The following is a 72,089-nucleotide window of genomic DNA, read 5'->3' as shown; positions in this document are numbered from 1 at the left end:
AAATGGGGTTAAAAAACTCTTGGTGGAGTAAGCGGGCAATTTTTGGGCTAAAATTGGGTAAGTGGTCACGACCCCTTATAAAAACTAATATTTTAACCAGACTCGAACTTTTTATTTGAAAGTGTTGAGCAGGAGCTGATATTTTAACCAAGGTTCTGTATTTACGTTTTTCCGAAAAAGGGATATCTTTGGTTAGAATGTCCTTTATACAAATTACAGATACATAATTAAAAACGAAAAAACTTATTCACCATGAAAAATGGATAGTTGATTTTGAATTTAATCCATAATATGCTGAAGAGCTCACTTTCGTTAGTAAGCCACTCTGGAATGTCACGAACAATTCATACATCATCCTTCAGGTAATCAATGAAATGATCAACATCAAAGATACCTTCAAATTTTCTACAGATTTTTTCAAACTTTAATGAATTCTAAAGCAGTACACCATTAAAGAACAGACATAAAGGCATATGTTGGCGTGAGTCATGCCATGTAATTAGGATTGTGAATATTGTGTATTATTAAGATTATTCTGTTGTAATTAGTTTCCTAATAGGTCTTGGTGTATCTTGTATAAATACTCCATTCTTGGAGAAGGTCAATAGCATATCAGAAAATCTCAAATCTCTTATTCCTTTGTTCTTCTTGACTTGGTATCAGAGCCGAGATCCATTCGGACTCGGTTTGTTCTTTCTGCTGCGAATATAGGGTTCTTTTGATTCGGTCCTTTTTGATTTGGTTGAATTGGTTCTTTTGATCGATTGATTCTCTTGCCTTGGTTCTTTTTGTCTAATTGATTCTTTTGCTTCTGCAAGTCGTGAATTGGTTCTTTTGGTCGATTGATTCTCTTGCCTTGGTTCTTTTTGTCTAATTGATTCTTTTGCTTCTGCAAGTCGTGAATTGGTTCTTTTGGTCGATTGATTCTCTTGCCTTGGTTCTTTTTGTCTAATTGGTTCTTTTGCTTCTGTTTGAGCCCAAAAGTAATTTTGGCAAGATCCTTTAGTGGATTTAGCACAGCGGGCCTATACCTGCGGCCCAAAAATAAGCCTACTCAGGTTTGGGTTACAGCTTCACCCATTCTGTGATCCATGAGGAAAACGAAACCTTATTGGAGTCGGGTAGCGAGCATTGAATAGGAAACTCCAATCAATATCCCTTCTATGACAAGGAACAGTCGAAACCCTAGGTATATATATCAGGTTTCAAGGACGAATAATAGACCTCTCTCAAATCAATCAATCCTAGCGATTACAAAGCCTCCCCGGAGCAAACCTTCAACCTCGTTGAAACCCGGTGACCGTCCTCCAGTCCTAGTCTCTCCAAGAGCCGACTATCAGCATCAGCAGATCAACCCGGCGACCGTACTTTCAGTCCCAGTCTCCTCAGAAGCCGACTGCGAGCGCAACCGCCACCGTTACTACTAGTGAAGCAAGGGTAACGCCCTCGTAACCCAGCGAAGCTAAAGTCACGCTTTAGCGCAACCCGTGCTTTCTCCAAACTTCCCAGTGATTGCTCTGCTTAGTCTACAATACTAAGTATCGATTCGGTGACGCGAAGAGATCACACCCAAAGTCCTTATCCGTAAGGCAGAAAGTCCTTTCCCGGAAGGCTAGAGAAGAACCTTGTGGCGAGGTTGGTGCTCTCCTCGTCCACAAACGCTTGAAGAAGAAGTTAGGTCAAGGGACTACCCCGACGACTGCACCCCACGGTGCTGGCACGCCTGCGCAGACGCTCAAAAGAGACAGTTTGCAAGCCAACTGGTTTCCGCGTCAAACAGCTTCTACAAGTTGATTTCATCCTTTGTCCATCAGTTCATCCTTTTTGTTCTTGTGTCCGTCCATATCCTTCCTGGGTCTTTGGTATTCTTTTTGTTACAATTTGTAGGGCCTAAAAAAAAAAAAAAAAAAAAAAGAAGAAGAAGGAAAAAAAAAAAGATGGTGGATTTGACTCTTACCGTCGGGAATACTGGAGGATCTCAGAATGGAGGGGTGAACTCTGTGGCCCGTGAGGTTGTGATTGTTCAGAATGTGACAGATAATTCAAGTTTTGGTGTAAAGCTCGATGGCACCAACTCTGGTTGGAGAGGAGGCAATAATACTGGAGGACATGGTGGTGGTCAAAGAGGCAAAGCGGCAGTCCAATTGGTGCCAGAACCTGACTTCTACGGCATTGCAGGGCAAGATCCCTCACAGGGTAATGTTTCCTTGACTAAGGAAACTCGAGGTAAAATTGGTGTTGCTTTACATGTTTCTGACTTTACTGGTAGTGATACATGGATAATTGATTCTGGTGCGTCTGACCATATGACCTATGATAAGTCCTTCCTTATGTCTATGTCATCCCCTTCTATATCCCATGTTTCTAATGCGAATGGTGCATCTTTTCCAGTCTTAGGTATTGGGTCGATTCAGGTTACACCATCCATTGTATTGCATAATGTGCTTTATGTACCCTCATTGTCTCATCATCTTTTGTCTGTATCCCAGTTGGGGTCACAAAATAAATGCTCTGTAACATTTTATCCAATGTATGTTATTTTTCAAAACTGTGCACCAGTTGAAGGATGTTTCACTTGGATTGCATGTACGTAGAGCCAACACAAGCACCGGAACAGCCTTTGGCCCTGACATTGAATTCTGACAGATTAAGTGAGCTATGGTTGTGGCATAGGCGTTTGGGTCATCCATCTTTTGGAGTTATGAAGAAGTCCATGCCTTCATTGTTTCTGGGAGTTAGTGAGTCTAACCTGCATTGTGAAATGTGCTTTGGCTAAGAGTCATAGGTCTAGTTATCCTTCGAGTTTTCATTCTAGTACTATGCCTTTTGAGTTAATTCATTCAGATGTATGGGGTCCTTCTAAACATTCTACCCTTTCTGGAATGCGATATTTTGTGTTATACATTGATGACTTTACTCGATTATCTTGGGCGGTTTTACTAAGTCCAAAGATTCTGTTTTCTCTGCTTTTACAGCATTCCATAAGATTGTTCGTACTCAATATGATGCTCATGTTAAGGTCTTTCGTTCCGATAATGGGGGTGAGTTTGTCAATCATTCTTTTCATGAGTATTTCCAACACCATGGCATAATACATCAAACTTCATGCCCACAAACACCTGAGCAAAATGGGGTGTCTGAACGGAAAAATCGTCATCTTCTGGACATGGCTCGGTCTCTTCTACTTAGTGCTAACATGCCTAAGTATCTTTGGGGAGAGGCTGTATTGTGTGCTTCTCATCTAATCAATCGTCTTCCGTCTGTCCCTCTTCAAGGTCGTGTCCCACTTGAGGTTCTGTCTAACTATGTTTCTATTCCATCTTCTAATACTCTTCCTGCTCGTGTCTTTGGTTGTATTGCTTATGTTCATCTATATAAGAATCAGAGGTCAAAGTTGGATGCTAGAGCCCTTAAGTGTGTGTTTGTGGGGTATGGTTCTCATCAGAAAGGTTACAAATGTTATCATCCTCAATCCCAGAAGTTTTATGTCACCATGGATGTTACGTTCAGTGAAGATGCATGTTATTTTTTGCCTCCTGTGACTCCTCGTCAGGGGGAGAAGTCTTGTTATTATGAAGATTTGTTTCGTGGGCAAGATGGGAGACTAGCATCCGAGTTCTCAAGGCTGGAGTGTTTGGGAACAGAACTTGACAAAGAGGACAGCAGCCCACCGAACGGAGAAGAGAATCTGGGTAGTCAGCTACTGACCAGTCTACCGGATCAATCTGACCGGTTGGCCGGAGAGGAAGTTCCCGATTCTGTTTCCGATGAAATTCCTGATGTCGCCAATGCCGTTTTGAACAGTTCTTCTGTCTCTCCCTCTCCTTCAGTGGTCTCACCTACTCAGTCGTCACCCGAGGTATGTTCTAATCCTTTTTCCGTGTCAGCTAGTGTTCCATCTTCTGTGTCAGATATTGTTCCCACCAAAACTCTGCCTAGTCCTTCTGTGTCAGCTAGTGTTCCTTCTTCTGTGTCAGATATTGTTCCCACCAAAACTCTGCCTAGTCGTTCCACCCGTGGTCAACCCCCGAAGCACTATGAACCTACTCTAAGTGCAAAAGCTAAATACGCCGTTGCTAATTATGTGTCGACCCATAGGCTGTCTAAACCGTATGTAGCCTTTGTGAATCAATTATCTTCTGTGTCTCTCCCTAGTAAAGTGCAGGATGCAGTGAGGGATGAGAAGTGGATGCAAGCAATGACAGTCGAAATGGATGCTCTTGAGAAGAATTGTACGTGGGAGCTAGTATCATTACCACCCGGGAAGAAGACAATTGGTTGTCGGTGGGTGTATACCGTGAAACACAATTCAGATGGATCGGTGGACAGGTACAAGGCAAGACTAGTGGCTAAAGGCTATACTCAGAAGTATGGAGTGGATTATGATGAGACATTTGCACCAGTGGCGAAAATTAACATAATTCGGGTACTTCTTTCGTTAGCTGCTAATCTTGATTGGCCTTTACAACAATTTGATGTTAAGAATGCATTCTTGCATGGTGATCTGCATGAAGAGGTTTATATGGATTTGCCTCCTGGATATGGTACTTCTACTGGAGAGCAGGTGGTGTGCAGATTAAAAAAATCTCTTTATGGTTTGAAGCAGTCTCCCAGAGCTTGGTTTGGCAGGTTCACCAAGTTCATGAAGAAAATTGGGTACCGACAGAGCAATTTAGAATACACCTTGTTCCTTAAACATCGATGTGGTAAAGTGACTGCCTTGATTATTTATGTTGATGACATGGTTGTGACAGGTGATGACTTTGAGGAGATTCAAAGGTTACAAGGTCAGTTGTCTTTAGAATTTGAGATGAAAGATTTGGGTAATTTGAAATATTTCTTGGGAATTGAAGTTGCTCGTGGGAAGGATTGTATTGTGTTGAGTCAGAGGAAGTATGTTCTCGACTTGCTGGCAGAAACAGGTATGCTTGACTGTCAACCTGTTGATACTCCTATTGAGCAAAACCATCGGTTAGCAGAGTACTTGGATCAAGTACCTACGAATAAAGCAAGATACCAGAGGTTAGTTGGCCGGTTAATTTATTTATCCCACACTAGACCAGATTTAACCCATGTAGTTAGTGTGGTGAGTCAGTTTATGCATAATCCCAGTAAGACTCATATGGATGCTGTATTTCGTATTTTGCGGTATTTAAAGTCTGCTCCAGGGAAGGGATTACTCTTTTCAAAACACAGTCACTTAGATGTTTCCGGGTACACAGACGCGGACTGGGCAGGTAATATTACAGATCGCAGGTCTACTTCAGGCTACTTCACATTTGTAGGTGGTAACTTGGTTACTTGGAAGAGCAAGAAACAGAAGGTGGTGGCTCGTTCTAGTGCAGAAGCAGAGTATAGAGGGATGGCCCGAGGACTTTGTGAGATGTTGTGGTTGAGAAATTTGTTGAGGGATTTGGGATTCAGGCAGAAAAAGGCCATGCTGCTTTATTGTGATAATAAGGCTGCAATTGAAATTGCTCACAATCCTGTTCAGCATGATCGCACGAAGCATGTGGAGGTAAATCGACACTTCATTAAAGAGAAGCTGGATGGACAGATCATTATGTTTCCCTGCGTTCCTACTGAAGAACAGTTGGCGGATATTCTTACAAAGGCTCTCTTGAGTAAAGCCTTCTATGACTCACTTGACAATGTATGCACCAACTTGAGGGGGAGTGTTGGCGTGAGTCATGCCATGTAATTAGGATTGTGAATATTGTGTATTATTAAGATTATTCTGTTGTAATTAGTTTCCTAATAGGTCTTGGTGTATCTTGTATAAATACTCCATTCTTGGAGAAGGTAAATATCATATCAGAAAATCTCAAATCTCTTATTCCTTTGATCTTCTTGACTGCTTACGGAATGATTCTTTTTTGATAAATCTAAGCAGAGGCAAATGGCTTCTTAAAAAAATATATAAAAGGTTGTAATCAGAGCATGACAAATCACACTTTTAAAATTAGAACTCGCATTTATGCTATGTGTATCTGCAAACTAATTTGGTAACCATAACTAACATATTGTAGCAAGTTGTCATCATATAAAACAACAAACTTGCTGCCACAGATAAATTGCAAATCACAAAGCAAGTTTGGAAAGAAATTTTAGAATTGAATGGTGTTAACTACCTCAGTCCTGTAAACTACCTCCTCATAATTTACTGCAGAAAACATGACTTCAGTATTGTTCACATGTACAGAAACTGAGATGACACATAAGTGAGTAGGTTACATGTGAATGGTGTAAAGCAGCAACTCAACCAGAAAGCAAGCAATTCTGATACTACGTACAAACAGATCGAAGTTACTTGAAATGTGATAGCAACTATCTAGATTCGATCAATATAAATGTCGGTGAATTAATGTATAGGTTCAAGTGGTCAACCATATTTCATCTGTAAGAGTATATAACATTCCAATATAGTTCAAAATGGCTTGACATATCAGGCATCGGATAATCCTATATATATCAATATGGCAGAGGCTAAATAATAACTTGCACTAACATTGTGAGAGTGCATTGTTAAACACAACCAGGCTGATCACATTAAGATACAAACTACAGATTCTTATGCCATTGTACTCCATCCCTTTTCTGAATATTCCCACCTATGACTCTAAGATATGCATAAATGATAGTAATACAATGAAAATGAACATGTTCTCTTCAAAACTGACATAGCAAAAGTTCATATTCTGAAATCTAATCTGTAAATGTCACAACAGCTAGTTTTGTCTGGAGGGAAGGCTTGTATGATCGTTGACATTTTACGTAAATGTCACAATTCATGTGTTTCTGAAATAGGGAAAACCAAAGAATGAAAAATGTGGGACAAAGCTGTGAAGCAACACAGCTAAGATTAAAATAGACGCATGAACATGTTGCGTTTGACTTAGAAGACTTTAAGTAGACGCATCAGCATATCGAATTTGACTTAGAGCCCCCGTCACATTACACTAAGCCAGGTTTTTAGGTGATTTCTGATGCACGTAATTGATTTGAATCCGTGCATGTTAATATGACTTTCTTTTCAATTGCTTACTTTATGCTCCATTTTCTTAATTTGTTTTAGTCAACCATGCATATAATTAAGCAAAGGGTAGCTCTCATATATATGTAGGTTCTTTGGTAATGAGGAAGTTGGGATACCTTTGCTTTCCCTTTGTCAAAGCCAATATGTATGTATGACTATGACTATGAGAATGATATCCAGCCACTTCATCATATGCTATATATATATATATTGGTAATACCAATAATATTTCTAGATGATATCAACATTGTGGCTCTTATATACGTTAAGATATTGTTTACAGATTCATATGTATGTCAGCTACTAAGGACTAGCTAACTACAATCTAGTACGTCTTATGATAATTCTTTTAGGAGAATGAATGAATGAAATGGTTTATTAAATATGACGACAATTATCAACGTCAGAGTATCACATAGATCAAAACTTAATTCCTCATAAGAAAAGTATGTCTTGTCTTCAATAACTCTTTTTTTTTGGTCTGGAATAAAGAAAACTTAATTATGAGAAAACAAGAAGAAAAGAAAAAAATCTGATCAAAACAATGTATCCTAGCCTACTCCACCAACCTGGACACTCACATAACCCTACCCCGTACCTAGTGCGGACACAATTGCGGTATAAGAAGTTATTTGGACTCTAATGTAGTTTGCTTAGGGCTATCATTTAGTTTGGTAATTATCAAACCGACCGAATACCAACATACGTTTTAAGTTTGGTAAACCGACTTTTTGGTAATCGAAATTGATAAAACCAAAATAAAAAATTACTGACAAAATTGGTTTGGTTCTGGTAAATATCGAATTTACCGATTACCTAATTAGATATTACCTATATATCTTCTAGTTTTCAATACACACATATATACGTACTAAGAAATATTAGCAAAGAACTCCTTTAACTCAAATTAAAAACTCGCGGGGGTGGTTTTCGTTAGATATCCAAATTTGATATTTGGACATTTCCTACTTTTTTTTTTAAGAGACAAAAGTCTCTGATTTCATTCATCTTAAGCTAAAATGACCATCACATACCCTTCCACTGCCATTAGACCGAACAAAGATGTGTTAATACCCACAGTTGTACATAGAAATAGGTCACTCATTGAACAATACTCACAGAAAACAATAGCTTGAATCTTCTTTCGGTACTACTGCAGAAGATTCGCTAGGAAAAAAAAAAAAAGGTGCATAGGTCTCTAAACGGTTTAGAGAATTACTAAAAGTAAACTAAGTGTCCAATTCATTTTTTTTGAATACCTAAAAAGACAAGTATATTTGCTAAATTTTACGAAAACACCCTTGAACAATTAAATCTGTATTTTCAATAATTTATCGTTCTTTTTTTTCCTATTATTATTTTTATTTTATTTTTTTTTTTTACTTTTTACTTTTTTTTTTCATCTCTGTCAATTCAACCATGAAGAATTCTAATTAGAGCAATAGCTCTTCATCTTCTTCGTCAATTGCAAAGGTGGTACCATAATTAGTTCTCTTAACTATGTATACAAGCTCATCAATCCACACTAGCTATGAGTCTATGACGGAACAATTTGGTAAGATTGTAAAGGTAGAGACTTAATAGAAGGAAACATACTCAATTTATAGAAGAAAATAAAGGAAATTAATTCAAAAATTGAAGGCAGCTGGCGGACTTCGCTCTTAACTACCATACAAAATTATAAATGACAATTGATTTAAGAAAATTCTAAATTGGGATAAACCCATTCTCATTCCCAGATTTACTCTTGTATTAGATTTTGGGGGGCCATTATATGAAATTAAGAATTTTGTTTAATTGATTGTGGGGTAATTCCCAACTCATTATAAGAATGAGTTGACAAAATCTGCTTACTGTTTAAGGACATCTAATTTGTGTGTCTGGCTCAAACTATAGTTACTTGTCCAAGTTCTGATAGGGTTAGTCTTACAGATATCTTTGGAGATATCCTAATCATTATACGATTCAATTTTCTTGTAAGACTCATATACTCTGTTGTAATCTCTATATAAATAGGCCCCTATTATCAATGAAAGACACTACTCATTCTCTCCCAATTTCAGTTTTCCTAAAACACGTTATCAGCACGAAGCCCTAACCCTGAAACCCTAAAATTGTAACCTTCAACCCTAGCTACCTCCGCTGCACACCTTGATGCCCTCAATCCCAGGAGTCCAAAATCGACGGCTGAACCACTGGAACAGGCCTGAAAACACCCGAACCAGCCACCGGAAAGATCGAACGGCCGGGTTAACCTGGCTTGGTTAGCCTTGCCAGCGTAGAGCCTCGCCTGCCTCCGCGCACACCCCTGCACTTCCTCTAAGCATGTTAGCCTCGCTTCAGGCCGCCGCTAGCCTCGCTCACCAGCGTGTTAGTCTCGCTAGCGCCTGCAACCCTGCAACCCTGCAACGCCCCCGCGTCGCCTGCCGAAGCGGATAACCTCGCCTCAACACAGATAGCCTCGCTAGCCTACCTGCTAGCCTCCCTGCAAGCCTCCACCACACACACGGCAACCCATACTCAAGCCTGCACACCCTCAGCGCCCCTGTGCAGCACCCTCACACAACCTAGGCGCCCCTCCTGAGCAGCACCCTCGCTTTGCTCGCTGCCCACCAGCCCCTGCCTGCTTGCCCACGCACGCAAGCACGCACAGCAGCCAACGTTAGTCTCGCTACCGGCCACGCCTAGCCAAGCTTTGGCTAGATGTGACCAGACTCGGCCAGTAGCCTACCGGCCACGTTCCAGCTACCTCTGGCCACTACCGGCAACCAGCGACCGCATGACACTTTTTTCGGCCACTTTTTCGATGACTTTTTTAGGTAAATTTTTATAAAAGTTCCCACTTTCAGTACTTTCAATTTCCTTTCTTTTTCTCGGGGACTTGCAACCTCCTTTCTTCTACCCACATTTCTTCTTTTATGGGGAGACAGAAGCCAAACTGTAGGGGTTTGTGCTATCTAAGCTATCTCCAAGCTTGCAGCTTGTTAAGATCAGATCTCCAAACTTAGACTTTGTTGAGAATATATGATCGACCACATACACATCATTGTTTTGATCTAATTCATTACCTCTTGGAATCGAATTTCTTGGGAGCGATTACGCTTAGAAATTAGGGGGAGCGATTACGCTAAGAAATTTCTATTGTTTTCGTGGTAGCTTTTTCCGCTCCGAAACTAATCATTTTCTTATTCCTTTTCAGGATGAGTAACCTGAACAAACTGGACTTTGCTCCATTGGGAACAACTAGCTCTAGATATCACAAGTGGGTTCGTGATGTCTGCTGGCATCTCAAGGCCCAAGGAATCTTGGAAACGATTCTTGAGCCTAGCTCGAAGATGCTAACTGTTGAGTAAGCTCAAGCTTTGGAAGAAAATAGAGCAGTCTTGGAGGCAAATAAGGCGAAAGCCGTCATCCTAATGACTCGCCATATGGATGATTCGCTCCAGTACGAGTATCTGAATGAAAAAGACCACAGAAGGCTATGGGTCTCACTTGAAGAATGCTTTGGCAACATCCATGACTCCCTGCTTCTTGACCTAGAAGTGAGATGACATAGCCTCCGCTTCTATGTTTTCAAGACAGTTCTTGATTACAACTCGGAAGCATTTCGCATTAAATCCTTAGCAGTTCGCATTAAATCCTTAATTAGATTTTGTGGTAAAATGATCACAGATGCGATGATGATTGAGAGGACTCTCTCTACCTTCCTTGTCTTTGCTTTGATGGTTGCTAAGAACTATAGGATCGATGATACTGTAGGACGGATCACAAGGTTTCATGAGCTCATTGGAGCCATAAATGTCGTTGAAAAGCATGACAACATCCTTGTGAAGAACTATAATTCGAGACCCGTGGGAACAGAGATTATTCTAGAGTCCAATTATAGTTAGTCGCGCCCCAAGGGGAGGGCTCTAAGAGCGAAACCTTAATCCTAGGGATACTTCTAGACATTTTGGTCCATATGATAGCTCTACTTGGGAAGGTAACCACCAAAATAGGCGAACACGGAACCGAAGAGGTCAACGTGGAAAGAGAGAGGGAGGCAACGCCTCTGGCCATGTTGGTGGCGCCACTAACACTAAGTGCCATCCTAATGACACTTTCAAAGCGCCTCAATCATGGGAATCTGAGCAAAGATATGTATGTTCTCGATGTGGAGCATCCGGTCATTGGGCACGCATTTTTAAAGCTCGTGAGAATATTGTCACCGCCTACAAAACATATTGTGAAGCAAGAGAAGCTCTCTATATGGAACAAGAAGTTCAAGAAGGTGATCTGGTTGGGATCAATAGATCGCCGATTTTGTTTAAGTCTTTCTTTTTCCAAGAGATGTAATATTGCAATTGCCACAGTATTATTAGTGGATGCCATTGGTTAAGTTTTTCTTCAACTAGGCTCATCCAAAGCAAGTGTGATGTCTAGGAAGGTTTTGAGATAAATGGTACTTAAGCGAGCATTGCCCCACCTACATCTCTCTACTCACCTGGTCATATTAATTTGGGAGTTACCAAAAGAAGTTAAACGACTATCTTTATTTTGCATTAGCTAATTTCGGATTAGATTTTCTTTTGGTCAAAGAAACAATGATATATATCATTGGCTTATGAATAAAATTTTGAGTCCTTTTCATTATGACTCCATTTCAATTCTGAGCTTTTGAGGAATGAATCCTAGAGAACTTCAATGTCTTGCGGATAGTGCGACTACGCACACCATTCACCGTCATAGGCAATTATTCTTAGAGATGTTGTCTACACATTTCTCTGTGACTATGATGGCTGGGCCATCAAGTTTAATTCTAGGACATGGAATCGCCCAAATTCCTCTTGCCAAATGGCACCTTGATTACTGTCGCAAAAAAAACATCTCTACGCTCCTAAGACAAATGGAACCCTATTGAGTTGTTCGAGCCAACGGATTACATGCGAAAACGCATGTAGAGAACGAAAAAGAGTTCCTTTGCATTTCCTCTAATGATTGCGAATAAAGGCGCATCTTCGAGAAACTTATGTGTCTCTATAGTGGACTTTATGTCATCACCATTCGAGTTATTAAATCCAATAAAATTATGAGAGAAGATCTCTTCGATTTAGACACATATTGGCTAGAGGTGTAAATGAGCCGAGCCGGAGCGAATACCAAGGTGATCATGTTCGGCTCATTTGTTTTTTTATCGAGCTCGAGCCGGGCTAAAGCTTGAAAATTTTTTTCCATGCTCAAGCTCGGCTCGACTTGAATATTTTTCTTAGGCCCTAGCTAGGCTCGGCTCGGCTTGATTTATTGGACGAGCTCAAGCTTGAATAGGCTTGGCTTGGCTCATTTGACTTTAAATTTAAAAAATAAAAAAGATAGAAAGAAAATTTAAAATAATAATTCAAATTTGTAAAATCAATTAATACATATAATCACAAAACTATAGAAAAGACCCATGATCTATAAAGAATATTATTCCGACGAAAGCTAGCCTGAGCAGAAGGGTGCAGTTAGATGACCAGGTATGTGTTTTTTGTAGATGTGAGACTGAAACTAGTTTGCATGTTTTTAAAGATTGCAATGTTATTGCATGTTTCTGGTTATATAGTTCTCTAGGGCTACGTGCTAGAAGCCATGCAACTACGTCTATTAAGAATTGGGTTCTTGATATGCTAGACATGCTCACCAGGCAACAAGTTGATGTGTTTTTTATGCTACTTTGGACTATTTGGTCAGAAAGAAATAGATTAGTATGGGATGGGAGGACGTTCAACCCCATGCATGCAGTTAGTTGGGCCATGCATTTGCTCTTTGAGTATCAACGTCTTCATCCTCTAAAGGTGCCAGCAAAGAAGACTAGAGGGGTTGCTCCAAAATGGATGTTTCCCCCTAAGGGGAGACTAAAAATAAACATTGATGGTGCTTACCGGAGCTCTGATGGGAGAGGTGGCATTCGGGTTGTAATCCGTGATGATACTGGCAACTTCAAAGGAGCATGGTCCAGAATGATCCCTCATTTGAGTTCAGCTCTTCATAGTGAAGTTGAGGCCTGCAGAGCAGGATTGCTTTTAGCACTTCATCAGGGTTGGAAGGAGGTGGAAATAGAGAGTGATTGTTCCATCCTTGTTGCTGCCATGAATAGCCAAGCGGAGGATAACTCAGAGGTTAGTCGAATTCTTGATGATTGTAGAGACTATATGCAAGCTTTTGATTATATTAGAATTCGACATGTTTATCGTGAAGCAAATAGTGTAGCTAATAGATTAGCGCACTTTGCTAGTCTAGATCATGTTGTGGATCTTTCTTTAGTTGAGGCTCCTGATTTCTTACAGGATGTTCTCTATGAGGATATTTGTAACGCAACTATGCATGCTCGGGGTATAGGTATTACGTCCCCCCCCCCCCCCGATGCGGCAAAATATTATTAATAATAACATAGGCGTGGGGATGAGCCTCCCAGCTTGACTGGGTTCCAAAGCCCATTAATTTCAAAAAAAAAAAAAAAAAAAATGAGTAGCTTACCTAGTTGTGGCTCCATGGCAAAAATAGCTTCAGTATCAAAATTCTAAGAATCGTTCTATGCGTTTTGACTTTGAAAAGTGAAAACCTTATGGCTGCCCGATCTCAATTCTTTTCTTTTTATAGTGGTTGCTAAGGTTTGATTTAATTGTTGCACAAATATTGTTATTGATTGTAATATATTTTATTTAAATTTTCAGATTCTCTTCAAATTGAAAAGGAATGTAATAAAAAGAAATTAGAAATATTATATTTTTATAGTATAAATTTTCATTAGTTGAGCTTTAACAAACGAGCCGAGTTTTAACAAGCTAGGAAAATATGAGCTACTCACGAGCTAGACGAGCCGAATATATCCTTGCTCAAGCTCGGCTCGTTTTTTTGTCGAGCTTAATATTGAGCTCAAGCTTGGCTCGTTTATCTTACGAGCACGAGTCGAACGAGCTAAAATCGAGCCGAATACGAGTCGAACACGAGCTGTATCGAGCCTACTTACAGCCCTAATATTGGCATTGTCACGACAGGATAGTTTATCCTAGTCCTGATATGATGATCTGTCTACTAAAGACTTCACACGAATATTCATTCTTTTGAGCGAAACGAAGCAAGAATCAAAAGCTGATTCCTGGACTGAGTGTGACCGCCGCCGCTGCCTCTAGGGCCGCCGCCGTCCACCACCAGCCTAGAGCTGATGACGTCCCTATCCATGACACCATGGATGGCGTCCATCATGGTGATGGCTCCCCAGGTGATACTGCAATCACCAAACTTTGCTTCCAATAGCGTTTACGTTCCTCAGGCCCAACCAAAATCCTCATTGGTTGCTTCTAAGGCCTCTCGCTCATTCTATAAAGCCTGTTCCTCCTAAAAATTAGTACCGAGACCGTCCTATGAAAAGGATACGACAATACTCATTTTGTTCTTACATAGAATCCGAGGAGATTCTGAGGACTGATTCAACTAACTTGCAGACGTTTAAATATTTCATGATGTTGGTTGACACGCAAACACGCTGGTCACATGCTGTGCCATTGTCCACTTGTAATGCTACTTATGCTACACTCCTAGCACAAATTATATGGTGACGGGCTCACTCCCCGGATCATCCCATTCAGTCAATTGGACTTGACAATGCTAGAGAGTTTACATCGAAGGCTTTCGATGATTACTGCATTGGGACTGATGTTGGACATCATATTCCCATGTACACACCCAAATGGTCTCGTAGAAATGACTATGATGGTAGCCCGGACATTGATAATGGGCACCAATCTCCCTATATTTGCTTGCAGGGATGCAATATCGCATGCAACTATGCTAAATTGTCTACGACCCACCGCCACTCAATCTATCTTTGTGTTACAGCTAGTGACTGGGTAATGGATACCAGTATCTCGTACTTACGCATATTTGAGTGCACCATATTGTGCCAATTGTGCCACCACAGCACACGAAGATGGGTCATCACAGACGAATGGATATATATGTTGGATATGAAGCTCCAACAATCGTCTGCCACTTAATGCCCTTGCTAGGCGTTCTCTTTACCGCTAGATTTTTGGATTGTCACTTTGATGAGACAGTCTTCCCGCTGTTAGGGGAGGATAAGAACACGGATGTTCAGCAGGAATGACAAGAATTGTCGTGATTTGTCCCTACTACGTCTCATCTGGATCCCCGCTAAAGTGACGAGATCACACATATCTGCTGCAAATATGCCTGCAAGTATGGACGTCCCTACGAGTGGACGTAGCGCCACTGCCTATGCGATAGAGAGTGGCACTCTGGCGTTACAGGCCATGGCCCCAGCTAAGATGCGTGGGAGGCCCGTGAGTTCGAAGGATACTTTGGCATAATCCAATCCTTTGATCATCGACACTCAAAATCCGTCTCATGAGAATGTTCCGGATTATGGTTATCGTTGGGGGACGTCTCAACCTCAGAACCTATTCTTGAGGATATAGAGCTCTATGAAAATTACACTAGTGTACATGAGACGTGGAATAGAAACTCCATCATGAGTTTGTTGAGTCTGATGATATCGAACCACGCTCCGTTGATGAATGAATGCCAACGTAGAGAAAATTGGCCTACATGGAAAGATGCGATCCAGGTGAAGTTGGATTCTCTAACGAAGAGTAAGGTATTTTCGGGCCAGTGATGCCGACACCTCCTAACATAAAACCTATTGACTAATGGGTCTTCGTTAGAAAGCGTGATGAGAAACAGAGATGGTAATCTCGCCATCGCCTTATGGTGCAAGGCTTCCCACAAAAATGCCCTGGAATCGACTACGAGGAGACATATTTTCTCGTCATGGATGTCATTGCACTCCACTACCTTGTCAGTTTAGTAGTTTTCGAATAACTGAACATGCAGCTTACAAATGTGGTCACTACGTATATCTATGGGGATATAGATATGGAATATACATGAAGGTTCATGGTGAACTTCATTTACCCAAACAAGTGGCTCTGGACCACGAAGCGCGTTTGCAAAGAGGTTGAAACGCTCACTAAGTGACTACTTGATTGGGAAGGGATATGCCCGCACGTTTCCATGACAAGTTCCAGATTCTATTGCGGTTCATGTTGGTGACCTGATCTTCATTGGAAGCCCTCAATGAGTTAAGGGAAACCGAAACTGCTGAACACTTGGAATCCGAGTTTGAGATGAAGGACCTTGGGAAAACACGGTTTTGTCTCTGTTTAGAACTTGAACACCTTGAAGATGGTTTCCTGATTCATCAATCAGCTTATACCCAAAAGATGCTTAGGCGTTTCAATACTGACAAAGTTAAGCCTTCAAGCACCCCAATGGTCGTCCATAGTCTTGATCCAAAGAAGGATACATTTCGTCCCAAGGATGATGACAAAGATGTGCGCAGAAGTACCCTACTTGAGTACAATAGGATCATTATTGTACTTAGCTCAATGCACAAGACCGAACATCTCATTTGCAGTGAACTTGTTAGCTAGATATAGCTCTGTGCCAACGTGACGCCATTGGACTAGTGTAAAGATATCTTTCGATACTTGAGATGTATGATTGATATGGGCTTGTTCTATCCCTACAGAAAGATGATAAATTTGAACCCATCACACATTAGGAAAGCCGCCAACACTGGTCTGCCTCCTCTATCCCCATCCCAAAATGACATTAGTGTTTTGGAAGGTTTTGCTGATTCTGGGTATCTCTCTGACCCACGCAAAGGTAGTTCCCAAACTGGTTAAGTGTTCACCATAAGAAGACTGTGATACCTTGGAGGTCAACAAAATAGACCCTAGTTGCTATATGTTCGAACCATGCAGAGATTAGTGCTCTTCACAAAGTAGTTTGTGAATGTATATGGATTGGATCCATAATTACGCATGTTTGAAGTACTTGTGGTTTGAAGTCTACCATAAGATGAGCCTACAAGCATTTATGAGGATAATGCTGCTTACTTTGAACAAATGAAGCAAGGCTACATCAAAAGCGACAACACCAAGCATCATTAGCAACAACAGATTCCCTCAAGATCAAAGTGAACTAGGTTTGATTTGAGGACGATGTGGCAGACTTGTTCATTGAGTCATTGCCTAAATTTCACTTTTGAGAAACATGTTGGTAGCATTGTTTGCAAATGTTATCTGAACTCCCAGGATCGTAGTCATCAGGGGGAGATGCAGACAACAGGGGGAGATGTCTACATGTATGGTCTCGAAACGTGAAGGGTGTGTTGTACTCATTTTGTCCTTCGACCGAGGTTATTGGGTTTTTGTTACTCGACAAGGTTTTTGACGAGGCAACCAGAGGAGCATCGTGTTTGGGCGACACAAGAGGGAGTGTTTGAGGACATCTAATTTGTGTGTTTGGCCCAAACTCTAGTTACTTGTCCAAGTTGTAATTGGGTTAGTCTTACAGATATCTTTAGAGATATCCTAATCATTGTACGATTCAATTTTCTTGTAAGACTCATATACTCTGTTGTAATCCACTATATAAAGAGACCCCTATTATCAATGAAAGACACTACTCATTCTCTCCCAATTTCAGTTTTCCTAAAACACTTACATTTTTTTTTCTTCTCTCTATCCTTATTTATATTTTCATATGAGTTGACAAAGTCCAATAGCAATTGAAAAAAGATGAAGGTCTAAATATTAAATTTGGAATTCCAACTAGATACACTCTAAAAAAACTAACTAATTATATGGTTAAACTATGCATCAACTTTTACAAGATGTGCAACTTCTTTGTGGCATCTTGAAAAGCTTTTTCAAAGTAGTGGAATGTCAATTGCGTATTAAACATGTTTGATATGCTACAAAAAGAGAGAAGCAAGCCTTCGCCCTCTTAAGCTGTCTGGGTTTTCATACTTTCCTCCCTCAAAAGAGTTTTGAGAGGGTGAATGCTGGTTTGAACAGGGCCTTCTCACTCACCATGACAATCTCAATTGACTTTAGCTGTTCTGGTGTTCTAACATGAAACTTTGAATGTCCATTTTCGATGAATTAAACTGAACTTTGAATGATCTATTTCATAGATGAACCCATTCAAAGTAATAGAATAATCACCCCTCAAGGTGAATAAGGTGGTAGTAGTAATAGATTTATGCCTATAAATCTTTCACATGTACATTCTAGTGTTCTATCGAAATTAAGAAAACTTCTGTGTTTTGGTTGTCATATTCATCCATTACATAAAGATGCTTATAAAGAGATGAGGATTGTCGTTGGAAAGGTGTTTAATGGTTCATCATAATGGGTTTATTAAGGCATGCAAATGCTGCGACTAATCTTGCTCTTGGTATTGCTTTTATCTATAATTCTTCTAGATTGTGCTTATGAACTAAATCTCATCTTGTGGATCTTGAAGCAAATGGTTCTTAATGTTTTTGTACCCTCAGTAACAAAACAAAAGGAAGGGTTCCTAAAATTATGATAACAGTTAAATTAAGTCTTCCCCATTTTCGTTTTAGATGATTTCTTTTGTTTCAGCATTGGAAGTCATGCTTCTATGTCTATTAGTGTTTTATTTGTTTTGGAAGGCAGGATATTGTCTGCCCTTTCTCATCATTGGTACCTTATTTTTTGAAGGGGTAGGGTATATCCTCTCCTCATGCTTGTATCGTTCTTTATTTTAATAAATTTTTACCTCACTATTGCGACATTTGATTAAATTTTTTATTTATTTCTATAATACTTCTAGATTGTGCTTATGAACTAAATCTTCCAATCTGAACAAGACCGATGGTTCTCATACTTCTTCAGTCTCGGGATGTGGAGAGTGCAGCACCTGAGGGCTGGACCTCTGAAGTTGATGAATTTTTTGAAGGTAGATCCCATCTTGTGGATGTTGAAGCAAATGGTTCTTAGTATATCTCAAAAGTTAGTTTAGTAACATATTCAAAAAAATCCCATATTTGTAGAATAGGCTAAAGAGCTGTAGTATACAGAGCATCAGAGATAGTATAAATGCGGTACAAGTGGAATTTTCTCAACCTATTCTATGTCTAATTATATATAGATAGAGACCGTAAGGTATTGCTTCATGAAACCTCAATATTGTATCATCATTGGTACAAGAATATGAATTACAGCTTCATTGATCTGGTTAAATTTAAACTTTTGCTCAGAGCCTAAGAAAGCTTGTTGTCACTCTCCAAAATTTAGTGATAACCTAAGGAATGTGTTATCTGTTGCCTCCAACAACACTCTCTAAGCTAATACAGTTGCGTGGAGCGATTATGCTCGAAATGGTCATAGGCATGTCTAGTTCTTAAGAATAAGAACACACTTGAAGCTAGCCCCAAAACAGATATGCACGCCCACCACACAAATGTTAGAAAATAGCAGTTCCTCCCCATGCACACTATTGTATCAGCTGTTAAGATGTTGAGGCCTGTGCTTACATTGGCATCGTAAACAATTGCAGCTAGAAAACCATAAACAAGTGAACCGAGTGGTATGTTTGTAATCAGAATGTTGTGATTGACACCTACGCTGTTAGGCCCGAACAACTCTGATGTAATGGAAACAGCAGCAGCAAAAATGAAACCAGAGCTCAATCCGATCAGTGCAGTGCCAGCGTGCAAAGCCATGGTACTGCCTGATGCAGCAAGCAATATGAAAGCAACTGGGGTTGGCAAAAGTGCTATGGTTAGCCACCCTGTCCTTGCAAAATAGAACTTCCTGCACAGTTGGTAACATTCAATTTGTTAGTTTTGTTAAGCGAAGGCCAAAGCTATTAGTCTCATTAGATCAAGGTGTTACTACTTAAATCATATGTACGGACTAGACACTCCATGTCTCTCCAATAAAGGTGGCATCAACCCAAAGCGTACATAGGTGGCCGCACCTCTATTGGAGAGGCGGCCAGCAAGGTGGTCAGTAATTGGGCTCCAACCTAGATTAGGAGAAGTGTTCTTTCAGTCCCTTGTTTTCGTCAGATAGCAACTTTGGTCCTGATGTACGTTATGATTTCTCGCAATTTCGGTCTCTTTGTTGAACAATCTTTGCAATACTGGTCCTTTTTGTCATTTCAATGTGAAACGCTGAAGGTGATTCTCAGGAGCAAGGTACATTAATCTTAAGTTGCAAAAGAGGTGGGACTTCAAGTGACCATTTACGCAAGTCGTTTCATCGTCAAAATGATGAAAAGGACCAGCATTGAAACGATTGCTTAAACATAAGGACCAAAATTGCGAAGTCAAAACCCATGGACGAAAGCTGTATCTCACCACAGCACCGGACCAAAAGCACAATTTCCCTTGCTTCAGTCGTACGTAATTCTCAAAAGGTGTTAGAGTTGGAAGTTACTTACGCTCGTATGTAGTCGGGTACAGCTGATAGCAACCGGCCAAAGAATGAGAAGGATGAATAGAGAGTCACAAGTGTTGTGGTATTGGAGCTCTGCCCTAATGATTGAGCTATCTGTCCAAGATTGTTACTGTAAACAAGACCAATGGTACCCCCACAAAAGTATGCAATGTAGTATAGCCAAAAATCCAACCTTCTCACAAGCAATCTTGCCGAGTGCTCTTCTCCAAGCATTGCCAATTGATCCTTTCCCACAATTGTTCCACAACACCCTGTGTACTCTGCAGTCTTGTTTCGAAATGACAAACTTTCAGCAGATGCACCATTACTGACCAGAAGGTGAGAAAGCGATCCATTCCCATAAATACTAGGCTCGCGGCTCAGCAGCTCTTTGTGAAGCTCTAGATCATCTACATCGACAAGAATGAAGCCTGAACCTTCAATGCGGATGTTAGAGTGAATGGCACGACGAAACCAGTCCCGAGCATAGACAATGCCAGGAATACACAAAGGGAAAATGAGTAGGAAAACGGCTCCACCCAAGAAGACGCGAGCAGTTGCTGTGTCAAAAGAGGACGAACCAAAGAGAAGAAGGTAAATGCCAGTTAGAACAGCTAGGATATTCAAAAAGAGAAAAATGACGGAGTCACGACGAACTCCATCAGGTGGAAGGGGGTCGAGAGAGGGTTGTCGGAGAATCGGAATCAATGCTGCTACAGAAGTGAGAAGGGGAATGACAGCATTCAAAATGAGATATAAAGAAGTAGAAGAGGAGTCAATTGCATCTGCAGCGAGGTTGTATAAGGCCGCACTTACACCGTTGAAGCTCACTGTGAGTGATATTGCTAAGGGTTGATTAGCCGGAAAATTCCGAATGCAAAGAACGAAGCATACTGTGTTGAACCAACAGATGCTACACCCAGCCAACAAACACAGAAGAAACATCTGCAGGCCATGAAAGTCATACCAAGAAAATCAAATTATCATCTACCAAACTATCACAGTGGCTCAAAGTCATAATTAAATAATTTTTAAACAGTCCTAAATTAATCAGCTATACCATTCAAAGAATTAAAACTTCTTTATTAATAATGAATCATCTAGTCATCTATCACATGCATACGTGCTCCTACGTTGGTATCTGATTAAGATTGATAAACAATACAGCCCGCTATCTATGGATCCATCACATGCAATGTTTCAAAGTGTTTCAAAGTTTGGTTGGAAGATTAGTTAGGTATTAATGTAATAGACAGAAGCACCAAATAGTTTGATCCTGGCATATTTCACTATATAGATTCATTTGGTTCAGGAAATAAATTACATTATAGGTCTTCTTTTAATTAGAATCATCAAAAAACAAAAATTAGATTGATTTTTTGGTACAACCATCATAGTCAACCAGAAGGGAAGATGACAATGGTTTACTTTAAAACCTAAAGGAAAAGGAACAGAAGTAATAATAGAGAAAAACAAAGGAAAGGAAAATGCAACGAAATGTGAAAAAAACAAGATAAAGTAAAAGTGAAAACAAAACCAAATATTATTGACAAACTCTAAGAAGTTACCAACTAGTGTCCTTCCAACAGTTTTGCTGGTCCTTTTCAATCATGCAACGATGCTTTCGTACACTTTTTGTTGAAATGCAGACATTGATGTATAGTTTCAACAATTCTATTTTCGACCACAAATTATAATATCATTTTTCTTTTTGAAGCAGAAGAAAGGAAAAGAACAAAAAGCCAACTGATCTCTGCCTAGACCCTATTGCCATACGAGTTAAACTTCTACGAGTAGAGAAAGTTCAAACATTTTCTTTTTTGGTCATACACTAGTTCAACTACCTCTTCCTATTTACTATTAATAACAAGAAGAAAAACGGATTTTTTTTTTCTTTTTTAAATATTCATTCACGGATATTTGAATTCATGACTTTCACGTCACATCTTACCGCTAAAAAGAAATAGATAAAGGCTAAATACTGATAACAGTCTCGTCATACGACTAAATGGTATCTTTACGTATATTTTTGTCAATAACTACCAATTAGTTAATGGACCACTGGAAAAATCCCCAAACACGTACAGAAAATGACTGACAAATCTAAGAGACTAGTGAGGTAAATCAATACGATGGCCCACTGGGCCAGGCCCAAGAGAATTATGAAATCTAGCATTTAGTATTTTTTGTTGGTATAGTAATCTTTTTGGCAGACCATCTTCTAAAAATATATTTAAAAAAATAATAATAATAATAATAATAAACTCCTCTAATTGAGCCAAAGACGCAGCGACACCCCCCCTCCGGGCATCGAGCACACCAAATAGGTGGGCTTGCCCTCCCCGCATAGTCTTTTCCATACACAAGGCTCGAACTTGAGACCTCTGCCTCAAGTCCCTCAACTTGCTTAAGGAGCACAGTCAACTTGCCAACTGAACTGGGTATCTTCTAAAAATATATTTAAAAAAAAAAAAATAATAATAATAATAAACTCCTCTAATTGAGCCACACAAAGTGACAAAACCCATCTGAAACTTGAAAAGTTTAAATATATTATTTTCTAAAAAGCTGATAGTTTATATACATTAAAAAAAAATTTCAAAAAAAAAAAAAAAAATCAAAGTTTCATAGTACCATACCAGTCAGTCTCTCACTTCAAAATTCTAACTAATAAGTTGCAGCTAAGTGGGTGCTCAACATTTATGACTGGTATCCGAGTGAATGTTTGTTAAGCATATGAAATTGAAGAAAAAAAAACATTTTAATCAAAATGAACCCCAAAAATGAAAAAAGAATAAGAACCAAAACAGAAAGAACAAAATCTTGTAAAAAAAAAAAAAAATCAATAGTGTTTGGATTAAGAGTTCAAACCACGGATATCACGCAAACCCCACATACAAATGAACGGCAAGGAGAGCTTCGTTTTCTTCTCTCTTTTTGTTTCTGATATTGACAATTTATCCTCCAAGTAAAAATGAAAGAAGAAATGTAGAGGCCGAAGAGTTTTCACTTTCCAGTGTCAAGCAACAGAAAAACAGTACGTATTTGGAAAAAGTCAAAAAACAAGTGGTTGAAGTTGAAGTTAACCAAGTCATCATCCACAAAGTTCTAGAGGTGTCTGACCAAAACAAAGTAAGTTGTAGAGGTGAAAATAGCCTAGATTTTGCATCAAACACAAAATCAAAGAAACCCATTTCACACTTTGGAACAATAACCTAAAAGAAAAAAAAAAGTATGTTACACTTACTTGAAATGAAATCAAACCAAATTAGTAGATGAAATCAAATGATTTCCAAATCCAAGAACAAACACAATTACACAAGTACCAAGTTATGGATGTTTTAGAGAAGAAGGGAAACGTACATACCACGATATAAGGCAAGACGATGATTTGGCGGATGACGAGCCATTGAAGGCCGTAACCGACGAACCCCATGAAGGCGGCCATGAACAGCACAACCCACAAAGGAAAGTACATCAAGGCCAAACCGGAGGACCACCCGAAAACCTTCCCCAAATCCGAGGCCGTGGCCAAGTAATTCAGCTGGACTTGCGAAATCCCCAGAACGGATTTCAACACCGACGAGTAGGACGAGAAATCGAAGTTGGTTCCGGTGAATGCCTGAATCCAAATCGTCGCCACCAGAATCATCCATTTCCTCGACTGACCCGCCATGAACACGAGAAACGCTAGTTTGTAGTAACTGGTACGCCGGAAAACCTTTTGCTGCGACGACTGCGGCGGCCGCGGCTTTGGATTGCTATGGCTGCCGCTGCCGCTGTTAATGCTAATGGGTTTGTTACGTCTATCTGATGAGGAGGAGGAGGAGGAGGAGGAGTGGTCTCGACGTGGCCTCATTTATAAACCTACGATCCCTCTCATTTATATGCATCCACAGACTCCGTTATTCTGTGTAATGAGTCATAGTAGTAATGGTTTCGATCCTTGTCATCTTCTAGCTTCTTGTTTCTTTTCTTTGTCAATCAATTATTTGATTTGAAATTGGGGGTTTTTTCATTGGAGAGCAAAGGCTGGGTGTTGGGCAATTTTGTTTTCTCAGCGTAATAATTCAATAAAAGATAAATGTTACGTGATTATGACGCAACAGTTCTGTTAAAAGATATCATGTTATTATGCGATTGTTATGCAATTTTAACACGTACAATGTTTTAAACTGAAATGTTCTCCACTTAACACATGGCTAGCTATAACTGTCTCATAAGAAGTATTTTGTTATTCAAGTGACATTTTTCTCATCGCATGATAATGCCAAGTGCAAACCAGTAAAAACTAGTGCATGTGATTCTAACATATATAATCTTTTAGTTACTGAACCATTCCACACTTAATATATGAGTAAAACAGACCCACAAAATACATATTCTTAAGATAGATTATTCCCATCACGCACTAAATGTGAGCGATATAATAATCTACTTAAAAAATATCAACGGGTCTTAATAATAATAATTAAGTTCAATAACATTTTTCCACGTATTCCATCGAATTCACAATTTTTCATCTTCTTTTCTAAAAAAAAATTTGAAATTGCAAACAAAATTAGCTAAAAACTTATCTACTTAATTTGTCTTCATCGTATACGTCTAAAATTAAACTCTCGAAAACGATCATGGGATAGATCTTACAAGTTACAACTCATTCATTCTGTAATACTCCATACATACGAACTGAAACGTAAAAAAAAGGAAAAGACTGTACAAGATTTTTCTTTTCTTTTCAATGAATGATTGTTTTGCTTGTACGTTGTATAACTATTTTCCCATGAATGATCGACAGAGACTGAGGATCTAATTCAGGTTAAAGTTGTCACGCCCCTGATTTTTAACAAAAATAAAAATTGATATATATAATCCCATAATTATACATGCGTGAACGTTCAGTCATCAATACAAATACCTGGAACATCTTTCCCTTAAAACAAGTATATACTGATGCCCTGAACCAATCCAAGTTAATATACACTCGCTCCACAGAGTTATATATTACACAAATTTACGAATTAAATTGTCATCACAAAATAAAACGTAAATGCTCCTCAGAGCTTACTACATAGCGGAAGTCATACACTGGCAAAGCCAACAAAATTTTCTTCCTACCCGTTCTGCTGCCAACAAGCTACCTCAGCTTCAGCCACGATTTTCCTGACCTGCAGGATTAACCCCTACACCGTTTGAATGGTGCACCGGGGTTGCCAAACAACAAACCCGGTAAGCTTTTGCAAGCCCGTATGAGTAACTCATGAACATCAATCAACAACTCACATCAATCTACTTAAGGAACACATGCAACCATGATTCCTTCTAACATTCCATATCCTTTCCACAGAAAGGACAACATGAGTTACCTGCCGTGACAATGTTCTATTTGCTAACTTAACCATCAAGTAGCAATTCAAGCCTCATCTAGACAATTAAAGAAGAATACCATCGGAACTCTCCTTTAAACTACATACCTATGAGTCTCCAGCAACCTCGACCGTTACTCCCATAAGCTATCATGGCAGATAGACTAGATCTCTATTGAAATCTTAATCACTCGTCCTACCAAGGACGTGATTACCTATTTCCTGCCTTGGTCAACATCTGCGACCTGTCACCATCTGTGACATATGACCTTCAGACCCCGTCCGGTCTCAAAGTCGAACGTTAAGTAAGTCACACCTGACCTAAAACGTTACTAACATCTAATTTCGGCTTTCCTTATCCCTGCTCACCATTTGTGACCCTTGGTACAAAGACCAATACATTTAAATGAGTCACGCTTGACTCAAAAATGTAACATCAAACTCAATACATTTCAACAATAGAAAACATCTTTTTCCACAATATTGTTTCCATGAAAAGTCACATTCAACAATAATATAAGCATCATCATGCATATTATTCATCAAATACCATCCACAAGAATATGTATATATTTCACGTAAATATATATATACGTAGTCATTCGCTCAGGAATGCCTACTAATACAAACTATAGTTTGCAGTTAAATAATTAACGTCAAAACAATAATGGTACTTCTGTTCATAAAGATCCTTGTGAGATTTACTCACCTCGAATTCCCGCTGCGTCTTCAACCAAGAACAAAGCGGCCAATCCGCCAATTAACCGTCCAAATACTTCGTCAAGTACCTAATCACAAACGGTTTCCACTTAATAACGATTCACATTTGATTTAAGTCCGAAACCCCTGTTTTGAACTAAAATCCCCAAAGTGGCGCCAATCGAGGGAAAACCACATCCGAGACCTCCCAAAGTCTCCGGAATACGCCCACGATCGATATGACCCAAACACAAGTTGATCGGACGCTCGAATCCTCACGGATCGAATAAATCGATCAGTATGAAACCGTAAAAATCATAACAAATCCATACGAACTCCAAAATTTGCATATTATATATCGAAACGATTGTATCGACGAGTAGAAGACATATAATACCAGAAACAGTCCCATACATGGCCGGAAAACCGCCGGAACGCCGCCACAGAAGAGGGCGCACCGCCGCCGGCCAAAACTCAATATTTCACAAAACTCCCAACATCAAAAAGCTTCATCTAAGCATGCTTGTGAAATCTCATAACTAGCTCGAAGTCAGAAAACAACCATAAGGGATCGAAAACTACCTCACAAAGCCGTGAACAGTAATCCAAACTGAGTTGATCGAGTTTTCACGTGAAACCTTCCAAACAACCACTACAGATCGCACAAGGAGGCTGCTGCGAACTCCCCAGGCCAAGGTTGAAGCGCCACCGACGTTGGAAGCCGAAAAACCAATCGGGTCCAAAAACACCCAACTGCACCGCCTTGCAGCGCCGCCGTGGAGGAGAATCGAAGCTAGAGGACACCAGAGGGACGACCAGAAGGAGGAGACGAACTGATCTGGAGAGTTTTCGTCGCCGAAGACCGCCGCAGTTCGCCGGAAAAGTCGGGTCGGATCCACCGGGTTCGGGTCGGGTCAGACGGAAAACTCAAATAGTGAAGGTATCGACCGAGAGAGAAAAGAGAGAGAAAAAAAGGTTTCCGGAAATGGAAACTGAAATTATGAAAATAATTTTCGATTTTCTCTATTTATACTAAAACGGAAACTTCTTCCGATAGCCATATCTTTCTCATACGAACTCCGATTGCCGCGTTCCGCATGTCCACGAACTCGTATCGACGCGCTCTACAACTTTCGTGAAGGAAGTTTCCTGGGAATCCCAACGTACAAAAATTCAAACTTCACACGACCCCCTAAACTGTGAAATTCAAATAATTATACGGACGAAAACCATTCCACTTCACATACAATCTACGAATAAAGCACAATAACAATTATTCGTACAACTGATCCATTATTAATTACCAAAATTAAATAACATAAATACAGGTCATCACAAAAGTGGCACCATGTGATATGACAGACCAGAGGCATCCAAGAGTCCAAAGTGCTATAGATAATTCGTGTTGTGTTGGGTCAGGTCGATCAGTCACCTCAGTCACGCACCCTAGTTACTACCTTGTGTTGGGTCAGGTCGATCAGTCACCCTAGTCACTACCTTGTGTTGGGTCAGGTCGATCAGTCACCCTAGTCACTGCCATGTGTTGGGTCAAGTCGTTCTTTCTAGTTTCTATCCTTGTCATCTTCTAGCTTCTTGTTTCTTTTCTTGTCAATCAATTTTTTGATTTGAAATTGGGGTTTTTTCATTGGAGAGCAAAGGCTGGGTGTTGGGCAATTTTGTTTCCTCAGCGTAATAATTCAATAAAAGATAAATGTTATGCGATTATAACGCAACAGTTCTGTTAAAAAATATCATGTTATTATGCGATTGTTACGCAATTTTAACACGTACAATGTTCTAAACTGAAATGTTCTCCAATTAACACATGACTAGCTAGAATTGTCTCATTAAGAGTATTTTGTTATTGAAGTGAGATTTTTCTCATCGCATGGTAATGCCAAGTGCAAACCACTAAAAAATAGTGTATGTGATTCCAACACATATAATCTGTTAGTTACTGAACTATTCCACACTTAATACATGAGTAAAACAGACCCACAAAATACTTATTCTTAAGATAGATTATTCTCATCACGCACTAAATGTGAGTGATATAATAATCTACTTAAAAAATATCATCAGGTCTTAATAATAAAAATTAAGTTCAATAACATTTTTCCACGTTCCATTGAATTCACAGTTTTTAATCTTCTTTTCTAAAAAAAATTTGAAATTGCAAACAAAATTAGCTAAAAACTTATCTATTTTGTCTTCATCGTATACGTCTAAAATTAAACTCTCGAAAACTCATGGGATAGATCTTACAAGTTACAACTCATTCATTCTGTAATACTCCATACATACGAATTGAAACGTATAAAAAAAGGAAAAGACTGTACAAGATTTTTCTTTTCTTTTCAATGAACGATTGTTTTGCTTGTACCTTGTATAACTATTTTCCCATGAATGATCGAGAGAGACTGAGGATCTAATTCAGGCTAACGTGGCACCATGTGATATGACAGACCAGAGGCATCCAAGAGTCCAAAGTGCTATAGATAATTTGTGTTGTACGTGTTGGGTCAGGTCGATCAGTCACCCTAGTCACTACCATGTGTTTGGCTCTTTCTCTGTCAAACCAATTTTAAATTGATGAAGAAAAATGCACCTCGTACATATGAATTACGATCACACATGAGAGATCAAATGGAATCCCTACTGATGTGGGACGTATTCAATTTAAAACTTTGTGATTAGTTAGACCTAATAAAACTAATTCACCATTCACGTGGATGGAGCAAACTTAGGGTTCGGTTCTAATTAGGTAGCGATCTGCCTTTGGGCTTATGGTTATGGATTTGATTAGTCTAGTGCTCATGTGAGAATCATGGAAAGTTTTTATATGGAAGACTCCAAGTGATCCAAGAGTACGTTTCTAATTTGGGTAAACCAACAAAACTAAGCTAATTAATAAACCATAATGGATGAGTTCTCCTATTCCAACCATGAAACTCAAAATATGGAGAAGACATTAAAAAACAAATATTAAACTTTAATTTTCGGGTCCGTCAGGCCAAAATGTTTCAATCGATCAAGAAGCTAGATTTCCATACATAAAAGTTGGGGGGGGGGGGGGGGGGGGTGTGGAGGTTAGGTTTTAATAAAGGGGAATTTGATTCTACACCCAAATTCACACACCCCTTTTAGAATAAACCCATCCATAATAGTGTTTTAATATACACCCAACCAATTAATTAGGTTTATTCAAAATAAAAAAAAACCTATTAAATAGGATAAATATTAAAACTCAATGATTTTAGAATAAACTCCTTTCAAAAAAAAATATATATACCATAATGATTTTTTTTATTTTTTATGACAAACCATAATGATGGATTACATTTGGTTTGGCTTAATTAGTGGAATGTTAGAAGCGTGGCACATTACCTAATGGTCTCTTTCAGTGAATTTTAGTTTGGCCAAAAACTTGGTTGGATATATATAATAATGGATGTTAGGGGCTTAGAATGCTCGGTCTGACTTACGTGTAGGTCTTTACATACTACTAGCTTATTACTTGTATGCAGGTGTCACGCCCCGAATTTCAAATAAAGAAATTTGAATCCGAAACGCAATAACTTAACAAGCCTAAAAAGAACACTTAGAAAATTTTTCATTTAAACTAAGCAACAAGACAAACCGAACTCATAATGTCAATACCGACTCGTTCTTTAGAGTCACATATTACATTACAGAGAGTTTACAAATTAAACTGAACAACAATTCAATAAGTAAACACACCCACCACAGTCACTACACAGCGGGAGACTAAAACCAAAAGTACACTTCTACGTCCAAGGTACGACAGCAACAAAACCTCAGCTTCGACAACGGTTACTCGTTACTCTGACCTACACAATAACCCTTACACCATGGAATAGTGCACCGGGTTGAAACAACAAACCTGGTAAACTTTTGCAAGCTCGCTTGAGTAAACTCAAACAACCACAAACTCACATTTTCGACCCAAGAAAACAAATCAACACAATGATTATTCCCAAAATCAAAATCCTATTCTTTTTAAGGAAAACACAAGTCACCACCGTGACAAAACAAATCATTTGTAATCTCAACAACAAATCCAAGAAATCACTCTTCTTTCCTCTCGACAGGAAGCATTTATCATCACAATAACATGATAAAACATTTCTCAACTCACTACAAGTCACAATCACAACTGCACTCACAAATTAAACTAAACACAACCAGTAATCCCTGCATAAAAAATTAGTTCATGAGATCACCATAAAGTACACAATCCAAAATCATAGTAATCCTTGCGTGTAGTTTAGTTAAGGAGATTACATTAAAATTAAACAATAGAAATCATTGTAATCCCTACATATAGTTTAGTTAAGGAGATTACATTAAAATCAACAATATAAATGAAAAAGGAAAATAAATAAGGAAATCAAACAACTCTTGCTAAAGCCAAGAAATCACCATTTTCCACTCAAGTGAAAACTCCTACATTTTAAATATAGCACCCATGTCCCTCTTGGACAATAAGAGAAAAAACACACCCAAAACTCTCTTTTACAAACATGTACTTTGAGTGCAATAACATAAAGTTATCTCCCAAGCAGTACATTGGCAGACGGGGTGATTACATGCATGCATTTATATGCACGTAATTACATTCAAAACACATGAATTAAGTTAATCCTTAAGTCAATTATTATGTAATTAATCCACTTTTATTTATTTTGTACAAAATAAGCGGAGTTACGGAAATTGTGAGAAAATGAGGCGAAATTGGAGCTAATTGAAATTATCAACAAACGAACGAAAAGTCAACAATGGTCAACAGGTCGATGCAAGCAAATATGTGAAAATCATTGATTTGAGCTCGGAAAAAGCAAAAGAAGAAAAAGAAAATTGAAGCAAAGAAAATGTTGTATTAAGTAATTATTTGATTAATTAACCCTTGTATTAATTAATTAAGAGATTAATTAATCAAGGGATTAATTAATTATGCTCAGCCAAATGTCCCGTGAGCAATTAAACCATAATTGCTTGCTTAATTAGGTTGAGGCAGTTGGAGACTACCACGTGCTTGATTGCCAGATCATCCCTCTCTTTCTTCTTGCCCACTCCCATGCTGCCACATGGCAGCCCGTATCCCCCCTTTCCTCTTAGTTACGAAAGCAGCAGCGACCCATTTAAAAGGAACTTCTCCCTTGACAAACAGACACGCACCGAGACCACATATATATTCATTCAACCCTACCTCTCCCTCACCTGCCGCACACCCATTCATCCTTCTTCTCCCAAACAGTGGCCGCACACAGCAGAAAACCCTATTCCGTCTTCCTCACCAATTTTCCTCTCCTCACCAAGATCTACCTCACCAAGATTCACACCTCCTTACCAAAATTCACATCACCAAGATCTACCTCACTAAGATTCCATCTTCTCATCAATTCCACAAATTTCAAAGGGGGAGCTCAAGCATCAACAGACTAGAGCTCTAACTGATCGTAACCACTCACCCGGCATCCTCAGACCAAAACATTTAAAAAGTTTCACATGAATCAAAATGTTACACTCAACTCAACCACCACCGTGATAATAGGTCCTCAGACCGAAAATATTTAAAAACTCTCACATGACTCAAAATATTACACTCAATTCAAGGTACTCTTCAACACAATAAAAATCAACAATTGCATGATATATTGCAATCCCAAAAAGAGTAAATGCTCAAAACAATAACCCGAATAAAACCACAATTATTATACTTCTCACAATATCACACCATCAAGATATATATTTAACGTGTGTATATATATATAGTCATTCACTCAGGAATGCCACTAATATACCAACTATAGTTCACAATCACAAAACTCAAGAAAAATCATTTTTATAATAAAATCTCATTTTAACTTACCTATGAATCGTAGACGATCAAGTTCATATAATTTAAAACAAATATTTATTTTCAGAAAATAATTTCACAGTTAAACAAATAATTCTGAATGATAAAGTAACTCCGTTCATAAATGAACCTCGTGAGATTTATTAACCTCTAAATCTCGCTGCGTCTTCACACGCCCCACGAGATAAAGCTCAAAACCATCAACTCCGCTCAAAACAACTTCGTCACGTACCTAGCTAGTCACATCAAGGTCACATTTTAATACCACTTGAGGTACGAAAGACTCTAAGTTCGAAACACGCGAACTAAAGCCCAAATACTACTTCAATCGAGACAAAGCATCATCTGAGACTGCCCAAAGTCTCGAAACACTCATACGATCAGATCGTCCAAACAAAAGGACGATGAAAAGGTGGGATCCTCACGGATCGAAAACCGAGATAATCGAAACCACTAAAAACCCTAACATGCTCATACGATATCCAAATACAATAAATCATATATAAAGAGCTCGTATCGATGAGTAGATGATAACGAAGAAAACATAAGCACAAAGCGTGGCCAGATGCGCCGCCACGCGCCATCAGATCAATCTTCAAACCAGGTTGATCTAACCGGTCAAAATGAAGATAATAAAGAGAGGAACAACTATCATACCTTGAGCTAAGGCAGAATCGACCTAGATCAAGCTAGAACAAGCTTGAAAAATCTCAAACGTTGAGTTTCAACTCATGATTCCAGCCACCACCCTTCGAATCAAGCTTTAAGGCTGATATGGTTGTGATCTAGAGGAGGCGAGCTTCAAAAAGCGATATGTTTCAAGCCCAACCGCCACCAGAGTCAGAAAATCCGACCAGGTCCGCCATCGTTGAAACCTAGCTGTTCGATCTCCAGTTTCCAGCGATAATTGGGGGCGACTACCACCAAAGGGAAAATGGCTACGATGAGGCGCGCCGATCTCGGTCGGTGGCGCTGCTGGAGGACGTCTAGTGTGGCCAGACAAGTCGAGTCGGGTCGGCGGCGAAAAAAGGAAAGTTAGGGTTTCTGAGGAGAGAGAGCGGAGGGAAGGGTTTCTGAAAATGGAAATCAGGAAATTGTGAAAATATTTTTGGAAAATTTCTATTTATAGGAAAAATTTTCAAAAATAGAAAATCTTCCGCTGACCATAACTTTTTCATATGAACTCTAATTTTCGCGTGCCGCATGTCCATGAACTAGTATTGACGCGCTCTATGACATTCGTGAAGAAAGTTTCTCCAAACTTGCAATGAATAAAAAGTCAACATTTGGAAACAAGGCATTCCGGCCAATTTAATGTTCAAAATCTTCCACTTCACCAACAACTCGAGAAATCGTACAAAAGAACACTTTATTAATTCTAGAAATTTCCAAGAAATTGATAACGAATTTCAGGATATTACAACAGGTAACTAAGGAGAATATTTAGTTATCTATGAAGGGGTTGCATCCAACAAACTGCTCAAATGTAGCAGAAAGGTATTATAACCATTGAAAATGCAAAATAACACGATACCAAAAACTGCAAAGTTAATTAAAAAAGTATGCATACTCCTCCATTCTTGTTTTAATTAGTGGAATATTAGAAGCTTGGCACATCACCTAATGGTCTCTTTCAGTGAATTTTAGTTTGCCCAAAAACTTGGTAGGATATTATAATGGATGTCAGGGTTATGAGTCATGTTAACTCTTAGGGGCTTATACTTTAATGCTCGGTCTGACTTGCATGTAGGTCTTTACATACTACTAGCTTATTACTTGTACGCAGGTTACTAAGGAGAATATTTAGTTATCTATGATGGGGTTGCATCCAACAAACTGCTCAAATGTAGCACAAATTAAGGTATTATAACCATTGAAAATGCAAAATAACATGATACCGAAAAATGCAAAGTTAATTAAAAAAATATGCATACTCCTCCATTCCAACCTCATTAGCATGATAAAGCTCTTGATTTTCATCATCCATGAGGTCATCATTATTCTCATTCCACATAGTTTCATTGGTATCATCTTGATTTTCATTATCATCATGAAACTATGTAGAATGAGAATAATGAGAAACACATAGATGATGAGAATCAATAGAGTTATGATGATAATGAGGTTGGAATGGAGGAGTATGCATCTTTATAATGAATTTTTTAATTGACTTTGTATTCTCAGTGTTGTGTTATTTTGCATTTTCAATGATTATTTCATATAAAATAATATAGAGCTGGACAACTCTTTTGATTCAAAAAGGGTCTTTCAAAAAGTACCCAGCAAATAATTAACTATACCCAGCAAGTGTGTCAATTTTGTATGGAAAGACAGTTAATCCCCCATAAGAAATGACGTTTAAAATCATAGTAAATTATGATAATAACAAAAACAACCATAAAATTTAAAATCATGTTTTCTATTTGTATCCAAAAGTTCATAGTGTTCACTGAACAATATCATTTTCTTCCAGCAAGCAAAACCTTGAATCCAAGTTTCACTTTTCATTATAATATTTTCATCTCTTAGGTAGTTACGTTTAATACGCACAATATCAACAATGTTGTGAGTGCATTCAGGATTTTGGAGGCTTCTAGTTAGGTATGTATATTTTTATTTTTTATTTAACATTAAAAGTTTGATGCCGTATAGAAGTTCAATCGCACTTCATTTGCCAATAAGAATTATTAATCATCGTCCATTGTCATAGTGGGCGGCTTATGTTCTTGAGATGGCAGGCATTGTCAATGTCAGAAGCGGTTGAGTTCTCATTGTTCAAGCCATTTGGTTTCGATCACATGTTTCAGAATCTAGATTCCTTTCTAGTTCATGGTGAAGCATGGTGGTTATGGGTGGTGTTCGGTGTGGATCTGATCCAAGAGTTGGTGCTTGGAATTTAGGTTGTTGCTAGCTTTGATGGGTGATGGCGGCTGAACTCCTAAGTTTTTAAAGTTTCAAAAGCTAGGTTGCAACATTGGGCCATTAGTTGAAGTTGCACTTACTGTTTGTGCTGCTAGCATCTCTCTCGGGAGTTTTTCATGTCAGCCACAATTTTATCTCTTTAAATAATGATAAGTGAATAACATTTTAGCGTACCACATGGAGTTCATCTTATATAGCAGCAAATGTAGTATTGCCACATCATTTAATGAAAGTTTGTGATTCATAAATAATTATGTTATATCATAAGATGGGCTTTAAGTTAATTAGTACACCAACTGGTACTTCACATAGCATACAATCTTTCTCTTTCATGTCATTCAGATGTGAGACGCTTTTGTTTATTGGTATCCTTCCTTGCCTAGATTCGACTTCTTCAAGGATCTTAGTAGACTTGGTTCTAATTGTAATTAAAAATGCTAGGATGAATGTTTTCTGGATATCGGGGATTGAAAGCAATGTTGCTATCCTAGCAGGTACTGATAACAAAAATTTGCAGTAAACACAACAATTTGTTTACCCAATGAAAACCTCAAATCGAGGTTAAAAACACTATGGGGCTCCAACTCTTGAGGGCCCAAATGAAAGACAATCTACTAATGGTGAAGAAAGAATTTCTTTACAAACAAAAGTAGCACTAACCACAGCTACAATCACTAGACTTTTTAGATGATGTGTTTGACTCGAACCTATTCTATCTTCTTCACATGGAATCTTCTTCACATGAATGAAAGGCACTGACCTCAACCTTCAATCTTCTTGCATCACGGATTTCTCCACTGATCTTTAGAGAATTATGCAAGTGTATGAGCAATGAATCACTTAATAAGGAACAAGTGATTTTAATGATGCATACATGAAACTTTCTTGCTAAGCAAGAACACTTTTTTTATTGATATGAGATGCACACTAATTTCACGCAAAAAGCTCTAAAAATCTAGACCACTTTTTCAAAATTATATGGAGGAAAAAAGATTCCTACTCAATCAATGTTTCTAACCTAATTGACTCCTATTAGGAAAAAACCTTCTAAGAAAAGATTTTTAATTAGTTTTTAGCAATCCTAAATCAATTAGGATAGATACTCTTAAACAGTATGAATTAACCAACTGGAATATATCTTTTGTAATCAATATTTAAATACCAGAAAGATACATTCCAAATAAGGACGACCTAAAACCCAAGACAGACTCGGGGATTGCAACGTTGCAATCCCAATGCATATGCAGACACAAGAAATGCATTTACTTGAGACGTCTTTGAGATCAGTATTGAGGCCCTTCTTCAGCTTCTACAGGATGAAAATGAGATGATATACTTCACTTGCCTTGTATGGGAATGCCAACAAGCAACATGTACAAAATCTTGTACTTACAGTAATGATTCAATTCCCCCTAGAATTTGTTAATAGTGATATCGATGTTAAATAAAAATTTATGTCGATGTTAAAAATCTCCAAAAGTTTTTACAGTGGCACTAGCCAACTGACCAAATTAACTTTGAAAGATGGATGTGCCCACGTAAATAAGCATAGTTTAGTATAGATAAACTAATAACACAAAAGCATAATGATGTACGTTCTCCTTATATTGACTGGGAATACTTTGGATATGGACCAAAGGGTGAAGATTAAGCTGTTTTGTATTTAATTTGTAGATTTAGGTACAAGTATAGCAACTAACTTATTTATCGTCAATGATTATCAAAAGATGAAAAGAATACTACTCCTAGGGAGCCGATGATTGCCCTACAGAGTTCAATGCTGGAAAGTCCCAAATAGGAGCAATTCAATAGGAAAATGATGAAAAAGAATATTGATTATTTTCTTTATCACCACAAATTTTAGATAACATTTCAAACACTCGTGTATAAACACAAGTTTTTCATTTGTTTGGTTGTTGATGCATGTCATGTCCATATGTCATCAAAACAACATGGCAAGGTTATATACAATTTTTTTTTTATTGATACGAAACCGGTTACGACAAACTACAAAGAAAAATCCATACACAGTGCAGCCAACACTGAGAGTATCAACAAAAACATTAGTGGCATGGAGACATTATGGCCTCCATGAAGTAGTTGCATTGAGCAAATGACCCCATCTTCACTAATCTATCAATAGTGAAATTTATCTCCTACAAGACTATGTGGTGAAAAGAAAGAGTCAAAAGAAGCAGCTAGCCACTTAATGTCAAAACTAAGCTCATATACAAAGTTGACACACATTTTTGTTTATGAAATCCTTAGTTAAACACAGCGACAACTTTTACGAGAACATGAAGTATGAGATTTCGACCTAAGATTCTAAGAACTTCAAGAGTTTGCTTGGTGGAGCCTAGAAGGGCACCGTCCTAATCTTGTCTTATACATTTGGATTCTAAAGGAGCTGCCGGCTGGAGTTGCTGTCTGTGCTTGCATGCAGTCGAGTCACAACTTGGAAGTGGTAGAAGGAATGGAAAGTAAAACCAAGAGGATGCAAAAAGTGAAAGGGCTGTTGGATTTGGATTTGAAATTGTATAAATACATGCATATTCAAATAAGTTGTGCTCAATCTTTATAGTTTTGAAAGTAATACAATATACGTACTAAGACAAGTCTGAACTTGATTTCAACTGTGCTGCTACGAGCTTGACTATACCCATCAAAATCCTTCAGTCTATATAATCCAAATAATTATTCATTACCAGGTGATCCAAACTCTCGTCCGCGCCTCCAGGACCCCGTATTACAATATATTATATACATGCATCGTCGATGCATCAAACAGGTTTCCCAAGCCACCCCTTGATTGCCATGTATTATGTATCCTAACCTTATGTGGATGTACAGAAGGTTCCGTAGTAAATAACTCACAATACACAATAACTAATTTAGGAGTTGGACTCAATTTTCAACCTATAAATTAGAAACTAATGTTAATAGATCAAATGATACTAGAGCAGATTTCTCTTTATGTAAAATGCGGGGAGATTAGAAGCCTTGCTTATGGCGGCAAGTGTAAGGCATCCCATCACCCCAATGAATTTCTCGTTTTTAGTGTCGGAGTTACTTTGAGACTAGATGGGTCTTGTGACTCACCTGGATTTTTTTATTTTTAAAAATTCTTATACGTAAAAAACATATAACATAAATTATGTTTCTCAATATGTCATTCTGCCAACTTGCCAAGCATATTTGTCCCAGGTTTTCATGTGGCTTGCTGCTTCTTTCACATTATACCCGTGGAGGAAATTTTCAACCACTGTTTCATTTTGAGTTTCAAATCCCCCATTCATTCTTTTATCAATTAGAAAAAAGCATGTGGCTTGGCCCATTTTGGGAACTATTGTGTAAAAGAATTCCTCCTCTATTTTTTTTAACCCCACTCTTGATGGGGCTCGAATACATGACTTCTCAAATAGAAAGTCATTGTCTTAACACGAGTCGAAACCCGTACGATTAAAAAGCGGGTCGGTCGCACGAAAAGACAAAGTGAACTCGTATAACTCAATCATGCTATCTTTTATCTTGAAATTTTGGTCATCGGCACTTGGGTGTATTTGATCCTAGGATTAGACAATTTGAAATATTTTTCTTCATCATTATTGAATTTGACTATTTATATTTTAATATAATTATTTATATTATTCGTCTGTGGAATTTTTAGTAGTTTAATCAATTTATGCATTTTTTTTAGTTAAATAGGTCGCAATGATAACCTTTAAATGAGTCATTTGTCCAACACGACACAACATATTCATTAAATGGGTTAAGCGGGTTGGAAACGGGTATCCCGTTTAATAAATAGTTTGGGTTTTGGTTTAAATTTTCGACACAATTATTAAATGAGTTGGGTTTGGGTATGTCTCCTGTAACACGACAAATACCTTGACCCGACACAAACCCAACACAACACAACCCATTGACAGCCCTACTAATTGTAACCAAAAAAAAAATCAGCTTTTCTTTATCTAAAAATAATAATTTCAATATCCCAATCTCAACAGGTCGTTAATACCGACTAGAAACTGCGCACATCTTATGGGTGTGGAGAAGTGGTGGTTACCAATTTAGAAATGGGTAGTTAATTTCTGAAAAATAATATATATATTTTTAAATTATTTATTTAAATTTTGACTTTTTTATCCCTAACAATTAGATAGATATATAAAGTTATTTAATATTTTGAGGGTATAAAAGTAAAAAATTCCAGTTTTTGCTAACAAAGTCTTTTCTCTTAATAATAGTGTAGATAAACAAAACAACCTGGAAAAAACTATATTTTTTGTATTTTTTTTTAATACATGACAATGAATTCTTTCAGGCAACCAATATATCCTCCTATGTAGTGCACTTCATCAAATAGTACAAAATTTTTGGATACCATACTAATCCAATTCTCTTATTCATGCATGCATTTATATTTGAACAAAACACAATTTCGTTATTATTGGCCAATAAAAAAAACACATAGTTTTGTTAATCCCTTTATCACCATACAAAAATTGAGAGAAAACAATCTACCCAATATGGTAATGGTCCTATTCGGAAATACCATTTCCATTCTACAGATTTTGGATTAGGAGCAATGCCAGTGTTGTAATTTACTAAAAGAGGAGGACAAAAAATGTCTTTTCCTGAGAAATGGTAGTGTTGTAATTTATCAAATAGGGGGGCAAGGCTCAATCACCTGAAGATAATTTGGCATAAAAAATTATTAATCGCAACCAACTACGGACATATTCATTACCTAAGTAATTAATGCTAAGAATAGAAAAAAAAAATCCACACAAACCCTAGTGTAGCCTGATCGCTGCCTCTCTGTGCGCCACCGTGCACCGTCGTAGTAGCAGCCTTGTGATGCTTCAGATTAATGTGATAGCTTGGAATTGTCGGGGCATTGTGAACAATGAGACTCAACGAGCGTTGGTCGACCTGGTGCATGCAAAGAGACCGAGTTTGCTATTTCTCTCTGAAACCCTAGCACAGCCAAGCCTGTTAGAGTCGCTCCGAACTCGAATGGGATTTGCAGGCTGCATTGCTTATCCATGTGAGGAAGATTCACAAGGAGTGGCCTTATTTTGGATGGCAGATGTTCCGGTTCGGTTGAAGACTTACTCCCCACATCATATTGATGCAGAGGTGGGTGTTTTGGGGTCGTCTGAGGTTTGGCGCTTTACTGGGATTTACGGTTTTACTACTAGAAACCAGCGGTGGTGAACGTGGGAATTGATTAGAAAGCTAGCGGCTGAAAATACGCTACCTTGGTTGATGGTGGGTGATTTCAATGAGGTTGCTTGTTGGGATGATAAATCTGGAGGTAGGCCGCGTGTAGCGGCGCCTATGCGGCTATTCAGAAACACTATGGCAGAGGCGGGGCTACTGGATATGGGGTATTATGGGAGTAGATTTACTTGGTCCAATCATAGTCCTATTTTGGTGGAGGTTAGCGCTGAGCGTTTGCAGATTTGGCGTACACCACGTCAGTTTAGGTTTGAAGAGATGTGGGCACAACACCAAGACTGTAAGAATATTATTAGTCAAGGCTGGTCTCGGCCTTCAATAAGGAATCCATTAAACCAGGTTGCCTTGAAGATTGTAGAGACTGGGAAACATCTAATGACTTGGCATAAAGGGGTGTTTGAACATGCAAAAGTTGAGATGAGGTTGATTCAGGAGAAAATGGATGGGATTATGCGGCAGCCTTTTTCTGAGATTCAGTATGAGGAGCAGTGACAATTACACACTCGATATAGTGAATTACTTGCGCAACAAGAGACTTACTGGCGACAACGATCTCGAGTTTTCTGGTTGAGGGATGGAGATAGGAATTCTGCGTTTTTTCATAGAAGGGCATCAAATAGGAAGTGCAGAAACCTAATTAAAGGGCTGCAGAATAATGAAGGGCAATGGTGTGCTCAACCGGAAACAGTTAAGGCCATCTTGTTTAGGTATTATGAGGAGATATATAAGTCTGTCGGGATGGATGAGGAGGCTATTCAGAAGGTGTTGGCTGGGTTGAATTGTAGGGTGACACCGACTATGAATGAGCAATTGTTATCTTCTTATTCGGATGAGGAGATAAAGAAAGCATTATTCCAGATACACCCTTCAAAGAGTCCAGGACCGGATGGTATGTCACCATTTTTTTTCCAAAAATACTGGGATACAGTAGGTACTGATGTGTGTTTAGCGGTGAGAGATTTTTTGGAAACAGGTGTTATGTGGCAGGAGTCAAATTTTACTCATATTACTTTGATTCCAAAAGTAAAAGATCCTCAGGATGCTACACAGTTGAGACCAATAACACTTTGTAATGTGATATATCGGGTTAGCTCAAAAGTTATGGCTAACAGATTAAAAAAGATTTTACCGGCGATTATTTCACCACTACAAAGTGCTTTTGTACCTGGGCAGTTGATCTCAGATAATACTTTGGTGGCCACCGAATCATCGCATTTCATGCATCGATTGCGTAGACAAGCAGAAGGCTTTTTTCTCCTTAAAGTTGGATATTAGTAAGGCATATGACAGGTTGGAATGGAGTTTTTTGAAACCTATTTTGGAAAAGATGGGTTTTGATTCGAGATGGATTCAAATGGTGATGAGTTGTTTGACTACTGTTCGATATTCTGTTCTCATTAATGGCGAACCTTCTGGCTATATTACACCTACGAGAGGAATTAGACAAGGGGATCCATTATCCCCTTATTTATTTATTTTGTTATCTTCAATGATCACAAATGCAGTGCCTGCAAACAGTTTGCAGGGCCTGTGTATGTGTCCAGGTGCCCCTACTTTACATCACCTATTTTTTGCGGATGACAGTTTTATTTTTGGGTCAGCTGTGGAGGCAGAATGTAGGCAGTACAGAGCTTTGCTTGATGTGTATGAGCGAGCATTAGGGCAGAGAATAAATTTGCAGAAGAGTAGTGTGGTTTTTAGCGAAAATGTGGCTCCAAGTTTGCAAGGTCAGTTAGCGGCTATTTTGGAAGTGAAGTGTGCCCAAGAGCATGATCGATATTTGGGTTTACCATTGCATGTGGGGAAGTCCAAAACGGAGATCTTTGAATATATCAGAGAAAGTATCACAAAGAAGCTGACTAGTTGGAAAACAAAAATATTGAGTTCAGCAGGAAAGGAGATTATGATAAAGGTGGTAGCACAAACCATGCCCTTGTACACCATGAATTGCTATCTATTACCTAAAGGATTATGTGATGATTTGCATCAATTATGAGCTCAATTTTTTTGGGGGGATACAGATGATAAGAGGAAGATTCATTGGAAGTCTTGGGATAAGATGTGTCTTACTAAAGCAGAGGGTGGAATGAGTTTTAAAAACTTATATGCTTACAATTTGGCTATGCTAGCCAAGCAGGGGTGGAGATTAATTTCGAATCCTTCTTCTTTAATTGCTAGATTGTTTAAAGCTAGATATTACTCGAATTGTTCTTTTTGGGAGGCAGATATGGGGGAGTCTCCATCTTTCTCTTGGCGGTCAATTTTGACAAGTAGACTGGTATTGCAAGCTAGAGTTCAATGGCAGGTTGGTACAAGGCAGCAGATTGATATATGGAAGGAGAATTGGATACCGGATGTGCCTGATGGTACCCTAGTTAGACCGGTTCATTGTGAACTTGATAATGTGGCAGAATTGATAGATGGTAGCTTCAAGACGTGGTCTGCACAGGTACTTCATTCTATATTTGCTCCTAATATAGTGGCAAAAATTATGTGCATTCCTTTGAGTCGAAATGTGAGGAGTGATAGAATAACTTGGAAACTGGAGAGAAAAGGATTTTATTATGTGAAGGGTGCTTATTGGGTGGCTCGAGATATTGTGTTAAATAATTTGAGGGCTTCAACATCTGTGGGTGATCCTTTTGAAATGCTTAATTTGGAAGGCTTTATGGCATGCTAGGGTCCCAGGGAAAGTTCGAATTTGTCTATGGAGGGCGTGTAATAATTTGTTGCCTACACGGGATCGGTTAACTACTAAAGGATATATAGGAGAGTTGGGTTGTTTGTTGTGTACTCACCCGTATGAGGATGGTAGGCATGTCTTTTGCGCTTGTCCGATGGCCAAAGAGATATTGGGTGCTGCTCCTTTTAATTTGCCTCTGTATATGTCACATTCCTTTAGTTTCAAGGAGTGGATGTTATTAGAACAGGCAACCACCATGTCTTCTGATATTTTTGCAAAGCTTCTTATGACAGTTTGGGCATTGTGGAAGAATCGAAATGAGAAATTATGGTCAGATAAGTCTCAAAGTGCAGTAGCTATTTCTTTGAGTACTATGACTTGGTATGAAAGCTTCTTACTTAATAGGTATCCTAATGGAAATTATATAAGAAGAAGAAAGGTCGTGCCCACCAATTCTGGAAGGCACCACAGGCAGGTATCCTTAAGTTGAATACTGATGGTGCTTTTTTTCCATCAGTGGGCTATGGTGCAGTAGGAGGCATCATCCGGAATGATCAGGGTGGATTTGTTGCTGCTATTGCGCATCAGGTTAGTCATGTTACAGCAGCACTACACATTGAATTGGTGGCTATACGAGCAGGTATGGATTTGTGTCAAGCTATGATGGTTGATAAAGTGATTATTGAAAGTGATTGCTTAGTTGCCATCCAAGCAATAACTTCAGAGGTGCCTGATATGTCTGTTTATAGTCCTCTCATTGAGGATATCAAAGTAGTGCAAAGGTACGTGTTTCAAGAAATATCTTTTGTTCATGCTTTTCGTTCTGCAAATTGTGCTGCTCATAGGCTAGCTAGTCATGCCTTTGAAAATGAAGGTTATTTTGAGTGGTTCGCTCAAGCTCCAGAGTTAATCTTGGATGCCATTATGTACGATTGTAATCATCATAATTGATTAATAAAAGCTCGGAATTTTATTTCAAAAAAAAAAAAAAAACTACTGACATATTCATCAAAGGGAAAAACTCACAAACAGTACCTGAACTTTCGGCCACTAATAACTTTCGTACCTTAAGTTCAAAAAATATCAGATTGGTACCTGGACTTTTAACCCCGACCCAAGATACGTACCTAGGAACAGTAAAACTGTTAACTGGGTTAACTTTTCAAGGGTATGGTCGTCCTTTAACTGTTCATCTTCTCCAAACCTCTCTCCTATCTCTCTGCAATCCTAGATTTTTCACTTACACAACAGCTAAGCTACACAGAGAGAGAGAGAGAGAGAGAGTTTTCGTTTGTGTATATTACCTCTCTCATATAGTCATAGTCATAGTCCTCTACAAATCAACGGCAACGACTTGTTGGAGATGGACGAGCTACGGCCACAAGATTTGTCGTCGCTGGCAGAGTCTCCGAGGAACTCTCACACGTCGAGGGAGGTGAAGTTTCGATCTGCACACTACAGAGAGAGAGAGAGAAATGGCAGAATCTTGGGTTTCTTCATCAATCCAAGAAAACCCAAATGAGGAGGAAACAAATGAGTCATTGGAATCAATCTTTTCTTCTTCTACATTCAACCGACAAGTGGAGCGGGAAGAAGGAGAATTGCCCAAGCTAAGGAGCTTATCGTCGAGCGGCAGCAAGAAGAAGAAGAAGAAGAAGAATCAGGTTTTGCTTGAAGGGTATGTTGATTCGGCTGATGAGGACGATCTGTCGAGGACCAAGAGCTTAACGGATGAGGATCTCGATGAGCTCAAAGGGTGCTTGGATCTGGGATTTGGGTTCAGCTATGAAGAAATTCCCGAGCTCTGTAACACCTTGCCTGCTCTTGAGCTTTGTTACTCTATGAGCCAGAGGTTCATGGACAAGTCGCCGGAGACCTCTCCTGCTGCATTGGATTCCTGCTCTTTTGTGTCCAGTCCGATTGCCAATTGGAAGATCTCTAGTCCTAGTTAGTGATTTGGGTTTCTCTCCATTTTGTTGCTCAATGTTATAGATTTTTTTTTTCTGTCTTTTGTTGCCGTCTTTTTATCCATTTCGATTGATTGAAGTGCTTAAACTTCTGATCTGTGGTGAATCTTTGCTTGTCCATGTGACCATCCAGAGGTTGTGAAGGCGAGGCTCAAATACTGGGCACAGGCTGTGGTGTGCACAGTTAGATTATGCAGCTAGCTGATATAGATTAGGATTTTATGCTTTAATGCCTAAGAAAAATTTTAAATGGACCAATATTCTCGGGTGGAGATGAAACATCAATAGGTGTGGGTGGGTGGACCTTCCTGTGCAGCTTGTGTTGTATGGTTTATTCCAGAATGGCTTCATTATCAGGAACTGTTCCTGCAATTCGTTAGCTGGAGATTGGCTCCGAGAACCTGTTGATGATGGATCTACTTTGAGGAAGATGGAGAAGATTATTTCAGGTTTTAGATAGGAGAGAGGTTTAGAGGAGATGAACAGTGAAAGGACAACTATACCCTTGAAAAGTTAACCCCGTTAACGGTTTTACTGTTCCTAGGTACGTATCTTGGGTCGGGGTTAAAAGTCCAGGTCAATCTGATATTTTTTGAACTTAAGGTACGAAAGTTATTAGTGGCTGAAAGTTCAGGTACTGTTTGTGAGTTTTTCCCTTCATCAAACTAATAAAATTGCAATGGAAAGCTCAAATCTTGGAATGAGCGCGCGTAGATTCACAATCATGCTCGTACCTACCCACCGTCGGCGACTCACAGAAAGACCACGTTGCAAGGCACTGGTTTCAGTGTCGGAGCTCCGACTTCACGACTACTGCTTTTTTGTGCCTTTCGATTACTCCGCCGATCCTAAGGCCTCGTCTAAGTAGTATATCTTTTGACAGTAAGAATTTATAAATTATCACAAACCCAATAACCCAGAATCGCCTCCCTTCTCCTTGCTAATGATAAACCCAATATCACAATCCTAAACTCCTGCATCATTGAAACCCCAAATCAGTCACATACATAGATTCAAAGTGAAGAAATTCTGTCAAAAAAACCTAGCAAATAAACCCTAAATCGAAGAAAAGCGCACACAATCATGACATGCAGAGAACATAAGACTGAGAACAAATTGGAAACCAAACAACAAAGTTACTGATAATCACCATCAAATTTCTCCATCTTTGCTAATTTCGCCAAAGCCGAGCTCGATGACAACATGTAGAAACCCATAACCTATTCTCTACAACTCTCTCCCTCTCTTTCATTCTCTATCAATGATAGAACACAGCCCAGAACGAAAAGAATGGGAAAAAAGTCAGCAGAATCAGTTCAGCAGCTTATATATAGGTTTAATGGCACAATAGTAATAATTCCAACAAAAGAATAGCAAAACTGTTACTAAGCCGATGAACAGTGAACTCATAATTAGAAGATAGTAAATTTTTAACATTAAGTTTGTAATACTCTATTAACTTATAATTTTAAAAATTTTGTCTAAAATCTAAAAACTATAAGTTGGAAAATGTTTTGGATTCATTATTATTTAATTATTAAAGTATGCTTTGAGTTTTAGATTTTTTTTTCTTTTTTAATTTCTAAATGCTCCACCCTCAGATATAAGAAGGTCACTGAGGTGATGTCATGGCATGTATGACTGTGTTTTGCATCCATGTCATGCTGACATCATCACTATGTCATCATTTGATGAGTTCTCCTATTCCAACCATGAAACTTAAAATATGGAGAAGACATTAAAAAACCGAAATATTAAACTTTAATTTTCGGGTCCGTCAGGCCAAAATGTTTCAATCGACCAAGAAGCTAGATTTCCATACATAAAAGTTGGGGGGGGGTTAGGTTTTAATCAAGGGGAATTTGATTCTACACCCAAATTCACACACCCCTTTTAGAATAAACCCATCCATAATAGTGTTTTAATATACACCCAACCAATTAATTAGGTTTATTCAAAAAAAAAAAAACCTATTAAATAGGATAAATATTAAAACTCAATGTTTTTAAGAATTACTAAAGCTGCCACTATCAAATTCCCCATTCACCATTAATATTAAAATCCAGTCTTGTTGCTGATGGAATTACTCAACCCTTGATTCTAACAATTGAAAACTCTCCTCTGGATTGGAGGTTATGTAATCTCCACATTCAAAAGCCTAATCTCTACATTCAAAGCTGGTATCAATATCTCCACAATCATGCGATTATGTTTTTGATTTCAAATTGTGATTGTGATATAAATTGATCGCACAATCAGAGGTTAGTGGGTTGCCTTTGTTCAACTGCATATCCCTTTAATCCGATTGGCACGGTTGATGAGCATTGTGTTTGCTACCTATTCAATAGGTGTGTGTCTTCCTGACGAAGAGGTATTTGTTTTGTGATTTTTCAGGGTTTATGCTATTGAATAGGTATAATAGACTCTACAAGTTCTTTTTTTGAGGTTTGGACGACAGTAGTAACCACACACACACCCTCATGCAGTGTATCCCAGCGTAGCCGGACTAATCACTGCACCGCAGACGCACGAACCTTGGCGTTTAATCAACCTAGGTCCCTCAAATCTGCTGGCCACGGGGTGGAGCTGGGATTCGAACGCTAGACCTGGGAGTTCCAGACTAGGCCGCTCGACCAACACACCACACCACGTGGTTAACTCTACAAGTTCTTGATTGCATGTTTCTTTTTCTTCTTATTGTTTCTCAATAGATTCTACAAGTTCTTGGGTGTGTGTGTTTGGTGGGGTGGTAAGGCTTTGGTCTCATATATAAGAGGTCAGGAGTTCGAGCCCCATCAAGGGTGGGAATGGGGTGGGGTTTTTTTTAAAAAAAAAAAAAAAAAGATTCTACAAGTTCTTGATGGCTAAAGAATACTCCCACCTAGAGTTTAGGTGATATCTAATAATAGGAATATCTCCACAAAAAAATGTTTAATCACGTTGAGAAATCTATGAAATCTAATAGGAATATCTACACAAACATATCTACTAAAAATTAGCAAATATATAGATCAAATCTGAAAGGAAGAGATATACAATAATTCAGGCACTTAATCTTTTGAAATAAGGAATATCTACACAAACATATCTCCTAAAATATGGCATCAATTATATACTATAATGGATTAAATACTTATTACTCCTCAAACTTTTCCCTGAAAAACAGTTTAGTCCCTCGCCTTTTAAATTAAACTGAATAGTCCTTATTCTCTCTAATTCTCACACAAAAGTTCCACAACAGGTCTAAAATGACTATTATACCCTCACTTCCTCTTTTTTTTTTTTTCTCTCTCTATCTCTCTCTCTACTGCTCAGTCGGCGAAGTCTTTGGCCACAGAAGGGTCGCCGCCACCGCTCAAATCACTACTCCATCACTCAAATCACTATTCCACTTTCTTCCACCACCGAACCAAAATGTTTCCAGATTATCCACTTTCTTCCCTTGTCAATTTTCAAATTTGAAATCCAATTCGATCGCATTCTCTTCATCGTCACTGCCCCTTCGATTTGATCTTCTTATTTCCTAAATCGAAGCTCCCATCGTCGTTCTGGTTTCGGTCATCTGTCTCAGTCGAATGTGTGAGTCGATTGAGACAGTGGCGGCGGGCTGGTCGCCGATCTCACCTAACCGGAAGAGAGAACACAAATTGGTAGCCGTAGATGGATTTATAGCCCTTTTCGAACCCCAATTCTTGATCGAGAAAATTGAATACCCATATGGCAATTTTGACTGAAAAGAAGGTGAAGTTGAATACCCAGATGATGAATTTGACTGAAAGAAGGCTGGGATTTTGATCGGCTTGTTGCTTGGAGTGCAGAGAGAGAAGCAGAAAAATAAGAAATAAAAAGAGAGAGAAAAATAGAAAAAGAGAGAAAATAATTTAAAAATAGAAAAAAGATGAAGTGAGGGGTATAATAGACATTTTGGACTTATCGTGTGAGAATTAGAGAGAATAAGGACTATCCAGTTTAATTTAAAAGGCAACGAACTAAACTGTTTTTCAGGGAAAAGTTTAAGGAGTAACAAGTATTTAATCCTACTATAATTAAGGCGATTAATCACGTTGAGATATCTAATAATAGGAATATCTACACAAACATATCTACTAAAAAATGGCAAATATATAGATCAAATCAGAAAGGAAGAGATATACAATAATTAAGGCAATTAATCGTTTTTAAATAAGGGAAAATAAATTGATTATATTAAATTCTAATTTGTGTTTATAACTGATGCCATATTTAAATTCAAAAAAAAAAAAAAACAGCTATACTTGAGGAATATTTTCCTTATTCAATCAGAAGGGTAAAATAGTCAAACTAAAAAAACGTGAAAAAACTTAATTATAGACTTAAAACCTATAAGGAAGGTTTAATTATGTGAATTCTTTTCTTTTATTTGCCACATTTAAGTTTCTTTTTTTTTTCTTTTTTTTTAAAAGATGATCAAAGGGTTTCACTCCTGCCCCTATGGTGACTCGAACCCATGACTTCGTACATAGGTAGTGGGTGCTCTAACCACTAAGCTAACACCACTTCGTCAAAAAATTTAAGTTTCTAAAATCAACGCATACTCTCATTTTTTTCATTCTTATTCCATACATGTACAACATTGGAAATCCATTGACCTAGCCGTCTCTGCTAGGGTTTCTCGGTGCATGTTCGTATCGATAAAAGTTCCAAAACTTCATCTCTCTCAATCTGATCTCATTCTCTGTCGATGGCTGGCGTTGGGAATGACTCTATGGAGGCTTTGAGTTAGGCGGACTCGACTTTGGTGGTTCTTGGGGACGCAGGGGCTGCGACATTTAAGGACACTCAGTGGTACATGGTTGGCCGATTGTTGGCGCCGAAGGCAAGGTTTCCAGGGTTTAAGGGTACCATCTCTACCATCTGGCATATCAGTTCAGGCCTCACCGTTCAAGATGCAGGGGAGCGTTTTATGTTTCAATTTGCGGAGGAGGCTGTGCGTAATCGGGTTTTGCATGGGGGTCCTTGGTTCTATTGTAATATGATGCTTGTGGTGGGTGAATATGATGGGATTGCTCAGCCAGAGACGGTGGCTTTGCATTTGATGGAGGCCTAGGTAGCGGTGAAGGGTCTTCCTCTTGCCCTAAGGAATAAGACGGCGCTCACTCTGGTTGGTGCGACTTTAGGGAAAGTGGTTCGGCTGGATCTGACTGCCCTGAAGAGGAAAGAGGAGGAACAGAGGGTCAAGATAGTGTGTGATGTTCGTCGGCGGATTCGTCCCTGGAGAGTGGTTGAATTTTCTCCGGTGGTGAGGCAGGAACTAACGTTCATCTATGAAAAGGTCAAGGGTTATTGTCGCGACTGTGGTTTGTTTATTCATGATGCTATGGGTTGTGACAAAGCCTTGATCAAAGAAAAAGAGGAGATTCTGGCACGAGCATCGGTGGCGGCTATGGAGGGTTTGTCCTTGACCTCGAGGAAGGACATGATGCCATCTGTGATGGAGATGGAGCTGGGATCGAGCGGTACTGATCTGGTTTGTCTGTAGACTGTCTCAGTTTCATCGGATCGTGGTGCTGGGGCGTTGAGCGTTGGGGTTGATAGCAGTGCAACAGTGCCCAATTCTGGTTTCGTGGATTCCACGATATTGGGAAGCCGTTTTATGATGGCTCCGATCATGGAAAACTTGCCTGCTGAAGGGCAAGTGAATTCCAGCGCTCATCTGTTCCTTGCCCATGCAGCAGAATGTCAGTTTGGCGTCCTTGGTGGTGAGTCCAATGACGATTGAGGTCGGAAAGGAGAGTGGGAGGGTGGAGTTCTCTTCCATGCAGGTGATGCCCAATGGGAGGAAACGCAAGGCTAGAGCAATGTTGAGTAGGTTTGGGAAGAAGTTCTTAGTATTTCCTAATTCAACATTGGAAGTTGGAGAGAATGCTTCCTTGCTTGTGCAGCACAAGAATGGTAAATTACTGGTCTAACCTAAGAAGAAGAAGATTGGGCGTTCGAAGGGAAGTAAAAAAAAGGTTAAGGCTATAGAGGATCAGGAGGAGAAAAAGATCCGTAAGTATAAGAGGCGGGGAAAGGATTTGAGTTTTGATTCAAACCTGGAAGCACCAACAGCAAAGGCTGTTACGGTGAATGGAACATTGCAAGTAGGGGAGGGTGAGTCTGAGGATCCGGTTGCAGAGGGAAAAGTAGAAGGTGAGGACTCACTTTCTACAAGTGGTTTAGTTTAAGTTTGTTTTTCGGGTCGCAAAAACCAGTGTCTTAGTTGTTACCTTTTATGCCTGCTTCGAGGTTTCTGTTTTTTTTTTAGAATAATGGTGCTTGGACTTCCTAAAAGGTGGGTGTACTAGGGACTATCTGGGATGCTATCCTTTTAGAATAGGGTTTATTGTAGTTCTAAGCAACGATTGCTTTCTGTCGACCCCATTGGGGTGTTTCGTTTTTGTACTACTTGCTGAATTTAATGAAAGGGCTGACCTATTTTTCGTCAAAAAAAAATTATGTGAATGGGTGTAGATTAAAAGAAAATATAGGACTAGATTTTTCTTAATAGGAGCTTCATTTTTTGGGTTTTTTTTCTTCTAATTTTCTCTTTAATCAACCTGATAGGATATGGAGGAGTGGGAAATTTTTCTAGATGGAGGACGGGTTGGGGGTGTGGAAATATCCATATCTCCTGTTAGCGCATTCCTACAAATATCTAACACTAGAGGAAGGAGAATTCGAACTATGTTGAATCAGAAATTCAGGCGGCAGTGATTAATATTCAAAGCTAACCTTGCTTTTATTTTGGTGTGTTTCCGGTGAATATGCAACTTAAACTAGGGCTAGCCTCGGGTCGGTGTTGCCATTTCCGGTATAAGAACCGAGACCGAAACTGATTACTGTTCCTCGGTTCGGGTTTGAGAGTTTCCAGTTTTAGAACCGAGATGAAACCGAACCGACCATGCCTCGGTCGGTTCCTCGGTTTGTCGGGTTCATTTTCCTGATTTCCAGAATACCAAAACTGAGCTAGTTCTCAGTTTCTGATCTGCTTTCTATTTCTGGTGCGGTATGCAAAAATCAACACAGTACGAGCCCGAGCCTTCAGTTTCCCAGCAACACAAACTTACAAAAGCTGAAAGTGAAAAGTAGCAAACTATGGTAGAAGGCATGAAAATAGAACTGCCGGAAATAGCAGAGCACAAGGAATGATCGATCTGAGGCATAAAGGTAAAGTAGATCTGGAGAAAGATGGGTTGGGTAGAGAGAAACCAACAGAAAAACAAACAAACCTGAAGGAAAAACAAAGGAAAGGGAAAACAGAGGCAAGAAGCCTCAGATCTAGGCCGGAACCTAGGCAAAATCGCCCATAAGGGGCGGGGAGATGCGCCACCGACTCTCAAGGTGTTTGAGAGAAAACCTGGAGCGAAGTAATTCTGGGAATTTTAGGTTCTTAAACCAACACATACTATCTCCCACTTTTTGTCTTTTTGTTTTTTTTTTCTCCCAGTCTCAATTGAGAAGAATTCCCATGTGCATGCTACAGTTGCTGCCTGCCGCTCCCGCTCTTAAAAAATCAAACTGCTCACCCACTATCTCTGACAGCCTTTAAAACATGGGAATTGTTTAAGTTTAGATATAATTGAGAGCAGCACGTGTATAAACATAAGAGAATCGGTTCCTCGGTTTTTTTGCTTTTCCATAACTGAGAACCGACACCGAACTGACTTGTCTTCATTCGGTTCTGTTCAGAACAGAAATTGGATATTTAAGTATAAGAACCGCACTGAACTAGCCGGTTCGGTTCGGTTTTCCTGCTTTTCGGTTTAAAAATCTCAACCCTACTTTAAACTACAATGACACCGATGGGAATTTTGATAATAAGTTGAAATCGTTGTAATTGTAAAATCTTCCAATCAACATAATTTTATATTAGTCCCAGTCAAGAGATGATCGAGATGCTCATATTTATGTCTCGTTCCTTGTTTTGGCTGAGTACTAACTTGTGTTTATATGATGTATGTTGAATGTTTCTAATTTGTAGCTAGGTGTTTTGAAGTCGATGTGAAGGGTTATAAACAACTCACCAAAACTTCTATATCCTACACAAAAGGATTTTTCTCACACTGCATCCACCAATTCCACTCTCATCAACATCAAACATGCAACGATTTGAAATTTGCCACACACCAGTTGCTCAATAGTTCAAGAATTCTTTGGACAATTGGACCATTGATATTGGATTTTTTGAATGCTTTTTTCACACACGATTCTCCGAGATTTTTTTTTTCTTTTTTCTTTTATCAAGATTAGAGTTTTCAAGCTTATAATTTCCACCATCTAGAAGAGGAAAAATTTCACTAAACTAAACATTTAGTTGGTCCAATTGTATATCCATCATCTTTAAAGCTCCCATCTCATAATTAAATTAAGGGATATCATTTTTTGTTTTGGTCTGTTTAACCAGATATGTAGTCAGTGTTATGTAATGGAATCACTCCTATCACTCAACAACTTCAGCACCAACACGTAGGGAGTTATATCTGAAAAGACACCAATACTATTACGATCAATAATCCACCCACTACTGTATATTCTTCGTGTTGTTGTGTTTCTTTTTTGATGTCAAACTTCTCTTTTCAAAACCTCAGTTTGTGTCTCAACAGTTTTGGTGCATTGTTTAGAATATCTCAGATTAATGTTAATTCAATGTGCAGAATGGAGTTAATCTAATAAAAGTGCTACCTCTCCAACTCTCAAGTGGGTCTCGAGAGTGTGGAGCCTATTATTTGATTTTGTCATCAGATCTTCGCTTTCAAGAGGCAGACGAAAAAAACGGTTATATATGAATATCTTTCATTTTCTTGTACGTTTGGTAATAAAATCACAATCCTCCAAAGTCCAAATCTACAAAAGCCAAAACAGAAAAATATATCTGAAAATAATAATGCTCACAAAGATATGAATTGCCCAGAAATTTGGACCTCACATCTCTCCTTGTTTCTTGGAAGTTTAGGGTATGGACAAGGCACAGTGGCACACAGTGGACCACCATGGAAAACAAAACTGAATCATAAAAAATAAAACAAGGGAGCTGATGTTATTAGCACTGTGCAGTTCTTCAGAAATTTTTCAATGATATATATATATTTTTTTAATTTAAAAAGAGGGGTGCAACCATGATATATCCTCCAATACTACCCTCATTTCCTTTGCAATTTCTTGAACCCTCTATTCTCATGACCTGTTCTTCCTTTAGATTAACTGTCCCCTATCCCTATTTTCGGGGTTTCAATTGATGATCTTTCGAGTTAATGCATTTGGACTGATGTTAAAAATGTACTTCACAATTCCAAACATGTTGGTGGAGTAAATGAAAAACTCCCACATGAATTTGATGGCAACATCCAAAGCAAAACAGGTCTTCTTCATTTGATTCATAAGCCTTGAAAGCTGCGTTGTACTAGAAGCGTGCCAGGCCAGACTGCCATCTTCCAAGTTCTTTACCCATTCTTCATCCTTCCTCCAAGTGCTGCCATATCTGTACAATGGTCGTCGTTTTCTTTTCACTTTCTTGAACAAGCAGAAGCAAAAGCTCATCTTCTTGCTTTACTACTGAAAAGTGAAAACATGAACGGTAATAAATACACACCAACCAGCATCGCATCAAAACAACTAGCCATCCAATTTCCACAGCATCAAAACTTACTTTATCACCTAATTGATTGTACTGCCTTGGAAAACCGAGATGAGGATATTTACATCCAATCTTTAATGTCCCTGCTCCATATGTTGATCCAAAAGGAAGGAAAACTGTTAACAGCAACACTACACCTACAGTGAGATGATGAAAAGCATACAAAACCTTTAAGACAAGACCAGAATTAAAATAAAATCTTTAAGAAAGAAGGGGAAGTTTAAGAGCATATAAAGAAACCAAGGGTAGTATTGGAAGTGCAAATTGTAAAATCTTAGCTAAAAAGAAATTTAACGAGTTCAAGATTACTACTTGGGTCTGCCAATAACAGCTTCCCAATAATCATCTTCCCATTCTATATTTTAAATCAGCAAATTTAGTTTTAGATTACAAATGCTATCCCCAACCCTGCCTGATAAAGAAAATAAATAAATAAATAAATTCATCTTATCAAGGTATTGAAGGATCCCATTGTGAATCCTAATTACATTCCTTAGTCAGCTTAACCTTATTCCATATAAGTTAAAAGTATATGTTGCCTATACAGATCAAATTCCCGTTAAAACCTGAAAAATTTGACCACATAAGAATACAGTTTACGAGAACAATTGCAAATGATTTTTTTCCAAAATGCTACATTTCATTTCACTTCCAAAATTTTACATCAATAAAGGTCTCAAGAAGTTTCAAAATAATTCAGTGACAGCATCAGCATTTTATTTTTAAAATTGATCTTACCCAATGCAGTATGATTTTCGTACAAAATCTAACACTTCTTCTTTTGAAAAAAAGTTAACAAAAAAATTTGTTTCTATAACTTATCAAAATAAGAAATCATTTATTCTATTTCCATATGTATTTCTCATACTGATTTTTGCATACTTGTTATCTTAGTTAATGCTTCATACCTTATCTCTTATTAAGTAAAGTTGCTACTTGAGCCCCCTCATATGGGACCAGAGGATTTTTAGACTCCTTTCTCAATATAGTGGACAAATTCCTGACAAAAGAAAAAAAAATGTAAGCAGAAGAAATTAAATGAAATGCAAAGCCAACCAGAAGAAGGAAAAGGAGAGCAACTAGGAAAATATCACATAATTCCGGGGAATAACCACTAAAAGTTGTCTTTATAAAACAGAAATTTTTTTTTTCCCTTTCTTTTTGTGTTTTTCAGGGGAATCATGTATTATCAGAATCATAATTCATTTAGTACAACCATTGTTACTACAATGACAAGATTCAAAATATATCTTGAACTAGGCAACCAAATTCAAAATTGCTAACTAGAGTAATCACATGAAAGAAACAATCATGTACTCAGTATGCTTTCCCAAGTAGAACAGCAAAAACCCAACTAATCAACATGTTCATAACATTACCATAAACTAGGGATTGTAATCCCTGAATTGATGGGTTCTATCCCAAATCCTAACCTCTTACAATGGAAAAGAGAAAGTAAACAAAGAAAGGAGTTGGAAAAGAAATCTCAATTTTGTTATCCTCAAACATATCTATTCCAAAATTGAATTCTAACCTTAGGTATTTCTGTTATATGCCACAGCCTTGAAAACCTTTACTCTAGCTTCCAACCACCAACATACATAGGGGCTTCTAACTCCAGAAAAAGAGATTGAATAACAAAAAGAATATATAGTTCCATGCAATAGAACTGCATTATTCATTGGCAAAAAAATTTCATGTTAGCATGTCTAAACATGCAAGGATTTTTCAGGCAAAATTTTGAATACATTACCTTTTGCATGCTTCCATATGATTCCTGATATTCACATCTATTGGGCTGATACAAGCTGTCAATAGATGTTGCATAAGTGATTCCATCTAGAGGCACATCTTTACCAGACAAGATCACATTATTCAAAAGCATATTCCACTTTCCTGTGCTTGCAAAACTAGGTCTAAGTGACTGCATCTGGGACAATTCCCTTTTTTGCCATCTCACATTGAAGTATATTTTTTTCTTCCATGTTGCCTAGCTTACAATACCCATCAATCATGACAGTATAAGTAATTTCATTCGGTTGTATGTTATATGAGGACATCTCCCGAAAAATGCTCCTCGCTTTATCCATTTGGCCTAGCTTACAATAACCACAAATCACTTCAGCATAACAAGCGACATTTGGCACCAAACCATTCCTCCTCATTTCATCAATGAGCTCTTTTGCATCCTCGACATGGCCAATATTGCATAGCCTATTTATAAGAGAAAAATATGTGGCATAAGTTGGTTGAATGCCCTTGTTTTTCATGTCATGGAATAGGCCAAGAGCTCCAATCATATTCCCATCAATACAATATGCACTGATTAGTGTATTATAAACAACGGAATTTGGCTCCACTTTCTTAGTCACCAACTTACTAAACAGGAGTTCAGCATCTTTGATTCTACCAGAGTTACAGTACCCTTCTATCATCACCTCATATGTATAAACATTGGCCACAAGACCATGATTTTCGCATTCAACCCAAAGTTTAACAGCATCGTCCACTTTGCCCATACTACATAGACTATGCAGTAGCATATTGTAAGTGTTGATGTCAGGATCAATTCCTTGCTTAGACATCTCTTCTCTAAGCTTAAAACCTTCTGCCACTCTTCCCTCCTTCCAACAACTTAAGATGAGTGTGTTGTATGAGAACTTATCCAATGCCAAACCCCTCTCAAGCATTGCCTTGAGTAGCCTAACAACCTCTTCGATGCTACCAGATTCACAAAGTCCATGGATTAGGGCATTTGTGGTCGCTATGTTGGCTGCAAACCCCTTCTCCGATAGCCTAAACCAAAGTTCGATTGCCTCTAAATTCTTCCCATCTTTGCAGAGCCCAACGAACAATGTAGTAAGCAAACTATCACTGGGCCTAAAGTTTCTTAATAACATTTCAGTAGTGAATTTTAGTGCAGAATCGAACCTAGATTTCATGCATAACCAGTCAATGACTGAGTAAGAAACAACTTGGTTGACTGGTAAACCACTGGCTAGCATCTTGTCCAAAAATTGCTCAGCATGCTCAAATTGATTACTTTTACAAAATCCATGCAGTAGCGACTTCAGAGTAACAGAATTAGGGGTAACCCCATTCGATACCATATCATCCCTTATCTTGAGTGCCTCGCCAATATTTCCCATTGTACAATACCCATTAATCAGAGTGTTATATACAACCTCATTCGGGACAAACCCCCAACTACGCATTTCCTTGAAAACACAATTTGCCTCATAAAACTTCTCCAGCTTAATCAAACCATTAATGAGCACACTGTATATTATAAGACTCGGCTTCACATTATTCTTTACCATCTTCTCCTTAAACTGGAAAGCCTCCTCTAATCTTCTACTCTTACATAGCCCGTGGATAACGCTATTGTAAGTAACCACATTTGGAGCAACACCAATGCTCTCCATTTTTGAGAACACAGCTATTGCATCATCCACCTTCCCTCCCTTACAAAACGCATTAATTGCAGTAGTAAACAAGAAAACATCAGGACAAACACCTCGAGTCATAACTTCAAATACATGATAGCTCTTCTCAAGTTCATTAGCCTTCACTAAAGAACTCAGCAAAACATTACAAGTCTTCAAAGACGGAAACACACCCTTATCCGAAAAATGCTCAAACACATCAACAGCACAACCAAAACCCAAATTCTTGAACTGGGTACAGTAAACATGAATTAACATATCCAATGCCTGAATCCCCAGAGCCGGTTGGGACACATTGTTCAACTCCGACATTGCGCCGGCTATCTCAATATGCTTGCTGTTGGGGTCAGCACACAAAACTGGGACATTCCCATCAATCAAACGAATCAAAAGCAACCTCGCAGGAGGCCCAAGATTTGAAGCAATGAGCAAATGAACCAAAACACAGAAGGATCGAACAGTAAACCGAAACTTAAAAGATTGAGAAGCAAAATGAAAGAAATGAAGAGCTGTTTTGGGGTTCACATTGGACCTAATGGAGTAGAATAACTGGTCAAATTCATGAGGGGACAAAAGGGGCATGAGAGATTCACATTTAGAAGAATCCAAAGATGGGTTTGAGAGAATAGAAGATACCCAGTTGAGCAAACCCGGATTGGGAGGCTGTAACGGCGGCGGGTCGTGGCGGCGTTGGAAGGTGAATGTCACGCCCGTTAAGGGGCGTGTGATTGGGTAGAAGAGAGAAGCGGGTTTGGAGATCGGAAGCCTTCTCAAATCCATTGAGAATTGCATGTACTGAGTGCTTTTGAGGTTTTGGATTTTGAGGGTTTTAGGGAAGGGTTTATGAGAGTGAAGCCGGCCATGGCCTCATAGAGTCTGTTGCTTTGAGAACGATATAACAAGTATTACGGCAGCCTTGTCACATGGTAAGTCCATTTTATCGATTACATTCGTAGAAGTAGAAATATAAATTCATTACTTAGGAGTCACAGTTGATTCGAGAATATATAAATCATTTGCGATTTAGAGTCGTTATTTGGTTGGTACACCGATGTTTTTTTAGCGACAATGTTTGCACTTTGTTGAATTAAGAGTCTCTTTGGTTTCCAACCTCAAGGTGTACCGGAAATTTTGATAACTCCATCATTGTCTCTTTAGACTTGAGAAGTTTTGTTCATGGCCAATGATATGATGTTTCTTACGAGTATACCCGTTATTAAATCATAATCGTATCATTTATACCAAATAAATTCATTCAATTGCTACTTATAACAATTTCTTTCGTACCAAATAAGTTCTTTCATCAAAACAAAAACAAAAATATATAAACCCTTGGGCTGGTGCCGGGCGGCTGGACTGGATCGGACTGAGGTGGTGTGGTGTTCGATGGCGAGTAGGTGCTAGTGCTATTACCACTAGTGTTATCTTCCTATCGGGTACTGGTTCTTAATGATGTGGGTGGCGCGTTCTTGTGAAATGACGCACTTTGAGGGAAGTTAGGCCACCTCCAACCCAGCTGATCAAAGTGCTAAAGGGGCATTTTTTAGCCCAATCCAACTCCAACCCAATAAGTTAAGGGTCAAGAGGTTAAATATTAGGGCTATAGGTGAGTGCAAAGGGCTATTTTTAGTCCTCAAGATGCCCCTTTGGCCCTTTAAAAAAATTAGATCAGAATGCTATGGCCCACGAATTGGGAGTGGAAGGTTACATAAGCATGACGTCAGCTAGCTGTTGGGTATTTTTTTTTTTTTTTAAATAGCCGTTGGTTTTGAATTTTTATTTTATTTTTTATAGCCGTTGGTTTGTTTTTTTTTTTTTTTTGTTTTTTTTTTTATTGGGAAGTTCTATTCATACATCCTAAAATGGTATTTGGACCTCTAACAATTTTTGGAAGTTTTTAAATCCAACTTTGCCCTTCTAAAAATTGAACAAAATGAAAGATAAAAAAAATTAAATTTAATCTGCACCTTCTCTTCTCCCCCCTTCCCCCTCCCTCATTCTCTTACAGCCATACATGAGGATTATTGGGCAACTTTGATTAAAGTAGAATGTTAAAGATTGCAAAATAGAATAAAGGACAAAAAAAATATAGAGAAGAACAATCGAGAAAATAATGATCGAAAATCAATTTCTATTTCCTATTCTTTTTGTTTCTTTCTAGTTTGGCTTAATTGTTTCACTTCATGGAGTTGATCGTTAATTGTTATCTTGGTCTCTTTTTATGGTGTTTTTTTTTTTTTTTTTTTTTGCTAGAGTAGACTATGTTGCTAGCCTGATTTGGGTTTAGGAAAATTGATTTTGATAAGGGAAATTTTATTCGTACATCCCTAAATACTTAATACACACCTCTTACTTAATACACCACCCATTTGATTTCTTATTCTATCATTTTATTAAATACACCACTCAAACTACCTAAATTATCCTCGAATCTCATAATTCTATATAAAATCACTATATATAAATCAATATTAAAATCATCATGCTAAACTTTATCATAATCACAACATTCTATATATATCATAAAGAATTTAAATGCATTTAATTGTCAAAATCATCATAAGAATTTTAATTTTCTTTCAATTATTATCATCAAACTTGTATAATCTTAACAATTTTGTTATTCAAAATTGCCGGTAGTCAAAATTGTTGAAAAATAATCAAGAACACATGAAGAGGATCCCAACTAGGTTTATAACTACATTGTTATTATTTTCTCTCCATTAGTTATCATGAAACAACATATACAATCATAAGGATTTTGTAATACAAATTAAATTGCTAGTAGTCAAGCTTGTAGAAGAAGATTCCAATTAGGGTTTATAACTTTATATATATCATACTAGGTTTTATTTCTTTCTATTAATTACCAAGAAACAATATAAACGATCATAAGAATTTTGTAATGCATAATTGCTAATAATCAAGCTTGTCATGAACTCATGACAAAGATTTCAACTTGAATTTATAACAATATTAAAAGCTATTAAACATATTCCAATTATAGTTCCTTTTTCTAATATGAATGTCTTTTCAGTCATTTCATTTACCCATATAATTTGATTGTAAATGTAAAAAAATTAGAATGTGTATTAGGTATTTAGGGATGTGTTATTAAAATTTCTCTTTTGATAATAGTTCTCCTGTGGTATTGTAAATTGCACGATTATTAAGAAATAGAAGGATGTTCATAAGAGTATCCAAGCTTATAAGGTGAATGGTGTTAAGTCATGGCTATGAACTGAGTTTTAAGTGATGAAAAAAAAGATATTACTAGTAGATTTGTATTGAAAAAAATTGTGTGGATACAAAAAAGGGCAAGATTGGAAATTTTGTGTAAATTTGAGAAGGGGAGGTCCAAATACCAATTTAGGAGGTATGAATAGAAGCTCCCTTTTTTTATTTTATAGCCGTTGGTTTTAAATTGCTGATAAAAAAATAAGAACATATATATATAACATATCCAAAATGTTAAAATATATTTTAGGGCTATAATTTAGCCTTGATGAGTTGGAGACGGTTGATGTCACATCGATGAATAGTATAAAATTTAGGGCTAAAATTTAGTCCCAGGGCTATTTTTAGCCCTTTGGGTTGGAGATGGCCTTAGGTTCCTAATTTTTATGTTGCGGTTATAATGCTTTAGTGGTGACTGCTCGATGATAGGGGTAGGGGTGGGCACTTTGTACCGAAAATGCGGTTACCGACCCGAACCGCACCGAAAAAGCAGTTCGGTAACCGCACCGAACTAAAACGGTGTCGTTTCATGGTCACACCGCACCGAACCGCATAAAAGCGGTTCGGTTGCGGTTTCGGGTCATAAACCGCCCGATTTAAACCGACCCGCACCGAATTTGTTTTAATTACATTTTATTTATTTATTATTTCTCTATTGATGGAAATGTTGGTTTTTAATATATAACAAATCCATTTTTGTTTAGGTTTTTAGTTTGTAATAAGTTGCTATGTTTGCTTGATCATTGATATATATATATATATATAGATATATGGGTTTGTTAAGTGTTCAAATATGGTCTTTCTGCAAGTTGCTTGATATTTGGGTGACATTTGCCAATTTGTGTGGACTCTAAATGCATTCAAAATTTATTTATGCCTTATTGAAACTAGTAGGTAAAAATAAGCATGATTTTGGCCCTCTCTTTCTAGTTGAAATTAATAAATCGGTCCAAACCGAAACCGACCCGCACCGCACCGAAAAATGGTGTAACCGAAATAATCGGTTCATCCCTTTTGTAATGCGGTTGCAGTTTGATATATAGGCCAACCGAAAAAAGCGGTTTGGTTGCGGTTTGGGCCTTAAACCGAACCGAACCGCACCGCACCGCGCCTACCCCTAGATAGGGGTAGAGGGGTTGGAAACTAGGGTGGGATCGAATGTGGTGGTCACACGGTTTCTTTGTTAAGCTTATTGAGGTGGTGGTACATTGTGATAGTTTGGGGGGGGGGGGGGGGGGGTTTGGATTAAGTTTTCCTTTTTACAATTGTTTTCAGTTTTTGGATATGTTGTCAAATTTCAAATAAGTCCATGCTCTTTTGAATCAAAGCTATTGTCTTGGACTCCTGATGTCTGAGCTTGAGTAGCTAGTTTATTGTCAACAGAACCTAAATTGCCTGTTTAATGCCATGCGTTTTAGTGGTAGCATGTGTTGATGTGATCGGGACATCCTGAGATGACTCTCCCAATAGTTCATTATTATGGTCACCTGTTTCAGTTATTGCTATATTTTTTTAATCAATTTGGCTCAATTAGTTGCTTGATTTTGACCCTATCGTGGGTCCATTTTACATGTTAGTCTTCTCTTTTTTGAGTGAAGATGTTTTGTTTTAGTTTTATTGCTAGTTTTCTTTGTGGATGTAATCCCTTCAGTATTGTGATTGCGATCAGTTTGCAATTGCATTTTAGTGGTAGCATGTGTTGATGTGATCAGGAGATTCTGAGATGACTCACCCAATAGTTCATTATTGTGGTCACCTGTTTCAGTTAGTGCTATTTTTTTTTAATCAATTTGGCTCAATTAGTTGCTTGATTTTGGCCCTATCGTGGATCCATTTTACATGTTAGTCTTCTCTTTTTTGAGTGAAGATGTTTTGTTTTAGTTTTATTGCTAGTTGTCTTTGTGGATGTAATCCCTTCAGTATTGTGATTACGATCAGTTTGCAATTGCAGTTTAACAGAATAAAATATACTTTGATTAGAAAAACATTGTAAATCATCCAACTGTTTTTGCTAACAATTAGGATACATGAGTACATGACTTCTACAATATAATTGCATTTTTTAGGGAGACGATTCTACAATGGTTATTTAGAAAGTAAACAGTTCCGGTTATAAAAGCCCATTTACAGTTACATTACATTGGGTTACTCTCTCTGAAGTAGGTATAATGGGATTCAAGACTAGAGAGATGAGGTGCTTACTGAATTACAGAGAAAAGCAAATAGAAGAATACATGCATAACTAGGATTGAAGTTGTAGATGGCCAGCAGTCATAGGCTGAAAAATGGAGTCAGATTCTAAAGCAGCTGCTAATTCTGGCCATAGGATACATGAGACAGTCCAAGAACCATCACCCTTTGCACTTGGCCTTTGGTTCATGTAAGCCACTCCAATCCTCTCAATAGTTGAACACACTGTCCCAAGCACCGGACTCCCAAATCCGAAGTCCAATTCAGCAACCGGAAACATTCTCCCCGACGACAAAACAAGTGCCGGCACTCCTCCTTGTCCTAGCACAATCTTGGATAGCATTAATCCTGGCCTGTTGCACTCAATCCAATCAATCAAATCCAAGAAATGTTCCTCATTTGTTACCTTAGAAATTGCCTCACGCACTATGTTAGCAACATCTGATATAGAACCCTTCTTCAACTCATCCACACTTGCCTCTCCAAAAGCCAAAGACAACACATTCCCAATGTAATTTGACAAATTGGAATTCGGATTTGGATCTCTTTTATGCAATCTAGATCGTCCATCCACTAACCAGCCCATCTTACACATTGCAGTATGGGTTTTGTTAGTGCTGGTACCGATATTGGCTTTGACCATAGTTTTCCATACATAGGCCGAGACCGCCTCAATTTTTGTTCTCTTCATACCATTTCTACATGCTTGACTTTGCAGCTGATTAATGCTGGAATTATCGATGAAATAAAGCCGCTTAACCAAGGTTTTTGGTGTTGGGATATTCATGATCTCTTCCATGGTGCACTTGACAAAACTTTGGTCCAAGGAGGAGTGGTACCTAGGAGGGTTGCGTGCACTGATTCGGAGGTTTCTCTGGTGATCCGGTACGCAGGAGATTGGCTTGTTTCGGGCCATTTCCGACCACGAAAGGAGGAATTTACCAAAGCTACTAGCATCCCCAAGTGCATGGTCAAAAGTGAATGTAATCGAAACACCCCCACAAGTGTAATATGTGACTTGGATTTGTAGAGGAAAGTCGGGATGGATGGAGACTAGCTTGTTCCCTCGAAGAGACTGATCAAGATCATAGAAGTTTAATGTGTTTAAAGAAATGTTAGCTTGAGCTTCAAGAACTAGAGCTCCGCTATTGTCACACATGATTTCGGGTTCGTTGGTATTTGGATTTAGGACAATCCGACCAGCAAATGGGTAGTAGGAATTGAGGGTTTTAGCTAGGGAGCTCTTGAGGGATTCTATGATATTAATGTTGGCATTTGGTTTGCTGGGATAGAAATAGAAGTATGTGACTGGAAAGCGGCCTGAGAGCAAGTCTAGGTTTGAGAGAGTGAGGATATGAGGCTTCACCAAGGGATTTGAAGCTTTGACAATGAATTTTCTGGTGAAGTTCACCTCAAATTCAGCAGCCTCAAGTTCCATTGAAAACTTGATGGGGCTGTATTGAAGAAATTGCTCTTGTATTGTTGAGCTCTTCACACTTTCTTTATGGCAGTGCGCAAGAATCATGGGTCATGAGCATATGTTTATATAGTAATACAGTATGTATAGTGTAATATATTAGTTGGGAGAGCAGTACTCAAACTGAAAAGTTAATGAGATTGAGGAATCCACGTCTCTCTTTCAGCTTTTCATGTTGCGTTGATATTGTCTCCAATTCAACTCTAATTACTATTTCTTCTTTTTCTTATCACAATGTGAAATTTCATTGTGAAAAATTGGCTACATCGATAATCGTCGATGCACATCTACAATTTTTTCTTTTTGATAAGGATGCACATCCAGTTGGAGTCGACTTCTTCCGCATCACTCGTCAGAGAAGAAAATAGTCTCTAGTTCTTCTGAGACATTAAACAATTTTTTTTTTATAAGAAATATGCAACACAATTAAATACAAGTGTCTCTAGGGCATTCTGACTCTAAACGGTCAAACAATAAAGTTTTTGTCGCTTGAAAAGGAAAAGAATTTTCTCAAACTTTCACTTCAGTGGTTCAATGACCAAGGTTGGCAAACACATCTGCTACGAAGTTTGCTTTTCTGAAAATGTAACTGGCTGAATTGAATTTTTTTGCAATGCTCCGGATGTCTTCAACAATCTGAAGTAGTCTCCATGCATGGTGGCTTGGTTTTGTTGTTGACTGCATCAATGACTAACTTGGAGTCATCTTCAACAATGACATTTTGGCATCCTTTTTCTTTTGCTATTATGAGGCTGTCTCTTAAAGTTGTTGCTTCTGCAGTCGGCACTGAGGCATTTCCAATGTTTTTTGTAATTGCAATGATAGGAATTCCATTAGAATCTCTAATAATAATTCTACAAGCAGCAGAATTATTAGTAACCGAACCATCAAAATTGATCTTGACTGCATTGCTTGGGGGAGGCTGCCACTTGATGAGTTGATGGTAGTTTGGTGGTTTGACTTAGAACCTCCCTGGTTGCTCTGAACCGAGACATTACACGGTTGGTTATGCAATCTAACCAATGATTGGTGTGAAGTTTTATCTCAAAAAGGTCTAAATGCTAGGTATCATTTCTAGCATACGTAATACCAACTTTCCAATCGATCGAACATTAATTTAATTTACTTCACAAACACGATGACGCTATTGATTGACAAACAATTAGGTGAAAGAACACATGCATTTGGTTTGAATCGTCGAGTTTGGCAAGCACCATGATTGTGAAGAGAACCCTTTCCAATACCTGAATGCGATGACGTTATGACTTGTGAAAGCTAGCCAATCATACTCCAAGTGATCTTCAAAACACAAGGAACACGCTGATTTGATTTATTCCACCTCCGGGAAATAATGCAGCTAAGTGTTACTATTTTTGTTATTTTGTGAGAGAAAGAAATTACTTTGTTTTACATGAATGGAAGACTTTTGTAGATTCCCCATTAGCTTAAGCTTGGAATGGGTTCAAAAGGGGGCATCACTGCTTTGCCACTTTATGACTTTAACAGGGTATTCCCAATGTAGACAATATTAGTGATGTGTAGTTCCATCAAGTCGGGGGCTTTTGCTTGATTTGATAGCACTCAAATTTAATGGACTAATTTCAGTTTACCCCCTGAGGTTAGGGGTCGTCATCATGTTAGTTCCTCTAGTTTCAATTTAATCATGTTAGTCCCTGTACTCTCAAATTTCATCATCCGTGTCCAATTTCTACTATTCCGTCCAATTTGGACCGTTAAGTCTGACTTTTGAGGGCTAAAATGGTCATTTCAAGACAAAAAAAAAACTAAAAAAAAAAGATTCTTTTTTCTTTTTCTTGGTTTTTTTATTATTTTTTTGCATTTTTTTTCTGTTTTTTTTTTTTGCATTTTTTTTATTTTCTTGTTTTTTTTTTTTGTCTTTTTCTTCGCTTATTATTATTATTATTTTTTATAATTTTGTCTTCAACCTATACACCACAAGTTATAATAGGTTTATAAAAACAAAAAAAAAAATACTCTAGGTGGTTAAAAAGCCGCTCGCTGGTCTACGATATTTGTGATATATCTCCGATAAAGCGAAGAATTTTAGGATATATCTGTAAAATATAATAGGTTTATAAAGTGAAGAATTTTAAGATATCCTCAATAAAGTGAAGAAATATCTATAAAATATGATTAAAAAAATAAATACAGATATTTCTTCACTTTATTGGGGATATATCCTAAAATTCTTCACTTTATCGGAGATGTTCCACAAATATCGTAGACCAGCGAGCGAAGAATTTTAGGATATATCCCCAATAAAGTGAAGAAATATCTGTATTTATTTTTTTAATCATATTTTACAAATATTTCTTCACTTTATTGGGGATATATCCTATTATTCTTCACTTTATAAACCTATTATATTTTATAGATATATTTTACAAATATATCCTAAAATTTTTCACTTTATCGGAGATATATCACAAATATCGTAGACCAGCGAGCGACTTTAACCACCTAGAGTATTTTTTATTTTATTTTTTATAAACCTATTATAACTTGTGGTGTATAGGTTGAAGAAAAAATTTATAAAAATAAAAAATAAAAAAGTAAAAAAGAAACACCTAGAGTATTTTTTGTTTTTGTTTTTATAAACCTATTATAACTTGTGGTATATCTCCGATAAAGCGAAGAATTTTAGGATATATCCCCAATAAAGTGAAGAAATATCTGTATTTATTTTTTTAATCATATTTTACAGATATTTCTTCACTTTGTTGGGGATATATCCTATTATTCTTCACTTTATAAACCTATTATATTTTATAAATATATTTTACAGATATATCCTAAAATTTTTCGCTTTATCGGAGATATATCACAAATATCGTAGACCAGCGAGCGGCTTTTTAACCACCTAAAGTATTTTTTTTTGTTTTTATAAACCTATTATAACTTGTGGTGTATAGGTTGAAGACAAAATTATAAAATAATAATAATAATAATAATAAGCGAAGAAAAAGAAAAAAAAAAACAAGAAAATAAAAAAAATGCAAAAAAAAAAACAGAAAAAAAATGTAAAAAAAAAAAACGAAAAAAAGAAAAAAAAATCTTTTTTTTTTTTAGTTTTTTTTTTTGTCTTGAAATGACCATTTTAGCCCTCAAAAGTCAGACTTAACGGTCCAAATTGGACGGAATAGTAGAAATTGGACACGGATGATGAAATTTGAGAGTACAGGGACTAACATGATTTCGACCCCTAACCTCGGGGGGGGGGGGGGGGGGAGTAAACTGAAATTAGTCCAAATTAATTTAATCATATATAGCACCTTCTGCATAATATCTTTGATTTGTAATCATAGTCTTGAGTTAGAGTTTTTTTATTGGAACTTTCAAATTTACTCACTTGACTTTTTATGTCCTATTAAATTTTCAAATATTAAATTTACTCACTAAAATTCCTCAAATAACCTCACTCATATAATTTACAAACAAACTATTATCTTTAAAATAAAAAACTTAGTCATTTCAATTATTTAATTACTCTATAAATCTTAATTATATATTCATTTCTTAATCAGACAATATAAATCTCTTTTCCATAAGAAAAAAAAAATCAAACACAAGGTATTGAGTTTTAAAAATTAATTTTTAATCAACAAGAAAATAACATGAACTATTATGGGTTTTTTTTCTTAACTTTTTTTTTCTTTTTGTTTTAGCTGTGCAAAAAAAGAAGATGAAGATTAATTATTATTTCTTAATGTTTATTATATTTTCTCTATTTTCTGTACCTCATCATTAATTATTTAAATTATTTTTTATTTTTTTTAATTGGTAGCTCATTTTTTTTTGTTTTTTGCAAATATAATGGATAGACTTAGATTGGTGGACATCCAAGGGGGAGTGTTGTAAATATTATTATCTATGTGGATGTCCATGTAAATATTCATTAGTTATGTACTTTGATGTAAACCCTACCTCTATATAAAGGAGGCTAATGAGACTGAATTATACACTTCTACTTCCTCCCAACTATTCTCTCTTTATCTTTTCTCTACTTTATAACAGTTTGTTATTAGGCGGTTCATAAAAGTGATCGGTTGCTTGATAGAGATTAAGTTGAATAGGCCGGACTGCCGGAGAGACGGTCTTGTTCTCTTCATTACCAAATGATGAAGTCAAACTAAATGCGCTTCAAGCTCGGTTTTGCAATTAAGTAGGGGGTGACAATTAACTTCTCGAGGATCAAAAAATTTGCCAAAGAATAGAGGAATTTACCACTTGGGCATGTCAAATAAAAGAGTGTGTGTGTGTGTGTACTCTAGCCTTCATTTTCATGTGATGTAAACTTCGGTGTTTGGTTGGAGTATACTACAGTGTTTCTTGAAACCGTTGAGGACGGACTAGATGCACACTTGGCCATCTCTTTCCCTCTCAATTGTAGGCCAAATGAATTCTGAGGCAGAACCTAAAATAGATGGATGAAACTCATGAAAGTATAATTAACTCGATGTTTTATCTTTAATTAAGCTTCTGAAAGAGATGGCTTAAAAGTTTTAATTTATTCAGGAAATGGCCGAGTTCTCGAAATTTCCTCATTCCTACTCGGTGGCTCTTCTGCAGAAATGGGCATTACTAATTTATTTAATTATGCTTTGGGCAACCTATTAGCTAGATAGTCCAACCTTCAGATGTGGTCCTTAACTCAAGTTAGAGGAATGTACCGTGCATACTAAACTCGTACACTATTCAGTTAAGTAATGTCCATGGCAATTTGAAAATGACCAAATCATGCATGATGAGAAACTGTCATAAGTGGACGGCTTCCTGAATTCTGGTGTAAATAACACCAGGACGTAAACCATCTACATCAGCTGCTACGTACATACAAATCCATACTGATCGATCATCGATGCAGCCTCATCTGGTCTAACTATAATACTATATAGCTAAGTATTTGTTTTCTTTGCCTTTTTTTTGAAGGTTTTCATGGTTAGGCATACCTTAGTGCAGATAAAAGAACCATGTTAAGCCAGAGATTCTATCAATTAACACACTCCATGAAACTATTAGGTTGAATTTGGCCAATGTCATGAAGTTACATGAACAGTTGCTGAAAAAATGACAACACAATTGGCAAGCAATTGTGGTCCAATATTTCAATGTTCATGTACTACATTACATTCAATTCAGTCACCATATAAGCCAGTATAACCTCCCATTCCTACCCACATTGCAGATCACCAATAATTTTGTTTTCTCAATCTATCATGGCTTCACTTCTATGCGTAACAGGATCCTGGAATTCCCAATGTAGAAGAAAGTCCACCAAAACAGTATCACACAAATATGCAAGAGTGATGAATTCTTCATCAGCGCGCCAGCGGAATTTTGGTCATGACCAACACAGCAGAAGGAGCCATGTCAAGTTAGAAAGTAGCAGTCCTCGTTTGGAAAATGGAGATCATGTGAAGGGAAAAAAGAACAAGTTTGCCAAAGGAAGATCTGAGGCTCAAGAACACCGGGGGTTAGGCTTGTGGTACGTGACATCTTGTATCAGTCACATCTTAAGAAAGGCGAGAGCATTTTACAACGAGTTCTGCTGTGATGCAATATCTGATGGTGGTGATGACACAACTAGGAGGCAAGGATATAATTATGAAGTCATGTTGGTTGATCCATATTTTTCAATCCCAATTACTCCTTTTACCTCCCATGATTATTCTACCAAGTACTAATAGTTCCCCATGTATTGTTTTGTTGAAGAAATTACTATTCATGTACGTCAGTAGTGGATGTAAAGCTTATGCTTAAGAATAAGTGAAGAGTTATTATATCATGTTATCAAGAAGTATAGTTGATATCGATATTCTGTTAGCTTCATATACATTGTTGCTAATCCCTCAACCAATAGTTGACATAATATCGGAGTACGTACCTTGTTTGCAAGAGATCTGTTTCTCTGTCTCAACCTTATGATCTCTGTGTGCAAGTTGAGACTGTACGAGAAAGAGTCGGCTTCTACGCTATCTTTTCTTGTGCTCTTTCTCTAAATTTGCAAAATGTCTAATGTTCATATTGCTGATGGAGAATAAAATTGATTCATATGCAGGACTTGGGTTTTCATCAGATCTTTCTGAACTAACAGTCTTAAGTTTATTTCTCTTTTCATTTAGTTAGTTATTACTTCTGGTAGATCATCCGAGCTGAGTGACAATTTGAACACTATGATAAAGACTTCTCGCAAAGAAATGTTGGATCATACAATTCTTATCTTGTGTTGTCCTCATGTCCACATCCCAAAAGGTAGAGACACCGACAGTTCAAGCCTCTTCCAAACCTGCGTGACAGCTCTGGCCGCCTGAATGTATCCCACCTATGGTTGAACTTTACCTTTCACTCACTTTCAGGACGCTATGTTAGTTCGTGAAGGGAGGGGAATTCAAGTTTGGACCTATTCCAACAAAGAGAGGAGAAATACCACTAGTGCCTTCTTTCGTTTTTTTGGAAGGTATTAATCTGGGACAGTGAGCTGATCTTTTTTTTTTTTTTTTTTTTTTTTTTTTTGGGAGGGGAGGGGGGTGGGTGTTATCAACAATAACAACAACAACCAAAAATTCTCTTCAAATTCAACCTATAAAATGTTACAATCTGTTCCACATCTAGGCAATAACAATTGAATGTTAAAAGTAATGTAAGTCAAAAGTATGGAACGTAAGATCTAAGCCCTGACAAGAAATCCTAAGCAAGAAATATTCAAACTGATTGGTTTCTCCTTCCATATCATTCAGATGTGGAACAGTGAGGTTTCATAGAAAAGCCTAAACAAACTAACTAAATGAACTTTAGGAAGAAAAATTTGCTTTGCCTTATCAAGGAATATATTCCCGGGATATCACAAACTCAGCACCAATTGGTAAATGGTCGCTTGGGTGATTATAGTTTGGTAATCCTCCATCAATATCAGAGGATTCTGGTTCTGGAAGCTCAAGGAAACTGACTGGTTGTATGTTGTCACTAGGGG

General features: G+C 37.9%; 5 protein-coding genes and 1 long non-coding RNA gene across 7 annotated transcripts in view; 1 reads left to right on the top strand and 5 right to left on the bottom strand.

The window, feature by feature from the left end:
• Positions 1-19,054: 19,054 nt before the first annotated feature.
• Positions 19,055-24,373, bottom strand: LOC133743205 (protein NUCLEAR FUSION DEFECTIVE 4-like). Its single transcript, XM_062171059.1, has 3 exons — positions 23,699-24,373; positions 20,336-21,276; positions 19,055-19,704 (listed from the first exon to the last, which is right to left on the bottom strand). Exons 1-3 carry the CDS (start codon positions 24,188-24,190, stop codon positions 19,236-19,238), a joined length of 1,902 nt encoding a protein of 633 aa, XP_062027043.1. The 5' UTR covers positions 24,191-24,373; the 3' UTR covers positions 19,055-19,235.
• An 823-nt stretch (positions 24,374-25,196) lies between these two features.
• LOC133742855 (uncharacterized) lies at positions 25,197-26,487 on the bottom strand. The gene is made up of 2 exons (XR_009862798.1): positions 26,407-26,487; positions 25,197-25,514 (listed from the first exon to the last, which is right to left on the bottom strand). It is a non-coding gene; the product is annotated as an uncharacterized LOC133742855 (long non-coding RNA).
• Positions 26,488-44,601: 18,114 nt separating this feature from the next.
• LOC133744657 (uncharacterized) lies at positions 44,602-45,294 on the top strand. Its single transcript, XM_062172727.1, has 2 exons — positions 44,602-45,073; positions 45,215-45,294. Exons 1-2 carry the CDS (start codon positions 44,602-44,604, stop codon positions 45,292-45,294), a joined length of 552 nt encoding a protein of 183 aa, XP_062028711.1.
• An 8,754-nt stretch (positions 45,295-54,048) lies between these two features.
• On the bottom strand, positions 54,049-59,103 carry LOC133707075 (pentatricopeptide repeat-containing protein At4g19440, chloroplastic-like). 2 transcript variants are annotated; one of them, XM_062132607.1, is made up of 5 exons: positions 56,502-59,103; positions 56,283-56,417; positions 55,657-55,748; positions 54,761-54,885; positions 54,049-54,666 (listed from the first exon to the last, which is right to left on the bottom strand). In XM_062132607.1, the coding sequence occupies exon 1, from the start codon at positions 58,984-58,986 to the stop codon at positions 56,665-56,667; it is 2,322 nt and encodes a 773-aa protein (XP_061988591.1). In that variant the 5' UTR covers positions 58,987-59,103; the 3' UTR covers positions 54,049-54,666; positions 54,761-54,885; positions 55,657-55,748; positions 56,283-56,417; positions 56,502-56,664. The 2 variants fall into 2 exon arrangements, with proteins under 2 accessions (XP_061988591.1, XP_061988592.1); XM_062132608.1 differs by lacking the exon at positions 56,283-56,417.
• A 4,325-nt stretch (positions 59,104-63,428) lies between these two features.
• Positions 63,429-65,169, bottom strand: LOC133745955 (coniferyl alcohol acyltransferase). Its single transcript, XM_062174111.1, has one exon. It carries the CDS (start codon positions 65,144-65,146, stop codon positions 63,674-63,676), a length of 1,473 nt encoding a protein of 490 aa, XP_062030095.1. The 5' UTR covers positions 65,147-65,169; the 3' UTR covers positions 63,429-63,673.
• Positions 65,170-71,663: 6,494 nt separating this feature from the next.
• Positions 71,664-72,089, bottom strand: part of LOC133707476 (carbon catabolite repressor protein 4 homolog 4) — a 5,798-nt gene continuing 5,372 nt past the window's right edge. The window contains exon 10 of the mRNA XM_062133053.1: positions 71,664-72,089. This exon is cut by the window's right edge and continues 166 nt beyond it. Coding sequence (XP_061989037.1) covers positions 71,938-72,089 — 152 coding nt within the window. The 3' untranslated portion in view covers positions 71,664-71,937.

The sequence above is a fragment of the Rosa rugosa genome, chromosome 4 (genome assembly GCF_958449725.1).
Source record: "Rosa rugosa chromosome 4, drRosRugo1.1, whole genome shotgun sequence".
In the NCBI taxonomy this organism is placed as follows: Eukaryota; Viridiplantae; Streptophyta; class Magnoliopsida; order Rosales; family Rosaceae; genus Rosa; species Rosa rugosa.
Note: the sequence above shows the minus strand (reverse complement) of the source record. Positions and strands in the feature narration are given on the sequence as shown.

What these genes read in the sequence shown, in the direction of transcription:
- LOC133743205 (XM_062171059.1), bottom strand. Translation starts at nt 24,190, where the DNA reads ATGAGGCCACGTCGAGACCACTCCTCCTCCTCCTCCTCCTCCTCATCA. An exon ending in TCGTCTTGCCTTATATCGTG is followed by an intron (nt 21,277 to 23,698) that starts GTATGTACGTTT and finishes CATGGCCTGCAG; the next exon opens with ATGTTTCTTCTGTGTTTGTT. An exon ending in GTACCCGACTACATACGAGC is followed by an intron (nt 19,705 to 20,335) that starts GTAAGTAACTTC and finishes CCAACTGTGCAG; the next exon opens with GAAGTTCTATTTTGCAAGGA.
- LOC133744657 (XM_062172727.1), top strand. Translation starts at nt 44,602, where the DNA reads ATGGCAGAATCTTGGGTTTCTTCATCAATCCAAGAAAACCCAAATGAG. An exon ending in TTGGAAGATCTCTAGTCCTA is followed by an intron (nt 45,074 to 45,214) that starts GTTAGTGATTTG and finishes TTGCTTGTCCAT; the next exon opens with GTGACCATCCAGAGGTTGTG.
- LOC133707075 (XM_062132607.1), bottom strand. Translation starts at nt 58,986, where the DNA reads ATGCAATTCTCAATGGATTTGAGAAGGCTTCCGATCTCCAAACCCGCT.
- LOC133745955 (XM_062174111.1), bottom strand. Translation starts at nt 65,146, where the DNA reads ATGATTCTTGCGCACTGCCATAAAGAAAGTGTGAAGAGCTCAACAATA.